The sequence below is a fragment of the Mobula hypostoma genome, chromosome 2, assembly GCF_963921235.1.
Source record: "Mobula hypostoma chromosome 2, sMobHyp1.1, whole genome shotgun sequence".
In the NCBI taxonomy this organism is placed as follows: Eukaryota; Metazoa; Chordata; class Chondrichthyes; order Myliobatiformes; family Myliobatidae; genus Mobula; species Mobula hypostoma.
Window position 1 is genome coordinate 223968560 of NC_086098.1, and position 72089 is coordinate 224040648.

Genomic DNA, 72089 nt, shown 5'->3' on the forward strand with positions numbered 1-72089 from the left:
GTAATGCCCCCACCCCTCTCCTTCACTGTTCCCATTCCCCTCTCTCACCTTATCACCTTACCTGCCCATCACCTCCCACTGGTGCTCCTTCCCCTTCCCTTTCTTACAAGGCATTTCTGTGACTATGAGCAAGACTGCATGATGGTGTGCTCCTTACTGTGAGCAGATATAGCTCATTGCGAAAGGGGAAAGTAAGCAGCCAGAAGTGTTCAATATAGATACTGTATTGGTACTCCAACCAGTAGTGCAATGGCTTTATGGTAATCACCAACTGAGATTCAATTCCTGCTGTTGTCTAAGGAGTTTGTATGTTCTCCCTGTGACTCTGTGAATTTCCTCTGGATGCTCCAGTTTCCTCCCAGATTCCAAAGATGGACGATTAGTGTTAGTAAATTGTAGGTGTGTTAAGTTGGCACTGGAGGCATGGCGACACTTGTAGGCTCCCTTCAGAACAATCCTCACTAAATTGATTTGATGCAGATGATGCATTTCATAGGAAGAGAGATGTAGTTCTGCATAGTGAATATAGGGAGATGGCTAGTAAGTTAAACAGAAGGGCTCTACAGTTGTGATTTTGGGATTATTCCCTGTGCCATGTGCTAGAGAAGCCAGAAATAAGAAGATAGTACAGTTGAATCTATGGCTAAAGAGTTGGTGTAGGAGGATAGGCTTTGGATATCTGAATCATTGGGAACTTCCAGGACAAATAAGACTTGTATGAGGAGCAAGAGAAAAACTGCAGATGCTGGAAATCCAAGCAACATACACAATGCTGGAGGAACTCAGCAGGCCAGGCAGCATCTATGAAAAAGAGTACAGTCGACATTTTGGGCTGAGACCCTTCAGCAGGATTGGAGGGAAAAAGAGACTTTACTCCTCATTTTTTTCCCTCCAGTCCTGCTGAAGGGTCTCGGCCCAAAATGTTGATTGTACTGTTTTCCGTAGATGCTGCCTGGCTTGTATGATAAGGGTGGGTTTCATCTAAACTGGAGGGAAACTAACATTCTTGCAGAGATTTGCTGTTGCTGCTTGGGAGGGCTTAAGCTGATGTGATGGGTGGAAACAGGAGCAGTAAGAAAATATATTGATTGTGGAAAAGTAAATCTAATAGGAATAATAGGCAGAACCAGAATAATGAACATTGCAGGAATGATGGTCTGTAGAGTATTTTAATGGAAGGTGTATAACAAGTAAAGCAGATGATCTTAGACCCTGGATTGGTGCATGGAACCAGAATATTGTAGCTAATACAGAAACTAGATTAAGCAAAAAATGGGCAAGAAGGCTTAATATTCCAGGGTATAGATGATTCCGACATGAAAAAAGGTGGGGTGTTGCAATTTTGATTTGGGGAGAATAGTATAACTGCACTAAGGATATCTTGGAGGGCTTTTCCAGTGAGACTTGTATGGTTAGAACTCAGGAGTAGTGATGCAATCATAGTGATGGGTTTATACTATAATCAGTAGGAGCCAGAGGAACAAATATGCAGGCAGTTTATGGAAATAATTAAAACACGGTTATTGTAGCAGGTGAGTTTTGACTATTCTGATATTAACTTCGTGCCTGGGACTTAGATGGCTCAGAATTTGTTAGGTGCACCCAGGAGAGTTTTTTCTTTTTCAATATTTTTATTGATATTATATAAATTTCACGAATACAAATACAAAATTTATAAGGATACAAGTAAATAATACGAATTACATTACATTTAAATCACAGTAATATGATCACAGTATCCCATATTCCAAATCAATCATGTATAAAAAAAGATTGAATTATGAAGTGAAATAGAATAAAATAATTGTATTTTAAAAAAATCTACCCCCATTACCAAAATGAGCTGGTTGGTTAAAAAAAAGAAAAATACCTTACCATATGATATTATAATAATGCTCAGATCTGTACTTTAATAACAGTTCAAAGATTGTGAAAATAATTCAGAAAGGGTTCCCATAACATTAGAAAATCATGTTTAGAATCATAAATTGAACAACAAATCTTCTCTAGATCGAGGCATAACATAACATCAAATAGCCATTGATCATGAGTGGGTGGGGCGGCCTCCTTCTACTTCAGCAAGATCACCCTCCTGGCCATAAGAGACATAAAGGCCAATACCCGCAAAGTAGATAGCTTCAATTTTGTAGCACTATCCTCAACAATACCAAACAAGGCAGTCAAAGGATTGGGCTTAAAGCTGACATTGAAAAGTGCAGAAAAAATTTGAAATACATACTTCCAGAATTTTTCAAGGCTTGGACATGTCCAAAACATAAGAATTAGTGTGGCCACTCCATTAGCACATCTATCACAGTAAGGGGAACTATTTGCGTAGAAACTTGGGTGCACCCAGGGGAGTTTATTTTAGACAGTATGTGATCCAACTAGGCATGGGGTCACACTAAAATTTACATTTGGGAATAAGTAGTTAAAGTTTGAGTATGGGGACATATTGGGAACAATGACTATATTTCCAAAAGTCTTAAAATAGTTGTAGATGTGGATAAGACCTTGGATGAAAGTTTAAGTTGGGGAGGCTAATTACAACAGTATTAATGGGCAGGAACTGGAGAAAGTAGATTGGAAATGTCTATTTAGGGTAAATCCACATCTGATGTAGGAGCCTTGTAAAGGTTAATTGAAGAGTTCAGGACCAGAGTGTTCCTGTGAGGATCAAAGAAGAGGATAGTAAGATTTGGGAACCCTGGGTGGCTAGAGTTATTGTAAGTTTAATCAAAAGGGAAAAAGGATTGTAGGGTTTAGGAAATGGAATTCAGGCAAGCCCTTAAGGAATATGAAGGAAACAAAAAAAAAGAGATTAGGAGGACTAAAATGAACAAACACAGCACATATAATTATGATAGCAGAAAAACATGTAGTGGCAAAAAAAAAATTAATATAGCCCAAGTTGCTGAGTTTCGTGGTCTGTAGAATGTTAGTGCTTGGATGTTGCCCTGGAGCCATGTTTCTGCAAGAGCAAGCCCACAGCAATTCCTCATCTCGTGTCAGTGCAGCTGCAGAAGAGCGTCATCCACTGAGTGGACACTAGAAAACAGCCGCAATGGGAAAGGCCAGTCCCTCACCCAGTACAGAATCCAGTAGTACATAGCCAGCTGCTTCCCCGGTGGCCACAGCAGGGTCTTGTGATCACAACAAGAATGTCCAAGACACTCACTGGCACCATTTGTTAGACCTTGCACTGACCCTGACACCTTCTTTCCTGGGTGGCTGAAGCAGGCGCAACACGATGCGCAAAAAGTCTAGCTCCACCCCTAATCCAGCAACTTGCTAGTGAGGCGGACCTGCAGTACTTGGTGTCCTTAACATCCAGCAGTGTCATACGATCTTGACAAAGACATAAAGGATGAACAATTACACCCTTGTTTGGACCCAGAGAGGCCACTGCATCTGAGTGCACTGCCATCTTACAGGAAGTCTCTGTTTTATATACTCTTTCAATATCAGATTTCCATCATCTGCAATCACTTTATTTTTAAGACTGAGGAAGTGTCTGAATAGGTGCTTGTCTTAAGTATTCTCGTGTGGCACCTTGTTAAAGGCCTTTCTAAATCCAAATACACAACATTCACAAATTCACCTTTGTCCATTATGCTTGCTATTTCCTCAAAGAATTCCAACAGATTTGTCATACAAGATTTCTCCTTAAGAAAACCATGGTGACTTTGACCTATTTTATATGCCCCTACATACCCCAAAACTCCAATATTTTCCCAACCAGGCCTATAATTGGCTAACTGGCCTATAATTTCCTTTCCTTTCTCCTGTCTCCCTCCCTTCTTGAAGCGTGGAGCGACATTTGCAATTTTCCTTTCCTTTGGAATCATTCCAGAATCTAGTGATTCTTGAAAGATCATTACTAATGCCTCCATAATCTCTTCAACTACCTATTTCAAAACCCTGGGGTGTAATCCATTTTTTTTGTCCAGGTGACTCATCTACTTTCAGACCTTTCAGTTTCCCAAGCACCTTCTCCCTAGTAATAGCAACTGCACTCACTACAGCCCCCTGTGACACCCTTGAACTTCTAGCATACTACTTCTCTCTTCCACAGTGAAGACTGATGCAAAATACTTACTCGGTTTGTCTACCATTTCCATGTCCCCCCATTTCTACCTCTCCAGTCATTCAAAATCTACTCTCCCTCTCTTTTAATCTTTATATATCTGAAAAATATGTTTGGTATCCTTTTTGATATTATTGGCTAGCTTAACTTCATTGATCAACTTTTATCCCCTTATGGCTTTTTTTTTAAGTAGTCTTCTGTTTTTTTTAAAGTTTCCTAATCCTCTAATTTCCCACTACTCTTTGCTATATCTTATTCTTTCTCTTTTGCTTTTATGTTGGCTTGACTTCCTTTGTAATCCACAGTTATGTCATTTTACTTGTGGAATGCTTCTTCCTCTTTGGGATGTATATATCCTGTGCCTTCAAATTGCTTCTAGAAATTCCAGCCATTGCTGCTCTGCCCTGCCAGTGTTCTTTTCCAATTAATTCTAGCCAACTCCTCTCTCAAGCCTCTTTAATTCCCTTTACTCCACTGTAATGCTGAGACATATGACTTTAGCTTCTCTCTCTCAAAGTGCAGGGTGAATTTTTGTCATATTATGGTCACAGTCTCCTAAGAGTTCCTTTACCCTAAACTCCCTAATCTAATCCAGTTTATTACACAACACCCGATCCAGAATAGCTGATCCCTTATCAAGGTCAACTAAAATCTGTTCTAAAAGAACATCTTGTAGGTATTCTACAAATTCGGGATTCAACACCGACCTGATTTTCCCAATCCACCTGCATATTGAAATTACCCATGACTATTGTTGTTGTTCGTCCTTCGTAGTCGAAGATGACCATGGCTTCAAAGTCAAATGGGCGATTGGTGGCTGTGAGTCTGGAGGTGACTGATGAGGCCAATCCGGGCCCTGAAGGCTCGCCCACATGTGGGACACAAGTGGGTGGGTGCTGTGGTGGCAGTGGATGCTGCTCGGGCCTTGCGCACAGCACGCTTTCGTTGCGTCTCGATGATGCGCCTGACTTCAGCTACACGAACTCCTGTGGTGATCTTGCTGCGCAAAGCTGGACGGTCGAGGGCAAGCGTCTCCCACGTGTTGATGTCAACACCCAGGCCTTTGAGGGACGCTTTCAGGCAGTCTTTGTAATGTTTCTTCTCCCCCCCGACTGAGCGCTTGCCCTGACACAGTTCTCCGTACAGCAGCTGCTTAGGCAATCGGCTGTCTGGCATTCTGACCACATGTCCAGCCCACCTGGCTTGGGGTTTCAGCAGGAGGGTGTAGACCCTGCAGAGCCCAGCTCGTTTCAGGATTTCCGTGTTGGGGACTTTGTCCTGCCACCTGATGTGGAGGAGTCTGCGGAGACAGCTCAGGTGAAAATGGTTGAGCTGTTTGGCGTGTCTGCTGTAGACAGTCCAGGTCTCGCTGGCGTAAAGGAGGGTGGTAAGGACCACTGCACAGTAGACCTTCAGCTTGGTGGTAAGGCTGAGTCCTCTCCGCTCCCAGACATTCTCACAGAGTCTCCCAAAGGCGGCACTGGCTTTGGCAATCCTGTTGTTGACCTCAGTGTCTACGTTCACTGCGCAAGAGAGTATGCTGCCCAGGTAGGTGAAGTTGTCGGCTGCCTGGAGGTTCTGGCCCTTCACCATGATGCGCGGCTCCTGGTATGGCTTTCCTGGGGCAGGCTGGTACATAACTTCGGTTGTAACATTGTCCTTTTGACATGCCTTTTCTATCTCCCATTGTAATTTGTAGCCCACATCCTGGCTACTGTTCAGAGCCTGTATATAACTCCCTTCAGGGTCTTTTTACCTTTGCAGTTTCTTAATTCTACCTGCGAGGATTCTACATCTTCTGATCCTATATTACCTCTTTCTAAGTATTTGAATTCATTTTTTTTTTACTAACAGAGCCACACCACCCCTCTGATTATGCTTTTCAGTTTTCTATCTAGCTCTTTAGGACCTCTTTGCTTTTCCTACCTATGGCATTGGTGCCAATATTAACCAAGACATCTAGATGTCTACCCTCACCTTTTAGTATGTTGTGGACCCAATCAGAGACATCCCTGATCCTGACACCCCGGAGGCAACATACTGTCTCGATTGCACCTACAGAATCTCGTGTCTACTCCTCTAACTATGGAATCCCCGACCAAAACAATACATTTGTGTCAATGTAGCTGTCTTGGTTTTACATCTATCACACTGACTGTCAACATTAGGAAACATTTTAGACAGTCTCTCCTTTGTCAAATAGTAATGATGTACAATTTTAAATTGAAATAAAGAGTGACTGGCACAGATCAAAGAAGAGTTAACCAACTTCAAAATCCGCAACCAATCCTCTGTTATCAGGGTCATGTTAAGCTCTCTCTCCCAATCTTGCTTAATCTTAAGCGAAAGGTAATTGTGCTGTTGTAACAATATAAATTTTCCCAATAAAACCTTTCACTAAAGGGTTCATTTTTAAAATATCTAACAGGTCAGAATCCTGTATATATGGAAAATTACTTAAATATTCTTGTAAAAAGTGTCTGACCTGAAGATTTTGCAGGAAATGTGAATACGAAAGAGAGTATTTAGTTACTAATTTCTCAAAAGTCATCAATAGGCCATCTTGGAACAGATCCATGAAGAAATAAACTCCTTTATTCCTCCAAAGAAGAAAGGTAGGATCACTTAATGAAGGTTTAAATAAACAATTTCAATAAATTAAACTAAAAATGGTCTCACTCACTCAATGGTCTCTCCACTTGTGCCTACTTTATTTGACCTTGTAAACAAATCACAACTGCTGCAGATAAAAGAGAAAATCCCACGAAAGTGTTTTTAAAAAATCTTTTGTTCCCTGACCTGTACAAGGCCTCCTGCGCCAATTCAACTGATATGCTGAAAAAAATCTGCATCTTAAAAGATTTAGGATTCTCCAATGACAGAATTTTAGTTCTCAAATAACATTCCAGCCCCTGTTCAGGGATCATTTAAAGATAATTTTCCATCATTGTTCATCTATCAAAATCCTTCAAGAGTTTTAAGAAACCTGGATTAACTTCCTGGCTACAAATCAGTCTGCTGACATTCATGTGCTGTCTTATTACCCAGTAATTTGAGCAAGGCTTTTTTATCTATATATTAAGTATTCAGCTGATAGAGTCTGTAATCAGAACAGGTTTCTCTTGAATTTGAATTTAATATGTAAAGATCACCTCAAATTTTGCTAGAACAATCTTACTGGATTTTATTTCTCAAGATTTAGATTGACACTAAGAACACCGAGAGACACAGAAAAAAATTGTAAACATTCCCAATATTCAACACATGTCCCAACATCTGGCATAGCAGCTGCATTGACCAGGCAATATTTGAATTTTGCATTGAGTAACTATACATGAATTGAATGAACATTGAAGAATTTGATGCTATAATATACCAAAATATCTTATTTGCATTAGATGTATTCTGCCATATAACTGATGTCTCAATCCTATGCTTGCATTGATAATCAATTACAGGAAGCAAACCTCGTGATAGAGGAATGACAGTGTGAATATGAACCATGTAACTTTTAGTCTTATGTAGGAAAAATACCTATTCTTTGAAAATGTATTCATACAATAATTTACATCATATAAAAAGTTATGGGATTAACATCTGAGTCAAATTTGCAAATTCTAAAGACATTCTGAAAGGGAGCAGAGTGGAGTGAATTTTAAAGAGGAAGACATTCAGACTGGCAGTTGGATAAGATAGGCACAGAAGGATATGGTGGGTAAATGAGATCATAATAGATGAGCAAAAGAGTTGGTATGGACATGGTTCACTGAAGAGGTCAGTTCTGTGCTGTACGACACCATGACTCTATAAAATGGTAAAATTCTTAGGACGTTTTATGTTGGATAATGTAATGTTGGAGATCATACACCAGGTACCCTGGGAGATGAATTTGTTGGGGCTCAGAATTTTAAATCTTTACTTGTCACAAGTGATGTGGCAGATGAGTAGATGACAGTGGATGTGCTTCCTTTATTCATGAAGGGTAGGAATAATTATAGCAACACACACAAAATGCTGGAGGAATTCAGCAGGCCAGGCAGCATCTATGGAAGAGAGTAAACAGTCAATGTTTCGGGCCAAGACCTCCTGATGAAAGATTCAGCCTGAAACATCGACTGTTTATTTTCAAAGATGCAGCCTGGCTGCTGATTTCCTCCAGCAGTTTGTATGTGTTGCTTTGGACTGCTAGTATCTGCAGATCTTCTCATGTGAGTAATAATTATAGTCCAGTTTGTCAATTATTAGGGATAGCATTATTAGAAAACATTGAAGGATAGGATTAAAGTTGCACTTTGAAAGGAGAAATTAATCAAAGATAGTCTTTTGATACCACTTCAAATGATGTGGTTGATGTGGAGTTCAGTAAGGCCTTTGACAAGGTCTCCCATGGGCAAGATTTTCCATACAGAGCTTCCAACAATTATCAAGTTCAAATTTATACAAATGTATACAGCTAAATGAAATAATGTTGCTATTATATTTAAAAGGTATTTGTATTATATTTGAATGACATTTGGACAGGTAATTAGGAAGGAAAAGGCTTTGGGCTTAATGGGATTAGCACAGACTGGCATTAGAATTCTCATGGATGATGGGGCTGAAAAGGCAGGTTTCTGCGCTATGCAACTCTGACTCTGTGAAACTCCAGAACTCACCCTTTGTGGTAGGAGGCACATCTCTTAACACCAAGTGGAAGCAACACCAAGGAGTAAGAGGCTTTAGGGACAAATGCTTTTCTCAGTGAATGATTTGATCACAAAGATGGGCAATTTAGAAAAATGGTTTGTTGACAGGGAGTCTGCCCCGTGGTGATGTATGAGAGGGACAGAGCAACCAAGAACACTGGTACAAGAGTAGTAGATGAGCTGAGATTTGAAAATGGAAGATGTGGGAATAGACAGGTGAACATTATGAAACTGCAAGGGTTTTAGAAGCCAATAAATTGGCTAAGCTGAATATGCTTTATGTACATAAAAATGAGTGGTCTTTTTAACAGTGAGTCCTTAGAAGTAGGTTTAGGTCAGGAATAGAATACCAAGGTTTCAAAATGCCTTTTCCACCCTGAGATGGGAGTCAATGAGTGCTCATAATCAATGACCAGGGAACCAGATTCATGCTAGGGCTATCAATATTATGCATCTTCATATTCATTTTTACGAAACAGAATCGATTATTTGGAAACTCAGAAACCACTGGAGGAACTCAACAGGTCAGGCAGCATCAATGAAGGGTAATGAGCAGTCTACATTTAGGGCCAAGACCATTCATCAGCATTTTGTGTGTTGGTCTAGCCCAGCATCTGCAGTGTTTCTTGTCATCAATTATTCAAGATTAATTTTAGAATCAGGTTTATTATCACTGACAAATGTCATGAAACTTGTTTTGTGGCAGCAGCAAAGTGAAAGGCAAATTACTAAAAGTTACAATAAGTAAATAAACAGCAAAAGAGGAATAATAAGGTAGTGTTTATGGATTGCTCAGCAAACAGAGAGGAAGCAGCTGTTACTAAGACATTGAATGTGGGTCTTCAGGCTCCTGTACCTCCTCCCTACTTGAGGCACTTCCCTGTGAAGATGTCATTGATGGTAGTGAGAGTTTTGCCCATGATGGAGTTGGCTGAGTTTACAACCTTTTAATAGTCTCTAAATCAGGTCGTGATACAGTCAGATTCCTCTCCATATCTGCGGCAATTTGTTGGTCTTTGGTAAAGGATTAAACCAAATTTGGGGTTTTCAGGGGAAAAAACATAACCCTAAAGCTAAACATACCTACATTCTCTCAGCACGTCAGTGGGTTCCTCGCATGGTTATAAAATCACTTTGGGCACACCTGCTCCTGAGAAGCATTGAAGGCAATATGGCATTGCTGGAGGCAAGGCCCGAACCGTCTGGCCGCTCAGCTAGATAGTAAGACTCTGTGGCGCTATTGAAGCACGGAGAAAATCCCCGTCTTGCAGCCGTGTTCTTCGCTCAATGAAACTTGGGCGGGGGTGAGGGGTGGACGACAGAAAATGTTCTCAGAACCAAGCAGCACCTGTGAAGAGACAAACTGGAGTTAACATTTCAGGACGGATGACGGTCTCCACAGTTTCTCTCTCCACAGAAGACGTTGCCGACTTTGAGAGTGTTTCCATTTTCCGTTTTTTTAATTCACAATGTCTGTTGGTTCTCAACATTACTCAAGCCATTTATCGTCAGTGATGTGCAAACCAAATGCCATGTTGGTTCTGATTTAACATTCCTCAGCACCCGATTCCGCCGGGTTAGGAGATGAGCTGAAAGTGAATGAGGTTTTTTTACGGTTAGTGGGGGAGTGGCGATATGCATGGCTCCATGTACAGCACTCGCTCCATTCCAATTCAGGTTTGTAGAGCAGCAGCAGCTCGGAGAGAGGCGAAGCAGCTGACGCAGGGACTGCGGTAGCGTTCCGACTCCGCCCCACGCTCTCGGTTCAATCCCGCCTCGATGAACGTCTTGCCCCATGGAGGAGGGTCTACAAACACTGAACCCCTTCCCTCAATATTATTGGTTCCCAATGTCGCGTTAAGAAGTGCAGGGTCAGTCGTTCCGTGGGAGGGGTGCTGAAGAGAAAAGTTTGGAAAAGTTTGTGGCGACAGCTCCCATGATGCCACGGTGACCCGGCACTAGCCCCGCCCGCTGCCTGCATCCGGAGAGGAAGAGGTACGGTAAGTGGAGGGTAATTCGGTGCTCAGCCTGGAGCTGCTACCCCGACCCCCCCTACGCCCCTTCCCTCTCTGTTCAAATCACGGCCGGAGCTGTGTCGAGCGGCCGACTGTGAGCTGGCGCCTCTGGTTCCTTGATCGCGGAGCTACCCCGGCCAAGGCCCGCGGCGCTGGAGGTCAGATCGGACGCACTCCCTCCCCTCCCCCCCGAGTACTGGTTCTCATTTAATATACAAGTTAGAGTAGCAGAGAGTCAAGGAGTAGGTGAGGATAATGAGGAGCGAACAGTGAGAGAATTGGGAAAGGGGATTTGGGGAAGATGGGGGGAGGGGAGTGAAAGTGATGGCTGGAGGAAGAAGGGAACCAGGGGAAAAAAGACTGGGTGGGGAAGTTGGTGATGATGAAGGACAGAGAGCTTGAGCAGCTGAGAGGAAATGAGGAAGAATTGCCAGTGAGCGAAGTATTAGTAAAAAATATTGATAAGGTGGGCAGCAGGCGTTTTTCACCAGGGCGGAATTGGCTAATACGAGAAGGTATAATTTTAAGGTGCTTGATGGAGTGTCAGGGGTAGTTCTTTTTTTAGCAGAGTGCGTGGAACGTGGTGGCAGGGGCAGATACATTAGCCAGATATTTGCTACACACATGGATGAAAGAAGGAAAACTGGAAGGCTATGCGGGAGGGAAGTGTTACAGTAGATTGATCTCGAAGTAGGTTAAAACGTCGGTACTTCTTCGTGGGCATATACTGCTGTATGTTTAGTGTAGAGCGGGTGAATAGGAATAGAGGAGAGGTGAAGTGGGGCTCATGGGCTAAGGGAGGGATGAGTGCGCAGGGATGTGGTTGTGCTGAGATTGGGCCTCACTGCAGGGCACGAAATTGCAGCGCGCAGTAACTGGACTCGCAGCAGCTGAGCCACGACAAGGTCGCAGGCGATGGGAACCTCGTGATCATTTGTCAATGGGGAAAAGTCTCATCTGGTACTAACTACTTTCTGGCACGGTTACATTGTTCCAAACCGCCGAGCCGGTCAGGTTTCAGCGCTGTTTAACCTTTTCTCTTTTCTCTTGTGTTTTTAATTTCCTTGAGTTTGTGTTTATGAAATGTAGGGAGTGGGAAAGTGATTGATGACAAGTTGACCGTGACACCAAAACTTGTAGGGTATCCCGTTATGGGTGTAAGGAGAGAGTTAAATATGGTACCTCCGTGGTATCTGCTAAAATGTGTGACAGAAGTTTGTAAGACAAACTGATGTTAGTCTGGAATATGGGAATGTCTTGAGAAAATATAAGGGAACCAGTTTGTGGCAATATTTTGAAAACAGTGTGAATACTAGTCTACAGCTCAGAGTAGATAATGGGGAAAAACATGTTTCTCTGTGGAAGGGAAGATGAATCTGCAGGTGCAGGTACCGTCTCATAGGAAAGTATTTGTGAAAGTGGTCTTGAAGGGTATAAAAAGGGGCAATTTCTTTGTGCAAATTTCTTTTCTTTGGTTGGATTACAGCTAGTGCTAAGAGATAGAGACAAGGACACAGAGACTGCAAAAGCTGTTGGACACTTGTACTTCCCTCCAGCAGAATATTGTGTAGCGTAGTTTAGTGATTGGGTGATAAGTATTAATTTTGTTTCTTTAAATCAAAGGTTGAAAGGCCCAATTCAATGTCAGTGAAATGTATACAATATACATCCTGAAATGCTTTTTCTTTGCAAACATCCAGGAAAACAGAGAAGTGCCCCAAAGAATGAATGACAGATAAACGTAAGAACCCCAAAGTCCTCCCCCCTCAGCTTCCCTCCCTCCCGTGCGTAAACAGCAGCGAGCAACAATCTCTCCCCCACCCCCTGCCACCGGCAAAAAGTAGCAAGCATTGGTACCCTCACGAAGCGCCCAAGCGTGAGCAAAGCAATAGCAAAGACACAGACTTGCATTTACCCCAAAGACTTCGCATTATGCCCGGCATTCGACATACTGCAGATTCTTTCTCCGGAGAAAAAGGTGTCTCCATTTTCCTAGCGAGTGGGGAGACGTAACAAACAACTCACTGGTTTACGATGTTAAAAGTCTGCTACGTCTCTTTTTTCAAGCTCTGTGCCTGAAGATCACAAAGATCCCAGGTCTTTGGGCCCACAGCAGATATCCCAATGACACACAAGTTTCCTGCCGTGACAGCAATCCTTGATCTGCCCATCTCCAGAGCCCCGAGATCTTAGGCTTCCGAATACGAGCTGGACTCTTGGGCTGAACACGGCGTGCCGAACAACGGCCAGACCTGAACCCTGAGAACGGGTCCCATTCCCTCAAAGGACTGAAGTCAGCGTGTAACTCCAAGTCACTGTCTTCAAAAGAACCCTGAAAGGGAAAAATAAAGATATTAAAGATGGAAATAGGGCTGTTTCCGAAGATGCAAGCAAAGGAGTTGCCGTTTAGCATCATCTTAACTTTGGTCATTAGTCATTTTTCTCTTTCAATATTCATCTTTTATATTAGTCTAATAAAGTAATTCCAAGTGTCTCCTTTGTGGGTACCTCTTGTTGCTGAATTGGAAAAGAACAAGGAAGGAATTGAAATATTTTCGTACACAATTGGTACAGTTGGTAGGATTCAGCACAATGTTCTGCAAACTACAGGAAGCTCCCTTTGGCAGGGTGGAGTTTAAGGTGCCAGGGTGGTCATCCATTCAAAGTTCCTAAAACATTCTGTAAACTTAGTGTGAGTACCAGTCTGCAGCCCTGAGAGTAGATAATGGGGAGAAAAGTGTTTGTCTGGGAAAGGAAAGATAATTCTGCAGGTGCTGATACTGCCTGTTACTGTTTCATGGTTTCCCATGTATTAGAGTAAGGGGTCTTGCAGAGTATTAAAAAAAGGCCATTTCTTTGTGCAAGAGTGAGACATCACACCCAAGTGTTAGCATCAGACTAAGTATTGCTATCCTAGCTTTCGGGGTCCAACCCTTAGTCATTAACAACCTTATTTTGATGGGATGTGGATCCTGATCCTGATCCCTTAGCCTTGCTAGATCCTTCTTCCTTGGGGGGTTTGCTGGGTTTTAGCTTTGACAGTCCATTGCGTTAACGTGATGGCGTTCTTGGTGGCCGTTCCTGCTGTTTGGAGAAACTCTGCGTCATTTAACAAAGTGGCGATTATACCTGGGACGTTACCACTGTTGCTCTCCATCTCGGCTCTCTAACGTGTAGGAGGGCCAAACACAAACAATACATTGGCCATTTTCCAAAACCATTGGTGTTGTCCGACTATCCTGCTACCGTAAACTCTGCCCCACCTGTGGGAACATTCTGTTTGTTGAACATTGTACTGAATCCTGCCAACCTGTGCCAATTGTATAATGAAAGACAAAAAAGAAAAAAATTGTTAATGGTGCAGTGAAAAGGACAAAAATAATACAAATCACCAAATCATGCTACACAATGTTCTGCTGGAGAGAAGCGCAAGTGTCCAATAGCTTTTGCTCTCTCTATTTGTCTTCCTTTCTATCTCTTGGCACTGGTCACAACCCAACTGAAGAGAAGATTGCCCCTTGCAAAGAAATGGTCCCTTTTTATACCATTCAAGATCCCTTGATTGAATACGTTCCCATGGGACAGTAACAGGCAATATCTGCGTCTGCAGAATCATCTTCAGTTTCCTAAATGAACATGTTTCCCTCTGGTATCTACTCAAATTTAACTCTTTCTGTACAGTCACCAGTCTGCTCCCAAACTTAGGAAGACCCACAGCAGGAGAAGTGCACAGTGAAACTCGGTGGTTTTATACTTCATTGTCGCCAAACAATTGATACTAGAACGTACAATCATCATAGCGATATTTGATTCTGAGCTTCTCGCTCCCTGGATTACAAATCGATAGTAAATATTAAAAATTTAAATTATAAATTTTAATTAGAATATAGAAAAATGGAAAGTAAGGTAGTGCAAAAAAAAAAAACCCAAGATGCAGGTCCGGATATTTGGAGGGTACGGCCCAGATCTGGGTCAGGATCTGTTCAGCAGTCTTATCACAGTTGGAAAGAAGCTGTTCCCAAATCTGGCCGTACGAGTCTTCAAGCTCCTGAGCCTTCTCCCAGAGGGAAGAGGGACGAAAAGTGTGTTGGCTGGGTGGGTCGTGTCCTTGATTATCCTGGCAGCACTGCTCCGACAGCGTGCAGTGTAAAGTGAGTCAAAGGATGGAAGATTGGTTTGTGTGATGTGCTGTGCTGTGTTCACAATCTTCTGCAGCTTCTTTTGGTCTTGGACAGGACAGCTTCCATACCAGGTTGTGATGTACCCTAGAAGAATGCTTTCTACGGTGCATCTATAAGAATTAGTGAGGGTTTTAGGGGACAGGCCAAATTTCTTCAGTTTTCTCAGCAAGTAAAGGTGCTGGTGGGCCTTCTTGGCAGTGGACTCTGTTTGGTTGGACCAACTCAGGTCATTTGTGATATTGACCTTGAGGAACTTAAAGCTCTTGACCTGTTCCACTTGCGCACCACAGATGTAAATTGGGTCGTGCGGTCCGCTACAACTTCTGAAGTCAACAACCAATTCCTTCGTCTTGCTGATGTTGAGGGATAGGTTGTTGTCTTTGCACCATGCCACCAGGTTCTTAATTTCCTGTCTGTACTCAAACTCATCATTACCCGAGATATGGCCTACAATTGTTGTGTCATCAGCAAACTTATATATTGAGTTCAATGGAAACTTGGCTGCACAATCATGGGTGTACAGTGAGTACAGCAGGGGGCTGAGTACACAGCCTTGTGGGGCACCGGTGCTCAGAGTGATTGTATTGATAAAATTCTGGGTCAGCAAAGATTGCAGGTGTATAAAAGCCTGGTTAGACCATACTTGGAATATTGTGTTCATTTCTGGTCGCCTCGTTATAGAAAGGATGTACTTTTAGAGGTGCAGAGGAGATTTACCAGCATGCTGGCTGGATTGGAGAACATGTCTTATGAGGATAGGTTGAGCGAGCTAGGGTTTTTCCTCTTTGGAGCGAAGGAGGATGAGAGGGGACTTGATAAAGATGTGCAAGATGATAAGAGGCATAGATCAAGTGGACAGCCAGAGACTTTTTCCCAGGGCAGAAATGGCTAATATGGCGGGGAGGAGACTTGATTTTAAAGTGATTAGAGGAAAGTATATGGGAGGATGTTAGAGCTACCTTTTTTTACCGAGCAAGTGGTGGGGGTGTGGAACACACACTAGTGTGTGTAGAGCAGACGCATTAGGGACATTTAAGAGACTCTTAGACTCGTATAGATGAAAGAAAACTGGAGGGCTATGTGGGAGGGAAGTGTTAGATTGATTTTAGAGTAGATTAAGAGGTTGGCACAGCATTGTGGGCAGAGGGGTCTGCACTGTGCTTTAGTGTCCTACGTTCATAGTGGTTGTTCGCTATAATGGGCAAGCTCGCTGCCTACACAGCTCACCAAGGACTTGAAGCCCCCTTAAGTCCCATGAAAAATGTGATTCAGCAATGAACAATATTTGGGAAGGGGGCTGGTGGCGGGGGAGGGGTTGAGTTGACTGTCCAGTAGGAAAATTAACCAAATTCATCACTCCAACAGCTCTTAAACGATTCCTGTTGAAACTCAAGTCTTCACAGTTCCACTTAGAATGGAACCTGTCTCTATAACCAAATGTACTGTTTGTTTGCAGATGTTGGGGCTTTCTGTGTTTCGAGGGGCTAACCTCCTGAAGGCGCGGAGCCTATTATCAGCTGCTTGCATTCGAGCGGTTCATGGACATGGTAAGCACTCTTGCATCCACACCACCACTGATTTTGAGTCACTGGAGTATGACCAGAGTGGCAAGTTTCGAATACTGTGGTCAATGGGACCAGTCAGGTAGTGAATGAACAATGTAGTTTAAGAGCTACCACAGCAAAAAGGGATAGAACTTTGGGATGAATTAAGGTGATAAAATTACTGGGTTGTGATTGTTTGTGGTTTACTCACTTCTAAGAACATAAGAAATGTGCGCAGGAGTAGCCATCTGGCCAGCTGAGTCTGCCCCCCATTCATTAAGATCAGGGCTAATCCATTTCTGCCTACCAGCCCTTTCTCCATAAGTGCCTTATCTCCTATGCAAAAATCTATCTGTGTCTTAAGTGTATTTAATGGGGTGGCCTTTGCTGCTTTCCTGGGTGAAGAATTGCACAGATTCACTGCACATAATAATACTCCCAAAATGAGATCTCACCAGATCCCTGTACAGTTGCAGCTTAACCCCCTGCTCTTTAAATTCAACCTCTCCAGCAATGAAGGCCAACATAGGGTGATACGGTAGCCTTGTGGTTAGTGTAACTCTACTCAGTGCCAGGACCTGTGTTCAATTCCACTTCTCTCTGTAAAGAGTTTGTACATTCTCCCCGTGACTGAGTGGGTTTTCTCTGGGTGCTCCGTTTTCCTCCCACATTCCAAAGATGTGCTGGTTAGTAAGTGTAATGTGGCAGGAGGGACTTATTGGGCCAGAAGTGCCTGTTAACTGTGCTGTATCTCTAAATAATAAAAAAGAAAAAAATCTATTTGCCATACTGACACTTGTTGCACCTGCAAACCAAGCTTTTATAATTCATATAGAAGCACTCCCAAGCTCCTCTGCAATAGTATGCTATAATAGTATTTCACAGTTTAGAATTTTGATCTTCTACTTTTCGTTCCAAAGTGAATGTCCTCACATTTATCAATGTGGACTCCATCTGACAATTTCTTGCCCACTTACTCAACTTGTCTACATCTTTCTGCAGTCACTGCATAATTTGCTTTTCTACTCAGTCATCAAGCTTAGAAGAGACCATGCTCTCTTCTCACTGCTGCCATTGGGAAAGAGGTATGGAAGCTCCAAGAACCAAACCAGCAGGTTCAGGAAGAGTTCTTCCCCTCAACCATCAGGCTGCTGAACTAAGTGGATAACTTCACTCCTCCCCAGCACTCAACTGATTCCACATCCTATGGGCTCACCTTCTTGGACCCTGCAGCTCACGTTCGCAATATTTATTATTATTAGCTTTCTTTCTTTGTTTTTGCACAATTTATTGTCTTTTGCAAGTTGGTTGTTTGTCTGCTTTTGCAATCTTTTAAAAATTGATTGTGTTGCGTTTCTTTGTATTTGCTGTGAATACCTGCGAGAAGATGAATCTCAGGGTAGTATATGGTAGTAAATGTGATAATAAATTTACTTTGAACTCTGAGAATCTGCAATTCATTACCACAAATGACAATGGGGTCTGAGTCATAGGCTATATTTAAAGCAGAGGATGATAGGTTCTTGGATCGGGAAGAGTGTCAAAGGTTACAGGAAGAAGGCAGGAGAACAAGTTGACGGAGAAAAATAAATCAGCTGACCGACTGGCCTAATTCTGCTGTTGTGTCTTATGATCTGGTAACCGAATATGGGGAAGCCAAACCAGTGCCAGGGAAGAGCAGTTTACCTGATTCACTCTTGACAGATGTGGCCACCACTTGCCGATACACTTTGTTGTGACTGGTCCTGATATATACTGAATATCATCCAGCGATCAGCTGTTGGATTGCTGGATTTGATTTTACCTCCTTCCTATAGGCCTGATTGAAGCAAGTCTACCTCCAGAGCATCTACTTTTCCAAGATCTACACTTGCTTTCATTTACAATTTGAGTCCAGTGAGGGGTGTTTTTACTGTGGAGCAGGATGTCATTAGCAATACAGAGCTATGAAGGCACAGCACTGCCGAGTTACTGAGCAGCTGCAGGGCAGAATGGACACAAAGTAAAGCTTCAGCTACCCTATTACACACTCTAAAATAATTTGTGTATGTAAAAGTGTGAATTTTGGAAATCAGAAGTAATACAGAAAATGCTGGAAATACTCGGCAGATCAGACAGCATCTATAGAAGAGAAACAGTTAATAGGACGATTATTTGAAAAAGCATTTCTGCTTACACCAGTGGGGTAGGTTTGAGTTCATCGGTGTAGTTTCCCTCCAGGATGTTTACTCTACATGGGATCGTGGTTGGAACAATTATAGATTGTGGATGGAAGAAACACAGAGCACAAGGCAGACAATAACAGAGGATGAGAGGAGACCACCATAGACTGTCAGATAGAGGGTGGGACTCGCAGTGTATGGTACACTAACATCTTTGCACATTATTATTTCAGAGGTTGTTAAACAGGAAGACATGTCACTGCCGATGTACTGTGACAGGAAGGATACACCACTCCCCGATATTCCCTACTTTACGAAGTTGAGTGCAGAGCAGAAGGCCCTGAAAGAAAAAGAGAAGAGCTCGTGGACAGATCTGACCAATGAAGAGAAAGTCGCATGTAAGTGAACCTGAGCCACTTGGCAAATGACTTGAGATTCACTCCACAAATGGGAGGAGTGTCCTTCTGCCTAGTCTGGGGTAGAGCAGTTGCTCAAACTGCATTTTGGAATGAAGCTAATGGTTCAGTTCTGGAGTGAGTTGGCTGTGCCCACTAGGACCCAGAGTTGCAACATCCCCAGATAATAAAGGCTCAGATACTGCCTGGTCCCTTGGTCTCAGCAGGGTTCCACAGTACATCAGATGAGCAGGCTAAACTGTTTTTATGACTCAGTTGGTGATGTCATTATCGTTTCTGGATGAGGGAAGATTGGGGAGACTTCACACACCAAATTGTGCCAGTTCTCCTGGGAGGGAGAAGGCCCTGGGTAAGATTGGGTCCATCAGTGAAACAGCAGAGAGGCATGTTGAGGAACGACCTCAAACTTTTAATGACTTTAAAGACAGACAATGGCCCCTAGAACCCTCACAGTTCTTTGCAGTTCAGAAAATGGATTTTCTTTTTTATCCCAAAAAACTGTCAAATAATCACCAAGAGGAGGGTTTCGATTCAGTTAATACATTATTGATTGACTTTGTTTTTGTTTTACTTTAGTGTATCGTATTGCTTTCAACCAGACCTATACGGAGATGAACAAAGTGAGCAATGAGTGGAAGTCTGTGGTGGGTGGTGTGTTTGTTTTCATCGGATTTGCTGGCCTGATCGTGTTGTGGCAGCGGTACTACGGTGAGTGAGTCTCCTTCTGCCATAAGCAGACTTTACAAATTACAAGATTAATTGGGAGAAGTAGAATTTTTTCACTCTGACTTGCTTGGTGACAGGTTCAAGCACTAGGCCATGTATGGCGCTAACAGCTGCCGACTGGGGCTTCAGAACATGCCTGTGGTTTGGGATTGAGTGTTGTTCGGTTTCCGTTTGAGGATGTTTAATCAGTGTATAGTTGAAAGTGCTTGCTCACTCTCAGCTGAAATCGTGAACCTTGGCACAAAATCCAGGCCAATATTCTGCATTGTCAAAGCCCTGCCTGTAAATCAACCCAAGGGAGCTTCTCAGTGGGAGCAAATAATTTCATGGCCTTGTTTAAAGGCAGCGTGGCATTTCTTTCAACCAACCTCTCAGTGATCTGGTTGTTTTGTCATTGATAATAGTATCATCCAGGTGTGTAAAGGAGAAATTTCAGTTTTTCCTACTTTACTACAAGAACTGTAATTAATTACTTGATCAGATGTGGGGGCTGGGGGAAACTACAGGACAGCTTGAGATTATCATGGACACTGGACATGGACATGAGATATCAACGACACTGTGCCCCATGCATTCTTTGTCCCTGTGCTAGTAGTCCTGTGTATCCTGTCCCCTGACACCACCAAAGACTGTGACTATTTCCATGTGGATCTAGAAATGCCCCTCCTTTATTGTTAAACTGCCTTGCTAATGTCCAGTTCTGAATCTGCAGAAATATTCATGGAGTAAAATTTGGAATAAACAAAAGCTGCTATTTTTTGGTTTGTGTCACAAACTCCATTGCTTCTCTAGTAAACCTGGAGTCTAGACCATCCCCAAAAACACGGCTGAACCAAACTCTTTGGTAGCTTGGTATTCTATTTAATTCAGAACCAAGCTTCCAAAGTCATTCTCATTGTCGACACTGTTGTCTTCCATATTTACAACATCGCCCCTCAATCCTGTCCAGGCTCTGGCTAGAGGCCTGTGACTAGTGGTATGCTGCAGGGATCCATGCTGGGTCCTTTTTTTGTTTTGTCACCTCTTGTCAATGGTCTGGGTGATAATGCAAACTGGATCAGCAAATTTGTGGATGACACCAAGAGTTGGGGAATAGTGAACAGTGGGGAAGGCTATCAAAGCATGCAGTGGGATCTAGAAAAATGGGCTGAAAATTGGAAAATGAAATGGCACATTGGCCTTCATTGATCAAAGTGAGTACAGGGGTTGGGACGTTGAAGATGTATAAGATGTTGGTGAGACCTAAGCTGGAGTATTGTGTGTTGTGGTCATCTACTTGCAGGAAAGATGCCAATAAATTGAAATAGTACAGAGAAAATTTACAATGATGTTGCTGGGACTTGACCTGAGTTGTAGGGAAGGATTGAATAGGCTAGGACTTTATTCCTTTGGAGCATGGGAGAATGAGGTTTTTTCCACTGAGGTTGGGTGAGATTAGAACTAGAGGTTATAAGTAAGGGTGAAAGGTGAAATGTTTAAGGGGAACATGAAGGGAACCTCTTCACTTGGGTGGCGTGAGCGTGGAATGAGCTGCCGATGGCAGCTGTGAATATGGATTCTATTTCAACATTTAAGTGCAGTTTGGACAGGTATATAGATGGGAGGGCTTGGAGGACTTTGATCCAGATGCAGATTGATGGGAGTAGGCAGAATAATAGTTCTTCGTGGACTAGATGAGCCAAAGGGCCTGTTTCAGTACTGTATTGCTCTGACTCCTTTCTTTCTAAAACCTTCACCATAAAACTTAGTATTCCAGAGCTTTCCTGGCCAGGCTGTCACCCCATCCCCTGTAGACTTGTAGAACACAGCAGCACAGAAACAGGCCCTTTGGCTCATTTAGTCTTTGGACCATTTGCACTTCGTACTCCCGTTGACCTGCACTGGGACTGTAGCCCTCTGTACCCTGACTGTCTATGTGCCTATCCAAACTTTGCTTAAACACGGAAATCAAGCTCGCATGCACCACTTGCACTGGCAGCCCATTCTACACTCTCACAACCCTCTGAGTGAAGAAGATTCCCCTTATGTTCCCTTAAACTTTTCACCCTTAACCTATGACCTCTAGTTGTAGTCCCACCCAACCTCAGTGGAAAAAGCCTTGCCTTTATTTACCGTATCAATACCCCTCATAATTTTGTATACCTCTATCAAATCTCCTTCCAGTCTTCTGTGTTCCAAGGAATAAAGTCCTAACCTTTCCTTAAAACTCAGGCCCTCCAGACCCAGCAACATCCTTGTAAATGTTGTCTGTATTTTGTTTTCAAACTTATTCACATCTTTCCTGTAGGTACGTGACCAAAACTGTACACAATACTTCAAATTAGGCCTCACCAATGTCTTGTAGAACTTCAACATAACATCCCATCTCCTATACTCAATATTTTGATTTATGAAGGCCAATATGCCAATGCCAAAAGCTTTCTTTACAACCGTATCTACCTGTGACACACGCAAAAAATGCTGGTGAACGCAGCAGGCTAGGCAGCATCTATAGGAAGAGGTACAGTCGATGTTTCGGGTGAAGGGTCTCGGCCCTTTGTTCTGCCGCACTCCCCACCATTAACTGTTTGAGACCCACCCCGGTTGGTCCTACAGAAGAGCAACGCCTCTCATTTGCCTGCTCTAAATTCCATCTACTATTTTTCCAGCTGGTCCAGATCCCACTGCAATCCATTATAGTCTTCCTTGCTGTTGACTGCACCCCCAGTCTTGGTATCATGTGGAAATTCTAACAAAGTGGCTCAGATTATAATGGGATTTATTCTCACTGATAAAAGCCATGGAATTTGCTGTTTTGTGGCAACAATATAGTGCAAGCATAATGAATTACTATAAGTTACAAAAAGTAATGCAAGAGGAATAGTGAGATTTGGTTTATTGATTGTTCAAAAATCATATGGTAGAGAAGAAACAATTGTTAAAGCATTGAGTGTGTGCCTTCAGGGTCCTGTACTTCCTCATTGATGATAATGAGAAAACAGCATGTCCCAGATGTAAAGGTCTGAAATATTAACTCTTTGTTCACAGATGCTGCCTATCTTCTGACGTGTTTCCAGTAGTTTGCTTTTTAGCCTCTCTGTATCACATAAACACAGCGTAGCAATACAGTGTCTCGTGACTTGTTACACAGTCAGGTGACACTGTCTGGTAATGAACTTACTGCTGGTTTTCTCGTGATGACTTTTTTTGCCAACTGTCTGGTTCTCATTTGTACGTCTCTCAGTCCTGCTGTCTGTGTCTCTTCTAGTGTTACCATTGATTCTGGCTACTTCAGGATTGAAAATGACCAGATTAACTATCATTGATTTAATTTCTATATTGCCTAGGCATGCCCTGTGTTCGTTCATACACCATGGAATTGGAATTCTCTAAACTGTTTGGGTTGTGTTCTGCCTAGAGATTAGGCAGGTTGTTGGTGTTAACAAACATTACAGTGCAGTTTCCTATAATGGTTGGATCATCACACTGATCGCAGTTGGCACCTGCACTAGCTCCTATGCATTGCCATCTACAAGGTGCTGTGGGGCTCCCTTCACAAACATCTGATTTGATATCCTCAACTGGCTCTAAAATTGTGGAAAACTCTGAAATGAAATTAGCAAAAGGAATGTCTAATCTCACCACTTAAGTGAAGATTAGTGACTTCTTTGCAGTGATTAGGGCTACACTGCAGCTGCCAGCCAAGGCTGGTGGTGTAAAGGTGAATGGCCAGGTCTGATGTGTATCTGCTCTCCCCCCACTCCATCCACTCATCATTCACACAAGCCCCTGTCCTCAGTGGCAAGGCCAGGGATGGAACAATATGCAGTTTTGACCTCAGCACATTCCCTCTGGGGCTGTCATTTGTGGTCAATGGGCCTGTTGTCTAAACATTCCAACCAAGATTGCTTCATTTAATCTGGGTTTCCAACCCACAAATTTGGCTGGTCGGCATTTAGTTAGCAATTCCTGTTGTTATGTCTTCACTTTTACCTCTGTGTTAACTGGTGGCCTGTAAAACAGCTTGTGTATTAATGTTGTTACTCTGGTTCCAAACACTGGTAGAAGCTGACTGTGTCTGGTTAAGACCTCTAACATTACTTTTAACTGCTGTTCTCACTGCCATGTTATTAGCCTCTGACAGGGGACTGGGAATTGAGGGGCATTTGTAGGTTGGATCATCCTTGCCATTGTTGCTCTTACTGCTCACAAGTACTTAAGACCAAGGCAGTGGCTCTGACATTCTCCCTTGGCTTATTTACTGTGGCTGGCACCAGTGTGACTCAGGCCAAGAAAACGCTGCCAATGCTGAAAATTGGAAATACTTGGGTTGGGCAGTAATTGTACAGGGAGAAACTGTTCATATTTCAGATCAGTAGATCGTTGGAAGTGCTTTAAATTGCAAAGCGGGTATGAGTTTTGTCTTCTATCCTTATTTACACTTTTAGCAGATCAGGAATCAGGTTTATTGCACTTTACATTAGTCATGAAATTTGTTTTGTGACACAAGTTCAGTGCAGGCATAACGAGTTACCATAAAAGTAAAGTGCAGAATTGAAGCACGAAGTAGCGATCATAAACTCTTCAGAGATCTGATGGCAGAGTGGAATAAACTCTTCAGAGATCTGATGGCAGAGTGGAATAAACTCTTCAGAGATCTGATGGCAGAGTGGAAGAAGCTGTTCCTAAAATGTTGAGTGTGGGTTTTCAGGCTACTGTACCATCTCCCTGGTGGTAGTAATGAGAAGAGGGATGTCCTGGATGGCGAAGGACCTCAATGATGGTGAATGGCTAAGTGTACAACCCTCTGAAGCCATTTATGATCCTGTGTATTGGAGCAAAGGATGTTTGGCCCCATTCTGAGTTGTAACCATTGTCGTAAAAGCAAGATACTGCACCTGTTACAAATCCAAAACAAAGCAAGGCATTCCTGGCAAACTGTTCGTGTGTAAATTGAACTAGTTTTTGTGTGTCAGGCTATTTCTTCCCTATGCCAGTCTATTAACTTGCAAGTCACTGATTCCTTAGAGCTGTACAGCATGACAGCACAAACAGGTGCTTTGGCCCATCTTGTCATGCCTAGTCCCATTGACCTGTACCTGTCCTATCTGACACATGATCACATGACATCAGGGCTGCTCCAGTCTCTGCAAACTTCCTGTAGCCTAACTTCACTTTTTTACAAAAATAATACTTCTCCCCACAAAATGCTTTCAGTGATCCCATTTAATAATCTTCCTGGAATGGTAGCTTTTTCCCTTTGGTGTCTGACAGGGGTGATGGTGCTGGGTGAAAGCCGTGCAATTCTTGCTGTGGATTAATTATGCTTTCCTGTTTATCATTCAGTTTATCCTGATCGACCACAAACCTTCAGTGCGGAGTGGCAGGAAAAGCAAGCCAAGAGAATGTTGGACATGCAGATGAACCCTATCGAGGGATTCGCCTCCAAATGGGATTACGAGAAGAACGAGTGGAAGAAGTGATCATTTTCAGTCTGGCGCCAGCAGATCCTCACTCACCACTGGAACTGTTCTAAATGGCCAACCTTCATCCTGTCAGTTTCAAAGTAAAATGTAAAATAATCTCAAATGCCCTAAGCAGCATTTAAATACTGAAATGTCATAGCATTTATAATGCAACTTATAATAAAGGTTGCTCTTATAAAATACTGTTGTTGAAGTATGGTAAATATTGCCAGCACAATTCACGGAATGGATGTTGTCAATTAAAACAGCCCTTCTTGGTGGAGTATCCATGAACTTGCACTTTTCTTTCCATTCACACATGGACACAGTAGTAGGTGGACTCTGAGGTGTGACTATTTTAGGCATAAGACTTTGGAGCAGAATTAGGCCATTCAATATTGCCTATTTATTATCCCTTTCAGCCCCATTCCCTTTCCTCCTCCACATAACCTGTGATGTCCTTACTAAACGTGTCGACCTCCTCTTTAATTACACCCAATCACTCAGCCTCCACAGCCGTCTGTGGCAATGCATACCAGATTCAGCACCCTCTGGCTAAATTCCTCCAAAAAAGGGACATCCTTGCATTCTGAGATTGTGCCCCCTAATCCTAGATTTCCCCCACTGTAGGAAACATCCTCTGTAGGCCTTTTAGTGAGATTTGGCCTTTCTCTCCTCCTCCCCTATTATAAACTCCAAATGTACAAGCCCAGAACCAACAACACTCTTAGTAAATAATCAGCTGTAAATGTGAACCTGGCATAAATTAACTGCTCCAACAATCCACCTGCAACAATTGTTATCAAGTCATGGCTAAAAAGGCCTGGGCTCACTCTGCTGGGGGCCATCTTAATCCTCCAGAGGGGATCAAATTACATGTTGAAATGTCAACTCTATTCCTTTTCACCTGTGCTGCCTGACCTGGTGAGTTCCTCCAGCATTTTGTGTGTGTAACTGTTTTTAAAAGGAATTCGTTATTGAAAATATGGAATGTTATAGAAAAGCCTGATGGAATGAATTGGAAATACAAGCCAAATGGACTCTTCCTTCTATGAAATGCAAAAGGCCAGAGGTACAGGTGCTGCAATTGGTTTCTTGGATAAAGTAACCAGGATCCCGCCTTCAGGTCATGATTGCCAACTGCCACACTGAGTACCCAGCTATAGCCGCAGGCCTAATGCCACAAGTTAAAACTGGTTGTAGACGGGTTATATTCTGCATGGAGGTCAGTCACCAGTGGTGTGCCTAATGGATCTTCTATGACCCCTACTCTTCATGATTTTTATAAATGACCTAGATGAGCAAGTGGAGGAATGGGTTAGTAAATTTGCTGATGACACAAAGGTTGGAGGAGATGTGGATAGTGTGGAGGGCTGTCAGAGGTTACAGCAGAACATTGATAGGATGCAAAACTGGGCTGAGAAGTGGCAGATGGAGTTCAACCCAGCTAAGTGTGAGGTGGTTCATTTTGGTAGGTCAAATATGATGGCAGAATAGAGCATTAATGGTAAGACTCGGCAGTGTGGAGGATCAGAGGGATCTTGGGGTCTGAGTCCATAGGACACTCAATACTGCTGCCCAGGTTGACTCTGTGGTTAAGGAAGCATACAGTGCATTGGCTTTCAATGGTAAGATTGAGTTTAGGAGCCAAGAGGTAATGTTGCAGCTATATAGGACCCTGGTCAGCCCCCGCTTGGAGTACTGTGCTCAGTTCCAGTCACCTCACTACAGGAAGGATGTGGAAACCATAGAAAGGGTGCAGAGGAGATTTACAAAGATATTGCCTGGATTGGGGGAGCATGCCTTATGAGAATAGGTTGAGTGAACTTGGCCTTTTCTGCTCGGAGCAATGAAGGATGACAGGTTTTCTGATAGAGGTGTATTAGGTGATGAGAGGCATTGATTGTGTGGATAGTCAGAGGCTTTTTCCCCAGGGCTGAACTGGCAAACATGAGAGGGCACAGTTTTCAGGTACAGAGATGTCAGGGGTAAATTGTTTCTTTCAATGCAGAGAGTGATGAGTGTGTGGAATGGACTGCTGGGGACAGTTGTGGAGGTGGATACAATAGGGTCTTTTAAGAGACTCAGGCAGTACATGGAACTCAGAAAAATAGAGGGCTATGGGTAACCCTAGGTAATTTCTAAGGTAAGGACACGTTCAGCACAGCTTTGTGGGCTGAAGAGCCTGTACTGTACTGTAGGTTTTCTATGTTTTTCAAGCAAAGCATTGTGTTAAAGAAAGATACCAACATCAACAGAAAGCAGAACTTTAATGTTTAATTTAAACACAAATCATTTTAATTTAAACTTTAAGATATCTGTGTAAAATAGTCTTACTCCTAATGTGGTGTAAGCAGCAAACTAACAAGGAATGATTACAATAAGTAGTGACTACTGTCACACATTCAGCATCCACATGATCCAATCTTTTAAAACAAATTTTGTACAATAAGGAAATGTGGGGGCCTGCACTCCACACAATCTTTTGCAAATAATAATTTCACATCATCATGAGAAACTGTTGAAAACCCCTTCCAGATTCCTGCTGTGAAACTTCAGACTGCATCATGAAGGCCGACTCAAACTTTTCCACATTATCCACCCAGGAGGGTTCAAGAATACATCCCACTGGAATTGGCTTAGTGTTGGCACTGAGTGGATGCCCAAAAGCCATCACAATGCTTGCCAATTAGAATATTGAATGTGTAAGTAACTTGTCAAAGTGGTGTGCCCTTCTCTATCATCCGTTATTCTGGTAGCTCCTTCCGGGAGGGCATTTCCTCACTACTTCCTTTGGTTTCTTGGCTGCAGATGTCCTGTGAACACAGCAGCTCTCTCATGCTGCAAATGCATCACTCTTGAATCCCAAGGGCATGGTTTTCCTTTTGTGCAGTCTGTCTTTCATTCTGCTCAGTCACTATGTCAAGGTGCATCCCATATTGTCACAACTCTGAAAACTGAACTCATGACCTTTACTTTTGGCAATCCAACGCACAGTCACGTCAGCTGTAGAGGCACAGTTAGTGCTCCACTTCTCAATCCCTCAAACAAATCTTCTCTTCAGTCGTTCTAGATTATCTCCATGCTGTCACAGCACCAGCCTGAATGGTTCATATTTGTAAACTGAATACACATACACAATACGTAATGTACAAGTAGCTGAGAATTGGTCCCATTACAGGAATAAACTGATCCATTGCAGCAGCTTTTGGATTTGTGCTAGTCCAATGTGAGTGTCTTTATATGGAGCAGTTGTTGACTGAGGCTTGCTTCTTTTAGTGTTGTTTCATAGCCGTTACCTTCTCCGGGCCAGATACATAGCAAGGGCCAGCACTGCTCCCAAAGCCATTACACTCATAAAATATTTCATGGCCATCTCCTGTATCTCACGGTTACGAGCAGCAGCATTATTCCCGTATAACATCACAAAGGCATCCTGTAGAAAGAAAGTAGACGTTAGCTGCCAGTACATCACTCAATCCCAAACCAATACAGGTTTTGCCCCACCATCCAAAGGTAGAGCGTTCCTATGAAGCGGTTCGTAAGCCGGAAGGTTGTAAAGCAAAGAAGCAATTACCATTAATTTATACGGGAAAAATTTGTGAGCATTCGCAGACCCAAAAATAACCTACCAAATCATGCCAAATAACACATAAAACCTAAAATAACAGTAACATATACAAACAGTAAAAGCAGGAATGATATGATAAATACACAGCCTATATAAAGTAGAAATACTTCTCTACAATTATGGTCTGCACTGTTCTCCGTAGTGAAAATCTCACACAAGTGCTCTCGGCAAAAACACAGCGCAAGCGCTCTCCAGTAACCTTTAAGCTATGAAGCTGCCAAATCATACCAAATAACACCTAAAAAAACACAGCCTATATAAAGTAGAAATGATGTATGTACAATGTAGTATCACTTATGGAATCGGGAAGACATCGAGCACACTGATGATGGTGTGTTAGGCTGAATCGTCAAAGGTTGGGGTGGTGCAGTGGCCCCCACCCTCCAGGCAGCGAACCAATACTGATAGGCGACGCAATCGGCAATCGCTTCTGATCTGGGCCGACATTTACATGCCGGGTGGCACCTAATTAATTAGCTTGTTTATTTCGGCTTTTTTTTCTTAAAGATGTGCTGGGTGCGTCCCGGTTACCGTTGCATTCTCCGCGAATTGGTATATGTCCGCGGCCCGGGGGTTGGGGTGGTGGGACACTAGGGTGTAGTTTGTTTCCATCAGGACAGGCTGGTCATCTTCTTCTATGTCTGCCTGCCTCGATGTCGAAGGTCGAGGTTCGTCATCTGCTGAAGACTTGCTTGACTGCTTAGCCTCACGCATTTTTCTATCATACAATTCTTTGTAAGCACTCAAACCATCCCCTAAACCGATGTACCCTTTCAAAAGTAAAGTCGTACTTTATCATTGCAGTGAAAATCTCACGCAGTTGCTTCACATTCAGTTCCTGGACAACTTCACTTTCGGTCCATTCGCTACTGCATTCAGTTTCGATCGTTATCCTTTCCTCTTCCAATTGCATCAGCTCTTCATCTATCAGTTCTTGGTCATGGGATGCCAAAACCTCTTCATCATCATCTTCGTCAACTTCCACAAGCCAAACTTGCTTTGTCCTTGTTTTGTTCACCACGATCGAAACGCTTAATTATGTCTAGTTTTACGCTAAGTGTAATACCCTTACGAGCTCTTTCAGGCTTTTCCGATACCTTAGAACTCATATTGCAAATGGCTGCTCACAGGCACGTGTTTAAGCAATGCCGGCTAGAATGCCATTCCGAATCCGGGGGAGGAGCGGCTGCTTGGGGCATGCTCTGCCTTTTTTCTTAACAGTGAAAACACCTTCTGTTAGTGAAAACAGGGAACTAATGTAAGTCTTTCATAACAGTGAGGTTTTGTAAAGCGAACGCTCAAAAAGCTGGGTCACCAGTAACTCAATTTCAAACCTTATTCATGAATCCTTGATACTTTTAGTAAAATCCTTTCCTAAACCACACAAAGTTGCATGGTCAATCTTTGCAACACACACACACACAAAATGCTGGAGGAATGCAGTAGGCCAGGTGGCATCTGTGGAAAAAGTAAACAGTAAACAGGACAGCAACACACATCAAAGTTGCTGGTGAACGCAAGCCAGGCAGCATCTCTAGGAAGAGGTACAGTCGACGTTTCAGGCCGAGACCCTTCGTCAGGACTAACTAAACAGGACTCCTGCTAAAGGGTCTTGGCCCGAAACATCAACTGTTTACTCTTTTCCTTAGACGCTGCCTGGCCTGTTGAGTTTCTCCAGCATTTTGTGTGTTGCTTGGATTTCCAGCATCTGCAGATTTTGTGTTTGATGTTCAATCTTTATTATAAACTGTACAACACAATTTATTTTCTATATGGATGCAGAGATAACAGCAAGACAATTTTTTGCACACATCTTTTTACCCAGAGAAATAATTGATCTATCCCCTGCAAGTTACTCAGACAAAATTAGAATCCAAAGCTATGAAGTGCCTGACTGGAAATAAGTGTAGGTCATAGGAAGGACAGCTCCCCCAAGATGAGTTAATTGATTAGATTTCACAACATTCAATCAGCCTTCATCATCATTCTTCCGGTATTTAATAAATATTTATTTACTAAATTGAATAACATCCTGCTATTGAGGGACATGAACTCTCAACTTCCTAGCTGTGTGTTTAGTCAGAACATGACTGTGCTACCTGCGTCACCAGTTGAATAACTACCCTCAGTGGGGTGGACAGGCACACCAGTTATAGCACAGTGACTTATCCCAGCAAGTTAGAACAAGGAATGAAACTCCAAAGCCAAGCACAATAATGAGCTTCACTTGGAAAAATGTGTGTGGAAGCTGCAGCTTTAAGTGTTAATATAGCCAGACAAATGATGCTGAAGAAAACCTGGCAAACTCTCATGAGGGAGCCTTGTTCCTGAAAACAGTTATCATAAATGAGTCACTGTGTGGATTGAGCCAGTAGAGTACAAAGTCACCAGGGTCAAAACAGCTTTACACTTCAAAACCAAATTCAACAAACTGCAGTACATAACCATGAGACTAATGAACCTAGTTACTTTCATACAGAGTGTGTGATACTGCTTAGGAACTGTTAGGCTTTTGGAATATTCACCATCTTTAACATGCCTTTACACCTCAGGGGCATGATGAATTTGTGCATGCAATGCACAAGTGGTAGAATGAGACTGATGACACCTTGAGACAGAGGTGTCTCTTGGCCCACAGTATCTGCTCCCCCATTCAATCATAGCTGATTTATTTTCCCTCTCTGTCCCATTCGCCTGCCTGCTTTCATCCAGTAACATTTGATGCCCTTAGTAACCAAGAACTTATCAACCTCCGCTTTGGTGGCGTAGTGGCATCAGCGCAGGACTGCGGGGCGGGAGTCCTGGGTCCTGAGCTCGAAGCCAGACGGCTCCCCTGCACGCCTTTCATCCGTGCTGGGTTACGAGCTGGTGATCTCTTTGAAAAACTCATCTGGCAGAAGGCAATGGCAAACCACTGCTGTAACTTGCCTTGTATGCGATTCCCAACTATGTCAGAGTGATGTGGGAGGAAGTCATCCGCTAACTGGAAAAATTCTGGAAGCGACGTACCTACTTTAAACGTACCCAAATAAATAACAACTTGGCCTTCACAGTCGTCTGTGGCAATGAATTCCACAGATTCACCACCCCTTAGCAAAAGAAATTTCTCCTCTTCTGTTCTAAAGGGACATTGTTCTATTGAAGTTGTGCCTCCTGGTTCTCAACTCCCCCACCGTAGGGAACAGCCTCTTCATGTCCACTCTGTCTAGGCCAGTGGTCCCCAACCACCGGGCTGCAAAGCATGTGCGACCAGGTCGTGAGGAAACAGTACGATTTGGCAATACGAAACGATATGAGTCAGCGGCACCTTTCCTCATTCCCTGTCACGCTCACTGTTGAACTTGAACACCTCCCCGGCCCCCTCCCCCCCCCCCCCGGGTCGACCGGTCCGCAAGAATATTGTCAATATTAAACCGGTCCGTGGTGCAAAAAAAGGTTGGGGACCCCGGTCTAGGCCATTCAATATGTGATCAGCTTCAATGAGATCCCCCTTTATTCTTCTAAACTCCAGCGAGTACAGGCCCAGAGTCATCAATTTTTTTTAAGACAAAATAAACTTTATTCACAATCTTTCCATACCTGGTCAGTGCTTTCCCTACTGTTCTAACATGCTGCCACTCATGTGGCTCTCTATGATTTTATATTATATTCTACATATTATTGCAGGGGCTTCCTCCCCCCACACGGCCCCTCCCTCTCCAGCAGAAGAACCCTAAACCATGGTCCTTCCCCACCGAGCCTTTGTGTGTCCCTCAGCACGTACTCCTGCAACCTGAAATGTGCCAGTCAGCACTCTTCCACAGATATCTTGATGTGCTTGAAGACCAACAAGTTTCGGGCTGACCAAAGAGCGCCCATCACCGAGTTGATGATCTGCCAGCAGCACCTGATTTTGTCTGTGCCTGTGTCCCTGGGAACAGCCTGTAGATCAAAGAGTCCTCTGTAATGCAGTTGCTTCCGATGAAATGTGACATATGTGTTCTTCATCTTCCTCCACACCTTCACAAAGAGGTGAGTTACTGTTTCTTCCCCACTACAGATATCCCGCAGACAACGGGTTGTGGGGATGATGCTCTGGGCATGCGGGAAGGATCTGACTGATACGAGTATACAAGTACTTAAGGGCGTTGAGGTCAAGGAGGAGGAAGTGTTGGGCTTCCTAATGAGTATTAAGGTGAATAAGTCCCTAGGGCCTGATGTGAGTTACCTCAGGTTATTGAAGGAGGCAAGAGGCAAGATTGCTGGGCTTTTGACCAGTATCTTCGTGTCCACTGTAGCCACAGGTGAGGTCCTGGAGGACTGGCGTGTGGCTAATGTTGTACCTTTATTTAAGAAGGGAACAAGGGAAAATCCTGGAAACTATAGTCGGGCAAGTCTCACACCAGTTGTACGGAAATTGCTGGAGAAAATTCTTAGGGATAGGATATATGAGCATTTGGAAACTCATGGCATAATAGAAACATAGAAACATAGAAAATAGGTGCAGGAGTAGGCCATTCGGCCCTTTGAGCCTGCACCGCCATTTATTATGATCATGGCTGATCATCCAACTCAGAACCCAGCCTTCCCTCCATACCCCCTGACCCCTGTAGCCACAAGGGCCATATCTAACTTCCTTTTAAACATAGCTAATGAACTGGCCTCAACAGTTTGCTGTGGCAGAGAATTCCACAGATTCACCACTCTCTGTGTGAAGAAGTTTTTCCTAACCTCGGTCCTAAAAGGCTTCCCCTCTATCCTCAAACTGTGACCCCTCGTTCTAGACCTCCCCAACATCGGGAACAATCTTCCCGCATCTAGCCTGTCCAATCCCTTTAGGATCTTATACGTTTCAATCAGATCCCCCCTCAATCTTCTAAATTCCAACGAGTACAAGCCCAGTTCATCCAGTCTTTCTTCATATGAAAGACCTGCCATCCCAGGAATCAATCTGGTGAACCTTCTTTGTACTCCCTCTATGGCAAAGATGTCTTTCCTCAGATTAGGGGACCAATGAGGGAGAGCCAGCATGGCTTTGTGCATGACAGGTCGTGCCTTACCAACTTGATTGAGTTTTTTGACAAGGTGATGAGGGTAGGGCAGTGGATGTTGTCTACATGGATTTTAGTAAGGTTTTTAACAATCCAGAAAATTAAGATACATAGGAACCACGGTGAATTGGCTGTCTGGATTCAGGACTAGCTTGCATGTAGAAGACAGAGGGTACTGGTTGAAGGGACTCATTCGAGCTGGATGTCTCTGGTTAGTGGTGTTCCGCAGTGATCTGTGCTAGCACCACTGCTGTTTGCAATGCATATAAATGATCTGATGAAAGTGTAGATGCTAGGGTGGTAAATTTGCCGATGATACCAAGATTGGTGGAGTTGACGATAGTGTAGGGGACAGGCAAAGAATATAGCATGATATAAATTATTTGCAGATATGGGCAGAGAAATGGCAGATGGAGTTTAACCCAGATAAATGTGATGTGTTGTACCTTGGTAGGGGAAATGCAAGGAGACAATACACTGTTAAAAGCAAGATCCTCCACAATGTTACTGAGCAGAGAGATCATGGGATCCAAGTTCATAGCTCCTTGAAAGTGCTACACAGGTCAATAAGGTGGTTAAGGCGGCTTATGGAATGCTTGCTTTTATTAGTTGAGGCATTGAGTTCAAAAGTCAGGAGGTTATGTTGCAACTTTATAAAACCCTGGTTAGGCCACATCTAGTGTATTGCATACAGTTCTGGTCACCCCACTATAAGAAGGATTTGGAGAGGGTGCAGAAGAGGTTTATCAGGATGCTGCCTGATTTAGAGGGCACATGAGTGGCTGTATAAACTTGGGTTGTTTTCTCTGGAGTGCCAGAGGCTGAGGTTTACAAGATTATGAGAGGTAAATATAGAGTGGACAGGGGGTATCCTATCTCAACGTTGAAGTGTGTACAAACGTAATACCAGAGGGCGTGCATTGAAGGTGAAAGGGGGTAGGCTCAAGGGCAAGTTTTTCTTAACTCAGACTTGGATACCTGGTATGGGGGGTACAGGCCAATACATTACAGGCTTTTAAGAGATGTTTAGATAAGCACATGCATGAAAGGAAGATGGAGGGATATGGATTTGCTTTTTAGCTGATTCAGCACAACACTGTAGGCTTAATGGCCTGTCCCTGGGCTGTACTCTGCTATGTTCTATGACTGGGAGGGCCTCTATCACCGCCAGCCAGGATAGCTCTTGGTGCCTGTCGGTGAGGCCTGGAGATGAAGCATTCTGCAGATGGCCTGGACAGTCTGCTCAGGGAACCACCCTGCTGTGACCATCACGTCCTTCTCTGCAGGACGTTCCGTGTTGACCACTGCCTGATGCCTCGAGGTCAAAGGTGTTGGTTTGCAAGAACTTTTTCCACGAAGGACATTGCGTGGTAACGGGGCCAGACCCATCCTTCGCAACATCGGGGACAGAACCTCGGCACATAGTGGTACTTGGTGCCCATGTATTTAGATTCCTCACACAGCCTGATGCAGCCACACACAAAGGTGCTCATCAGGGTGAGGGCGACACACATAAAAGTTGCTGGTGAACGCAGCAGGCCAGGCAGCATCTCTAGGAAGAGGTGCAGTCGACGTTTCAGGCCGAGACCCTTCGTCAGGACTAACTGAAGGAAGAGTGAGTAAGTGATTTGAAAGTTGGAGGGGGAGGGGGAGATCCAAATGATAGGAGAAGACAGGAGGGGGAGGGATGGAACCAAGAGCTGGACAGGTGATTGGCAAAAGGGATACGAGAGGATCATGGGACAGGAGGTCCGGGAAGAAAGACAAGGGGTGGGGGGGACCCAGAGGATGGGCAAGGGGTATATTCAGAGGGACAGAGGGAGAAAAAGGAGAGTGAGAGAAAGAATGTGTGTATAAAAATAAGTAACAGATGGGGTACGAGGGGGAGGTGAGGCATTAGCGGAAGTTAGAGAAGTCGATGTTCATGCCATCAGGTTGGAGGCTACCCAGACGGAATATAAGGTGTTGTTCCTCCAACCTGAGTGTGGCTTCATCTTTACAGTAGAGGAGGCCGTGGATAGACATGTCAGAATGGGAATGGGATGTGGAATTAAAATGTGTGGCCACTGGGAGATCCTGCTTTCTCTGGCGGACAGAGCGTAGGTGTTCAGCAAAGCGGTCTCCCAGTCTGCGTCAGGTCTCGCCAACATATAAAAGGCCACATCGGGAGCGCCGGACGCAGTATATCACCCCAGCCGACTCACAGGTGAAGTGTTGCCTCACTTGGAAGGACTGTTTGGGGCTCTGAATGGTGGTAAGGGAGGAAGTGTAAGGGCATGTGTAGCACTTGTTCTGCTTACACGGATAAGCACCAGGAGGGAGATCAGTGGGGAGGGATGGGGGGGACGAATGGACAAGGGAGTCGCGTAGGGAGCGATCCCTGCGGAATGCGGGGGGGGGGCGGGGAAGATGTGCTTAGTGGTGGGATCCTGTTGGAGGTGGCGGAAGTTACGGAGAATAACATGTTGGACCCGGAGGCTGGTGGGGTGGTAGGTGAGGACCAGGGGAACCCTATTCCTAGTGGGGTGGCAGGAGGATGGAGTGAGAGCAGATGAACGTGAAATGGGGGACATGCGTCTAACAGCAGAGTTGATAGTGGAGGAAGGGAAGCCCCTTTCTTTAAAAAAGGAAGACATCTCCCTCGTCCTAGAATGAAAAGCCTCATCCTGAGAGCAGATGCGGCGGAGATGGAGGAATTGCGAGAAGGGGATGGCATTTTTGCAAAAGACAGGGTGAGAAGAGGAATAGTCAAGATAGCTGTGAGAGTCAGTAGGCTTATAGTAGACATCAGTGGATAAGCTGTCTCCAGAGACAGAGACAGAAAGATCTGGAAAGGGGAGGGAGGTGTCGGAAATGGACCAGGTAAACTTGAGGGCAGGGTGAAAGTTGGAGGCAAAGTTAATGAAGTCAACGAGCTCTGCATGCGTGCAGGAAGCAGTGCCAATGCAGTCGTCAATGTAGCGAAGGAAAAGTGGGGGACAGATACCAGAATAGGCAAGGAACATAGATTGTTCCACAAAGCCAACAAAAAGGCAGGCATAGCTAGGACCCATACGGGTGCCCATAGCTACACCTTTAGTTTGGAGGAAGTGGGAGGAGCCAAAGGAGAAATTATTAAGAGTAAGGACTAATTCCGCTAGACAGAGCAGAGTGGTGGTAGAGGGGAACTGATTAGGTCTGGAATCGGGGGGCCAGGGAACTTAAAATCATCAAAAAGTTTAAGAGCGTGAGAAGTGTCACGAACATAGGTAAGAAGGGATTGAACAAGGGGGGATAAAACCATGTCGAGGTATGCAGAAACGAGTTCGATGGGGCAGGAGCAAGCTGAGACAATAGGTCAGCCAGGACAGTCAGGTTTGTGGATCTTGGGTAGGAGGTAGAAACGGGAAGTGCGAGGTGTGGGAACTATAAGGTTGGTAGCAGTGGATGGGAGATCCCCTGAGCGGATAAAGTCGGTGATAGTGTGGGAGACAATGGCCTGGTGCTCCTTAGTGGGGTCACGATCGGGGGGTAAATAAGAGGAGGTATCCGCGAGTTGTCGCTGTGTCTCGGCAAGGTAGAGGTCAGTGATGAGGGTGATTTCAGCCCCCATTGTCCAGGGACCTGTTGTGACCCATCTGACCCGCTCCATCTTGGTTCCCCAGATGAACCCCCTAAAGGCAGCTTGGGTGATTTTCGAGCTGAAGCAGCAGGGAATGGGCCACACCAGCACCAAGTACAGCAGTCCTGACAGCACCTCACACCTGATGACCAGGTTCTTCCCAGTTATCAGGAACGAGCACCCTTTCCACAGTCCCAGTTTCTGCTTTACCTTTCCAAACTACTCCAGCTAATTCTTGTTGCACGCCTCGGCCTCTCCGAACCAGATGCCCAGCACCTTCATGTAATCAATTGGACCTGATGGTGAAAGGGACACTGGATCGGTCAGGCCAGTTGTCGAAGAGCATGGCTTTGCTCTTCGTGCGGTCAAGCCTGGCCTCTGATAGAAACTCAAACTGGTCACAGGTGCTGATCATTCTGCAAACTGACCTCTGATCTGAGTAGATGGTGATGTCATCCATGTACCAAATGCTCCTCAGATGTTAACCCTTTCATTCCTGACATTCTCATGAACCTCCTCTGGACCTTCTCCAACGCCAGCACATCCTTTCTTAGATAAGGGGCCCAAAACTGCTCGCAAAGGCATTTCCTGAGCACACCATCACCAGTCTCCACTCCAATTCACACCAGCCCAACTTAGACACAGATCCCCAATCCTTCATTATGACTACATCAAAATCATCCCAACTGCACTGTGGGAGTGACATCAACACACAGGTTACAGCAGTCAGAGCATTTCACAGACCAAGTGCAAGAGCAAAGTGGGATAAGTAATTGCTGGACTTGGCAAGGACTGCACCTCCCAACAACGTTAAAGCCTTCGAAGTTCTGTTCCAGGCTTTTACACTACAAACAGGCAGTTGAACGACTGATTGCCCAGAGGCGCTGCATGGCTCCAGACCACTAAAAGACTGCTACCACCAATCTAGTTAATTTTTAAATTGACCTCTAAAATGAGCCAGTTAGTCATTTAATTGAATCAAAATCTATTTTAAAGCACAATTAAGACAGCCAGATGGACCATTTGGCATCAAGCAGATGAGGATATGGCTTAATGGTCCCTAGGCTATTCAACTCTGTAAAGTTCCCACTCATATTTAGTAAGGATAGTTTAAATTGGGAGATCTGTGCTCAAAGAAGCAGAACCCAAGTGCAGGGAAACATATCATATAGACAACATTTCAGGTTCCTGTCATTGCTGAGTACATCCCAGTGCACTGGAGTGGTGCAGCGGTACACAGACAAGGACAACAGAATGGAGTGTCCAAACTAATGGCATCCAAGCATGAGGACAACAAAATTTCCTCCCGATGTCCTCCCCCTGCAGACAAAATAGCATTCATCCACACTGAGCAACGTTTGGAAGAAATATTGAGGGCAATGGTAAATCATCTACTCTAAATGGGCAAGGTGCTGAGCCAAGTGCTAAAGGGCAAGGTTGACAGACCGTACCCTGTGACAGGTGGTGAGTGAACCAACATGCAGGATAAACTTACTTGACAGTATCCTTCTCAAAATACATGTCGAAACCATATCTATCCCAAGCAGCATTGAGGGCATTGGTCATCACCATTTCAGTACAGAGGAAGTCTTGGCACTGAGAACATCTGTTAATTGTTTCAAAGGCGGCCTTTTCAAAATAGATCTGGCAATCTAAAACTGGGTGTATACGAGGCCTTCACTGGTAGAACTGGACATCATTTACAATCTTTAAACTTGTGGCCTGGCTTAACCCTCGATACCCAACAAAGCATCCAACATCAGTTCAATGAGTGCAAGGGAAACCTAGGAATGGGTTTCCACTCTGATAAAGTTACAACACGGGTCTACATGCATGACAAAGCTGAGCATCGCATAACCAACAGGACAAATCAAAACTCTTGGCCCTGCCACATCCACGTGAATGATGTGCACAATTTTCAGTCACTGCTGGGAGACTTCCTTGAATCACTGCAGTTCTTCCAGTGAAGGGACTTCCACGGTACTGTTGGGTAAGAATTCGGAAATGGCAACCTTAAACAACTGGCTATATACAGTCCTGTGAAAAAAATCTTAGGTATATAGTGCCTAAGACTTTTGCACAGTAGTGATTTGTCAATCTGGAACAGAGAGTGAGTTTGTAAATCTGGTGAGAGCAAAGGACATTGGGAATGGTGAGGCTGTAGCACCGTGGGAGGGGTGTGGGACAGATGGCAGAGAAGGAGTGCCAGGGCGGGGAGTGACGCGTGTAGACACACCCAGCCCTGAGACACCAGGCAAGATCATCTGATTCCAAACAATTGGTTTACTGATCATTACAGAATGTTTCTCTGGTGTTCCCGCTGCCTCCCCTCTCCCTTCCTATTTCCCAACCATGATTCCCTTCTCCCTACCCCCTTCCTACTCTCAGACAATAGAGACCCATAATCGGAATCAGGTTTGTCATCCCTCACATCATGAAATTTATTTATTTTTTTCTGCAGCAGCGCAGCACAATACATGAAATTATTACTGTACTGTGCAAAAGTCTTAGGCACCCTAGCTCTATATTAGATTAGATTCAACTTTATTGTCATTGTGCCGAGTACAGATACAAAGCCAATGAAATGCAGTTAGCATCTGACCAGAAATGCAAAGATTTACAAAATAACTGCGAATAAAAGTTAAGTGCTACAGCACACAAATATAGAAGTACTGAGACAGTACAATATGGGTGCAATACGCTTAGCGCTGTGATGTGAGGTTCAGCAGTGTCACAGCCTCAGGGAAGAAGCTCTTCCTGTGCCTGCTGGTGCGGGAGCGGAGGCTCCTGTAGCGCCTACTGGATGGGAGGAGGGTAAAAAGTCCATGGTTAGAGTGAGATGCATCCTTGATAATGGTTTTCGCCCTGCCCAGGCAGCGTTTATGGTAGATGTTCTCAATGGTGGCCAACTGGCTGCCAATAATCTGCTGGGCAGTATCTATATCTATAGACTTAAGACTTTTGCACATTACAGTAGATTCAAGTTGGGGGGGGGGAGAGAGATCTGGGGCCGGGGATGGGTGCTGTGCATGGTGTTCCTTGCTTCAGATGCCCTTGTGCTTCTTATTGTAGAGGCTGCAGCTTGGGAAATGCTTTTTTGGAGTAGAACAGTCAAATGATTGCTGTGTTTGCTAGATGGTATATACTGTGTACCAATAGTGGGAATGATTTTGGGTAGAGAATGGGGCATCTGTCATATGCTCCGCTTTAGCCTGTGTGGTATTTGGGTTTTCAAGTGTTTTTGGAAGGTGAAGGGTATGGCGTAACACTTCTGACTTGTGCCTAGCAGATGGCGAAATGGCTTTGGAGAGTCACTCAGCACTGGAGAGTCTCTGAGCAGCTCCTTTTGTCAGAGTATTTGTGTACGTGTTACAGATGAGTTTCCAGTCCATGGTGACCTTTAAGTTATCAGTCAGTGAAGGTTGAGCCTATATCACTGGACATTTTATCACTTGAAATAGGTATCATTTGGCACTTGTGTGGTAGAGATGTTACTTGCTTCCAAAATATAGTCAGCAAAACTGAAGGCTATGAAACACAGGAATTAGCTACAAGGGTTAAAAAAAAATTCATTTTAACAGACAGGAAGAAGAGGTACATGGGAAATACTTGTTTTTCCACACAGGAAGTTGTCAGACAGTTAGTTCTGCAGAATTTCAATGCTGAAACATTGCGATCGCCAAAATGTTTAAGTGCTAGTTAAAACTTTAACACTTGTAGAGGATACTAAACAAGTAAATGGCAAGAAAAATAGTAAACTTGTAGAGAAAAAAAAATTATATATATTAGTCTAGCAGAGTGGATGGATAAATGCAATGAAAATTATAGAAAAATGTGATAAGAACACAAACGTCCAAAATAATGAATAGAGCAAAAAGACAAAATTGTGAGTTCTAACATATCTGTAGAACAAAAGCAAAAGGCTGGCCTAAGATTTACAAGATCACACTACAGTAGATAGGGGTAGAGTAACAAATGATCGCATGAATGGACACAGAGGTGAGACAGTCTAGAGAACTGATCCATACACCAAGTTCAACTACTATTATGGCAGCCAGGGAATTTATTGTACAGATATATTCATCTTTGAAAGTGACAGCATACACTGAGATTCCTTGGCAAAGAAACCAAGATCCTGATCTTCATAAATACAAGTTTAAAGTGCAAATACTGGTATGTTTATATTGAATCTTTAACATCAAAAAACTGTCAAGCTGCAAGTAGAGTATTGTGTATATTTCTGGTCTCCATACTCTAACAGGCACACAATGTATCCAATAGAGGTCCGATATTAGGGAAAATTTGCTTGAATTGCTCTAGGTATGAGGACTCTCAGCTACAAAGCTGTACTGGAGAAGTCAGAACTATTTCTTCATGGAACAAACAAAATGCCAGGCAAAGATTTCATGGATGTATACAAGATCACAATATACTTGCTTAGGGATACAGTAACAAATAGTTACATGAATGGACATGGAGGTCAGAAGTTAGAGCATTGATCTAGATTCACAAGTTCAACTCCTATCATGGCAGTTAGGAAATTTAAATCAACTTAAGTTAATGTTCTATCAATTAAAATAAAACACTGAATTCAGTATCTGTAAACAGAATTACCAGATGGTCAGAGAAAAGCTTTCTGGTTTACTCATGGAAAGTTAGGCCTCTAATTCTAAAAACCCTCAGAGAGAAATGTCCTCTCTGCAACCTATCACGTCACCCCTCCCCCGTCAACTTTTGTTTCATTAAGATACCTCTCATTCATCTAAACACCAAAGAGTAAAGGACCAACTTGTCAAACCTCTCTCCATAAATCAGCCCTTCCTTCTAGTGGATCTTCTCTACACTACCTCCAGTGCAAGCAGATCCGTCTTTTAATACAGAGAACAAATGCCCTATGTAGTGTTCTAGATGTAGCCACATCAATGCTCTGTACTAATGCTGACCCTGCCACTGACAACCGAGTCTCTTGTGGACATATAATGATCAAAGAGAGAAGCTATGGCCATATGGAAATGGTTCAAGTGTTGTGAAACATCTAGGTGTTTTTTGCAGCACTGAGTTTTTTTTGGAGAGCTGTGGTTTCCTTCATGATGTCCTTCTATGACACATGAACAGAGACTTTAGCAAGTTCTAGAGATTTTTGCAGGTCTTCTGCTGTTACCCTTGGGTTCTTTTTCACCTCCTTCAGCATTGCCCATTGTGTTCTTGGCGTGATCTTTGCAAGATGCCCACTCTTAAGAAGAGTAGCAACAGTACTGAATTTCCTCCATTTGTAGACAACTTCTCTTACTGTGGACTGATGAACACTCAGGTCCTTAGAAATGCTTTTGTAGCTTTTTCCAGCTCCACACATCTCCACAATTCTTCTTCTAAGGTCCTCTGAAAGTTGTCTTGATCGAGTCATGGAGTACAAACAGATCTTGCTTGAGAAGAGCAGGCTCCGTCAGTAACCTGACTTTGTGTGTCTTTTTTTATGGGGCAGGGGACCTCCATAACTCACACTTCCAATCTCATCTCATTGACTGGAACACCTGACTCCAAATAGCTTTTGTAGAAGGCATTACCCCAGTCATTCACATAGATTTTTGAACCTAGACTGTGATTGTTTAAATGGTGGACACAGTATTGATAAGTAGTACAATTGTTCGTGTGTTATTAGTTTAGGCACATGGTGTATTATTGTGACTTAGGTGAAGATTACACCACATTTTATGAATAATTAATGCAGAAAACCAGGTAATTGCAAAGGGTTCACAAACTTTCTCTTGCACCCAACATTTGCTCCACAAGTCTGAGGCCATTACCCCAAGTCCACTACCCCAACCTTGATGTTCAACAATTACAATTGCCATGTCTCCCAGCATCAACATCTCAGAGATTATTGACTAGAAACTCAGCATGATCAGCTATACAGATTCTATAGCAACCATGGGTTGGGTATCATGTGATAAATAGCTCAGTGAAACGTCAAAGGCATCATCTATGAGGCTCAAGTCAGGAGCAGGATGATATGGTCTCCATTTGCTGGATGAATGCATCCCTGACAATATTCAAGATGCTCATCACCATCTGGTACAAAACAGTCCATTTGATGAGCACCCCACTTCACTGCCATAAACATATATTCTCTCTACCCCAGTGCAGTGCACATCATTTATAAAAATACACTGCAATTACTCATCTACACTTTTCCAACAATACATCCCAGTCCCAAGAGTCCTATCAAGGAGTACAAAAACAGGAGGAATGAAACCACCCTCGTTGTCCATCCTAACTTAGAAATATCCCTGTTATGCCTTTGTCAACACATCGAACTCCAGAAAACCCATTCCAACAGAGCTGTGCTTGCACCTTTGCCCCACAGCCTGCAACAGTTCACGATTCAAGGTGATGGCCTGCCACCTACAAGCAAACAAAATGTGAGTAATGCCAAAAGCTGCTCACATCTTGATGAGTGTAGAAGAGTGGTCAACCATGTCTTTCAGAAGGTCAATGAGGGAAAGTAATTTGCTTTGCAATAAAGAAACAGACTGGATTGATCTGCAAGTTACCATAGCATTCTGAGCTGAACTGACTCCATGAATTAAAAATATGCACAATGATCTATGTGCAACAACTAATAAACCACTGGAGCAAGAACATCGAGAGCGCAAATATTTTGTATTGCACTCATCCTTGTATGAATTGTCTGCTGCTCTGCTGGACATTTAGGGTCAACAGCACTCTATTTCAAAACAAAAGGGTTTGGTAAATGTGCTGTGGTCCCCGCTGCTATTTATGGGACTCCAAAAGGGAGTTAACAGTAGTTCAAATGTTCTGGAACAAAAACTATTTCTATAATACAATAACAAAACTTTGAAATAGTTTTCACATTCCAGGATCCACCCAATCCCTGCTGTGCTTAACAGTTGACTCAGACAGGCACGGCTTATCCTACCTCAACAAGAATGATGTTAACTCAATGGTTTTTATAACTTTCTGTTAGAACTGCCACTTGAAAGCAGGTTTCAATTTATTTCAGAGGTCAAGTGACAATACTTGCTGCACAACTAGTTATCCCAGTTATCTGGGACAAATACTATCCTGGAGTTGTTCTGCTCAAGCTAGGATTGAACTTTATGTTTGACAAGTTAGGTCAGGAAAATTTGAAAAAGGGTATCCAAAATGAACTTTGCACAGAGCCTTTGAGAGACTGGACGATCTACGATCGCACAGCAAGTCTGTAGGAAACCGATAGCTACTGGAGAGAGCAGCCTTAACACTTGATTGTCAGTAGGTCGCAGCAAGACTGATACTAGTCACATTTCTCAAAGAAAAAAAGCGTTCCTGGAATCTTATCTTTCTAATCAAGAACCACGTACAAATATTCTTCTTGTTATCAAGAGAACTTCAGGCATTTCCTTGAAGCAAAAAAAAAATCGGGCACACCCCAAACATTAAATGAAGGGATCCCTCACTGCCAATTACTAGAGTGCTGCACAAGTTTCCACATGGATTCCTTCTAGTATTTCACTGCAGATTCTATTATGGTCTGCTCCTTCACTCCTTGTCCAACTCCCTGAAGTTCCACTTCCCATCTCAGTCGACATCCTACACCTGCTTGCCAAACCTAACTCTGCAATGACGACCTCCTGTAGATCTGCTCCAATTAACCCAACTTTATGAAATAAATCATTCTGCAGATCTATAATGATTCCTTTTTCTATCCAAAATACCAATGAGTTGTATTGACTCTGTTTGAAATATCCTACACCAATCTTACTGATTCAAAGCAAGAACCCCAGAGCGGCATGATTTTGCACAGGTATTTCAGATTTGGTATAATCAAAATATTTGGTTGTTAGCCAATAAAATTAATAAGTTGGAGCATAAAATCCCACATTGGAGCACCAGGAAGGAATTCAATCAGCTTCCCAATCAGAGGTATTAGAGATTTAAACGCATCTGTGGGGATACAGGCATATTTGGCTCTTTTAATGTACTGTAAAACTAGAATTTTGATAAATTCTACTTCAGCAATATTTACAGAACACAGAATTAGCACTCTTATTTGAAGCAAACTTCATATGCAAAGAACCCTCACTAAACATGGATATCTACTGCAGATCTGAATGATTTCAAGTTCCCATTCCTAAGTTTTGTTTCAGTTTACTGCACTGATGGCTCTAACTTTCGTTATTTCCCAAAATATCTTTTGCTTCTGTTGCTCTCTCTCCCACCCACTCCTACTCCAAGTTAGGTTCTACCAGCTGAATGCAAAGAGTATAATGCAATGATATCTCCAGAGCAATGCCAGTAAAACAGCATGGTGTCCTTTCCAGTTGAGCAATATATGAGTCAATAATACATCACAAACCTAAAGTCATTTTGAAATATTTCCTAGGCTTCTTTTATCCATATCAAGAACTTTACTGTCGCATTGGAAACAAGATGATACAAAAGGATCATTAGATGGTTGATGCTGTTGTGAAAGATCTGAAAGAGTTGGAGGCAAAAGGTTCAAGACTGCTCTGCCATTCCAATTAGTTAATAAAATACTAAAAAAAAGAATTAAGATTCTATTGTTGAAATCTAACTCTACCAATATTCTATGCTTAGCAAAAATCCATCACAACTATTAAATAGTATGTTCCACTGATATACAAGTAACCACTTATCCGGCATCAATTCATTTTGAATGCATGATGAGCAGAAGGAAATAATTGTTGGCCTTTTGTGAAAAATCAGCAGTCTTGATCGAAATAATTAAGTCCATCATTACCATAGTTAATATTGTTCTGTACTCCTGGCAAGCCACACATCCAAATGCAAGTTCCTTCAACTCTTTACCCTATATCTTTAACTGCTGGCAATGACCCTCACATTGATTACTGCAGCACAACTACAATCTTTCTTTTTCGAGAACACTTGGAATGACCGCTTCATTTGTCCATTTGAACATCTTTAATTGGATCGAAGCCCGCAATTTATCAAGAAGATGTAATGCTTCATAAGACACAGGAGCAGAATTAGGCCTCTTGGCCCATCAGGTCTGTTTTGCCATTACTTCATGGCTGATTTATTATCTCTTTGAACCCCATTCTCCTGCCTTGTCCCCCCATAGCCTTTAGTGCCCTGACTATCCAAGAACCTTTAAATATACTCACTGACTTGGCCTCCATGGCCATCTGTGGCAATGAATTGCACATATTTACTATCATCTGGCTAAATAAATTCCCCCCTCTTTTCTGTTCGAAATGTACGTACTATTTCAGAGGACGCAGTGCTGGGTCCAGCAAAGAAAGCATGGCAGCACCTCGACTTCCATAGGCATTTACAGGGATTTGGCATGACATCTGAAATTTTGACAAGCTTCTTTAGATGTGCAGTGGAGAGTATTTTGACTGGCTACATCACAGCCTGGTATGGAAACACCAATGCCTTTGTACAGAAAATCCTACAAACGGCCCAATACCTCACGGGTAAAGCCCTCCCAACCATTGAGCACAACTACACGAAACACTGTTATAGGAAAGCAGCATCCATCATTAGGAATCCGCAGCACCCAAGTTATGCCCTCTTCTTGCTACTGCTATCAAGAAAGTAGTACAGGGGCCTCAAGACGTACACCACCAGGTTCAAGGACACTCAACATCACTTGCCCCATCATTGAAATGTTCCCACAACCAAACTTTCAAGTACTCTCCATCTCATGTTCTCATTATTTATTGCTATTTATTTACATTTGTGTTTGCAGTTTGTTGTCCCCTGCACTCTGGTTGATCTTTCATTGATCCTGTTATAGTTACTATTCTATAGATTTGTTGAGTATGCTCACAAAAAAAAGAATCTCAGGGCTGTATATGGTGACATACATGTATTTTGATAATAAAATTACTTTGAATGTCCCTCTATTCTGAGGTCCTAGACTCACACAATATAGGAACCATCCTCTCCACATCCAGTCTAGGCAGTTCAATATCTGACAGGTTTTAATGAGATTTCTCCCCTCCCAATTCTTCTAAACTCCAGCGAGTACAGACCCAAAGCCATCAAATATGGCCATGTTAACCCTTTCATTCCCTGAATCATTCTTGTAACCCTCCTCTGGATCCTCTCCAATGCCAGCACATCTCTTCTTAGATAAGGGGTCGAAAACTCCAATTGCAGTCAGACCAATGCCTCAAAGCCTCATCACGTCCTTGCTCAAATATTCTGGTCCTCTTGAAATCAATGCTAACTTTGTGTTTACCTTCCTTACCACTGACTCAACCTGCAACATAACCTTTAGGGAATCCTGCACAAGGACTCCCAGGTCCCTTTGTTTCTTTGATTTTTCAATTCTCTCGCCATCAAGAAAATAGTCTACACCGTTATTCTCCTTCTACCAAAGTGCATATATTACTATATAATACACTATATTCCATCTAACTTCTCTGCCCATTCAATCTGTCCAAGCCCTTCTGCAGACTCCCTGCTTCCTCAACACTACCTGCCCTTCCACTCATTTTTGTATCATCTACAAACGTTGGCCACAGTCATCCAAATCACTGACACATAAAGAGTGGTCCCACCATTTGTCACTGAAAAGGCCCCCTTTATTCTGACTCCGCGTCCTGTCAATCAGCTAATCTTCTATCCATGCTAGTATCTTTTCTGTTTAGGCTCTTATCTTGTTGAATGGCCTCACGTGCAGCACCTTGTCAAAGGCCTTCTGAAAATCTAAGTAAACAATATCATTGACTCTCTTGTCTACCCTGCCTGTTATTTCCTCTAAGAATTCCAACAGATTTGTCAGGTAAGATTTCCCCTTCAGGAAACCAACCTGACTTTGGCGTACTTCATTATACCTCTTCAAGTATCTTCACCTAGACACTAGCTCCGTGTAGGCACATCTTCTCCTGAATTACATTACCTTGATTTCAGGAACAATGACATATTCACTCTTAATTTACCTCAGCTTCTGGTTACATGTTCTAAATTTATAGCTCCTTTCTATCACACCATTGCAAGTTGAAGTATTTGTCTCAATTACCTAGGCAAAAATTATAATCTGTAGTTTCCTGCATAGTTTTTAAATTAGTAATATACATTCTATGGCCACTTCATTAGGGACAGGAGTGGAAACTGGTGTGATCTTCTGCTGCAGTAGCCCATCCACTTCAAGGTTCGACAGGCTGTGCACTCAGAGATACTCTTCTGCACACCATGGTCGTAACAAGTAGTTATTTGAGCTATTGTCACCTTACTGTTGGCTTGAATCAGTCTGACCATTTCTATCTGATCTGTCTTATTATCAAGGTGTTTTCGCTCACAGAACTGCTGCTCACTGGATGTTTTCTGTTTCTCACACCGATCTCTGTAAACTCCAGAAACTGTGTGTGAAAGTCTCAGATTTGCAGTTTGAGATACTCAAACCACCCCATCTGTCACTCAGACCACATTTTCCCCCATTCCAATGTTTGATCTAAACAATAACTGAACCTCCTTTCTATGTCTGCATGTTTTTACGTATTGAGTTGCTGCCACATGATTGGCTGATTAGATATTTGCAGTAACGAGCAGGTGTACAGGTGTACCTAATAAAGTGGCCATTGAGTGGAAAGCTAGGAACTAATTTGCTCAATTATTCTTTCCTGCATTCCCTCACTAAGATACACACCATGTGCAAAGCATTCAATCTTCCAGCTCAATAATGCTACTTGCTATTAAAAACATTGCCACCTTCTCAAAGCAGGATGTGAATGATTCACATGACTTGTTTTACATCCTGATTTGCCATGCAATACCAAAGATGATGAAACAATACTTTACACTGGGACACTACCTCTTCTATTAAGTATGTAAGCCACAAAGTTTCTGTGATTGCTAAATTTGTCCACTGCTACTGGCAAAACTTGCTCATCAGGTCCCATTTCATCAGTGTTGCAACTAACAGAAATACACATAGATTTGACTCCGACCGAATAAGAAGTGTGGTATTCTGTACTTTCAAAAGAATTCAAGACCACAAAAGGAATCCAGAAATATTTAAACAATCAGAGATTTACTTATTGAAGAAGCATAATAAAATCCTGCAGGAAAGCATAAATATTCAGGATAGGTACCTAATGCACATTAACAGTGCAAAGAAAACAAATAACTTACTGGGTTAATCAGTGAAGGATTTTTGAAGATACTGCAAAAGACAAATTGCAGTGATTGATTAGCCATATTTGAAATTCCAAGTACAGTTCCACACCCAAAGTAACAACGGGTCTCATTGTACCTAATTGTTTAATAAGTTGTAGTTACCTGAAAGCAATTTAAATCCTATGGTCTAATTAGCCAGTTATGACTCAATAGAAGCCCTCCTAGCTACAGAGATTGTATGTTTAAGGATCACACCAGGGGATAGAACCCAAACGAAACGTGGTCCTGTTGCAACTGTATGATACTTTGGTAAGACCACATTCAAAGTATACAATTTTGTTTTATTTATTCAAGGATATATATTGTTCCAACGGAGATACTTCAACAAAACTTCAAGTCGATTCCAGAGATGAAATGTTTGTGATAGAGCTGTACATGATCAACAATGGTTTAGATAACGTAGATGTGAGCTATTCCATCAAATGTGTAGTTGAAGGATCAAACGGTACAAGTTTAAATTCTTGAGTAAAAGGAATGAAAACATGAGGAAAAAAATTTTAATCTTATTCAGAGCAATTATGATTGGGAATTCACTGTTTGAAGGGTGGTTGAAATAGAGGCAAGTTATGCTTTGAAACAGGTACTCAAGATAGAATAGTTTGCAAGGCAACAGGAAAACAGGAGGGAAATAGGATTGTTCAGTGAGGAGCTGACATACTGCAATGGGCTGATCATTGGAGACCTAGGGCACAAATATGCCAGGAGTACTGACAAGTCCACTGAGAGGCAAGCAAACGTGCACTGAGACCACCCTGTCAAAACATCAAACCCCACCCTGAGCTCACCCAATGTCAAATCAACCCAGAAACAAACCACCTAAATCATACAAGATTATCCTGCCTAAAGTTTACTTAAAAATATCATGGACCACACACACACACACATCAAATGAAGAAGCTCTCAGAAGAGCCCAAGCAGTTAGATCACTCACACCAACAATGAGAGAAAGACACCTCAGATTCCTGGGACACATCATGCGGAAAGATGAACTAGAAAAACTCATACTCTCTGGAAAGATCGAGGGGAGCAAACCTTGAGGAAGACCTCAGCTTATGTACAATAGCCTAGCCAGGTGGCTACACATCAAGGAAATGAAAGTCATCCAAAGAACGAGGGATAGATCTATATGGAAAACCATGGTTACCAACGTCCGCATCGGATATGGTACCCAGACAGACAAACAAAGCTGACTGAAACCTGTCCATGGCAGCTTAACTAACTCAATGACTAACTGAAGAATGACAAGAATTTTAAACAGACTTAGGGTACAGAGAGTGTTTATTCATGAAACAGTCTGATAATGCAGAAATACCAGCCTGCTGTGAAGTGCGGGGTGCAGGAGTTCAGCAGTCATGCAATTCCAACACAACTGCATGTAGGGAATGCCAGCTCTACCATTCAGCTACCCCATACACTCAGACCTGTATAGTACCAGCAAAGCACTTCACCAAATTCAGTGCTCAATGACTTTCTCATTTTAAAAGGAATAGTGCAATAAAAATAAGAAAATCCGCAAATTTTTAATTCATCTTTGTTCACATTCACAAATATGTCTCACGCTTAATGTGATGCTTCTGGCAATATTAATATTGCTATTAAAACATTTTAAATGCACGTTCTCTGCCATTTGCACATTCATTTCCCCCTCTGCCATTCAGAATTAAAAATTAACGGTATGGTAGAGTAAATGGGTAGTTGATGGATTGAGCCATGAGGTTGGGGACAAAGTATCAATGCGATTTGATAAGGAAAGTTCAGAGGTAATGAATCCTTTCCTGGATTCGAGATTGTTTATTGTCATTCTTCAGTTTACGGGTGTAAACGAGAACAAAGAGTGTTACTCCGGATCCGATGCAGCATAAGAGACACAATAAACACAAATAGAATACCTAGAATAAGGTCACGGAATCAGACACATTAAACGTTAAGAGTATATGATGACTGGATCTCTGAAAAGGGATTAAGTATACTGGGGCAAGTATCCAAGAAGGAAACCTTGGAAATAGATATTCTGCTTACTAAACTTAGTGGGCAACTGGGTGAGGATAATGCGAGTAACATACCGTGTGAAATGGGATAAGGTCAAAAGTTCAGGTGGTCGAACAGAACAGGAAAGGTTCACGAAAATCAACTACGTTGCTTTTGGCCGGGGTTTAGGGCAGGGACATTGTACATTGGAACAGATTACGAGACAGTTGGGATAAGGGCGAGAGTCCCGAGGTTTCCTCGGCCATCCACTGTGTTGGAGACAGAGCCAAGCGTACTGCGTGTTGGGGACGAATGAAAGGATCGAAAGTCGGAGGGGCGGGTGCCTGTGCGTTCGGATGAATGAAGTCCGCCGCCAACCCTTACCCAGCCTCCCTCTTGTTGGATCCACGGCTCCAGGTTGCTCTCCAGATAAGTGCTCATCCAGTGGGCGATCCGCCGCACCAGTGCACCCATCTCCTTCTCGGCACACTCCACACACAGCGCCGCTCCGAAGCAGAAGAAGGCGACCAGACGGCCCCAATTGACGCCGTCTCGGAACAACTCGCCCACCACCTGCTCAAAGCGCCGGTAGACCGTGTCCGGGGTGACGCGCAGCTGCGCCGACAGATCGCTGAAGGCGCGGCGGTAGCGCAGCTCGAACTCCTCGGCCGCCTCTCGCAGGGCCTGGCAGGTGCGCTCAGCCTCGGGCCCACCGTCCAGTTCGGCGGCCACCCCGTCGGGCTGGTGGTCGGGCTCCGCCGCGCCATCCTGTTCACACAGCTGACTCCAGCTGTGGCCTCGCTGCTGCAGCTTGTAACGGAGGAAGTCGGTGACCAGCTGTCTGCTGCTGCACATCCTGCGGCCTCGGCCCCTCACACACTGCGCATAGCGCACACCACAACGGCCCGAATGGCTCACAAGGCACCGAGGACCACGCCACAGCTGCGTGGGGGCAGCCCCTCCCGCACCATCAGCGCCGACGCGCCCACTCCATCCGCACGACGACGTCGCTGTCGGTGCCCCCGCCCCCGGCCCCACCCTCGCCCTCCGCGGCCGGACCGCGCCCAATCCCGGTCGTCCGCCGTCCGCAGTGGCCACGCCCGCTCCCGCCTCTCCGCCGCCGCTGGACCACCTGCCGCCAGCAGGCTCCGCCCGCTCTCTCGTCGCAGCCAATGGCCGCCGCAGGCTCGCCGAGCATTGTTACCGCTCGACCAATCCCGAGCACCCGTTGCCGATGGACCCAACCTCATCATTGTCTCCCCACTTACCGCTGGTCCAGTGCTCCCTCCAGGTAACCCGCATTCCTTCTGTTCCTTATCCCCCTCCCGCTTTATTTCGTTTATTGCCCTTCCTCCACCTGCCCACACTTTTTCAACTCTGCCCACTATCCCTCTCCCCCAACACAAGTCCTGTTCGCCTACCATTCCACCCTTATCTGGTTCCACTCAACGCCTTTATTTCATATCAGACTCACTAATTTGCGGTCTCTTGTTATCTCTGTTTATTACCTCCCAGCCTCCATTGCTAACTCCATCCTTCCCCTCCCCACTTTCCTCCATCAACTCCTCATCGCCTGAATCTATCTATTGTTTATCGGATCCTTGCCTACCAGTTCCCTTTACTACTTGGTCATTTCCCATTTACGCTCAGTCCCAATGCATGGTCTCGCGAAACGTTAGCCATGTCTTTGCATTCTCTTCATCCCATCAAAGTTCAAATACTACTAACCATCCCCTCCCTGCCAATTCCCCAATTCCAAATTCACCTCTTCCCAGTCTTAGCCCTCCAAAACCTCAACCCTAATCCAATCACCTCTCCCAGCCTTATCCCTTTCTCAACTCTCCTCCTCCCTGACCTTACCTCGTCACATCAGTGCTCCGTAATCCATCTTCTTTTGCGTGGTTACATACATAAATTAAAATTAAAGAAAAATAAAAGTAACTGCTGGAAGTTTGAAATAAAATTAAATAAAATACTGGAAGAACTCATCAAGTCAGATAGCAGCGGTGGAAAGTCACTATAAGAACGGGAAAACTTGGCCGTTCTTTTTCAGACTCAAAACAATGAATGTTTCTAGTCCCAGAGATGTTGCCCAATTTGCCGAGTTTTCCAGCACTGTTCTTGTTTTGCTTATTTTCCATATCCTTAATTTGATAATAGTTTTATTTTTTAAGTGCCTGCAAAGCCTTTGGGATCAAAATCCCCACCCTTTTGAATCCAATGTAAATATTACCATAGTAAATATTTATCTCTCAAACTTCTAAACTCAAAAGCAACACATATGATGTTTAAGTCATATGAATCTGGGTCCCTTTCAAGAACAGGGTTTTATTTATGAAAAGTGATTGACCTGAATCCATACCCGTCTTTCTCTCTCTTCTGATGCATCCTGGCCCACTGATTGTTCTGTTATTTTTTGTTTATGCATGCCTTTGAATTCCAGGTTGAGATAAAAACATTCCATAATCATTTGATTATTTTATATTCTTCTTTTGACCCCAGATTTTGTGTTGAGGGAGGAGATGTAGGGATTATTTTGGGATATTTGTGCCTCTTTTCCAATCAAAAGGTTTAATTAATAATTTTGCAATTAACTATCTAGTTCTTTTAATATACTTGGAAGAAAACTATCAGATTGTGTGAATTTGTGTTTCTTGACCCTTTATGTTTTTCCAGTTTCAATTTTCTTTCAGGAGTATTTCAGTGGTAATTATTATTTATGCAGAGGGAAGTGATGAGTAAACCAGCTGGTTACGGAGAGAGTGGTCCCTGTAGGAAGTAGGGTAAGGGAAGATATGATTTGTCACAGGATTGTGTAGCAGCTGATAAAAATGACTAAGAATAGTAATTACAAGACTTCCCCAGTTTACAGACACTTGACCTATGTACAGCCCATACACATGAATATGTGCCAGTGGGAGGAACCTGCTGGGTGCTACAGGCATCTTCTGCCGTGTGGAAATTAGTTTGTGCCGTATTCTGATTTGTGAATTAGTCAAGTTACAAACAGGAATTGAACCCTGTCTTACCTCGGGTGGTGTTGCGGTTTTATATCATTACAATTTTTTTCATTCAGTTTAAATGGATTTTGCTTCTAATCTTTTATTACTGAATTGTTTTTCCAGTACTGTGTCATTGTCTAACTCATGAAATTATTCCAACTTACTTCTTACCCATACTGTTTCCTCAGTTTATTGAATACTGCTACATTTAGTTGCCAGACCTATTCTTTTGTATCAGTTATTTGGCATTGGTATGTACAGTTCTCCAACAAGGTTATATGGGGGTAAAAGCATCTTTAACTGGAACAAAACAAAGTGTACAATATCTTATGGAATTCAGTCAACAGCTGAACACTTCTCTAGCACAAATGACAAAGCAAATCAATGTACTGTAACATTTATGTTCATTGATCACATATTAATTATCAATGGTAGTGCCAACACTCGTTGTTCAGTGCAATGTCATGGGAAAAAGACTAGAAGACCATAAGATATAAGAGCAGAATTAAGCCATTCAGCCCATGGAGTCTGCTTCGCCATTTTACCATAGCTGATTTATTATTCCTCTCAAACATGTTCTGCCTTCTCCCTGTGACCTCTGACACCCTTACAAAACAAATACCTATCAACGTCCACTTTGGCCTCCACTGCCATCCGTAGCAATGAATTCCACAGAAGTTCATTGCCACGGATGAATTCTGAAGAAATCCCTCCTCATCTCTGTTCTAAAGGGATGCTCTTGTATTCTGAGGCTGTACCCTCTGGTCCTCAACTCCCCTACTATAGGAAACACCCTTTCCACATCCACTCTATCTAGATCTTTCAGTTTTCAATAGGTTTCAATGAGATAGACAATAGGTGCAGGAGTAGGCCATTCGGCCCTTTGAGCCAGCACCGCCATTCACTGTGATCATGGCTGATCATCCACAATCGGTATCCAGTTCCTGCCTTATCCCCATAACCTTTGATTCTGCTATCTTTAAGAGCTCTATCCATCTCTTTATTGAAAGCGTCCAGAGACTTGGCCTCCACTGCCTTCTGGGGCAGAGCATTCCACATATCCACCACTCTCCGGGTGAAAAAGTTTTTCCTCAACTCCGTTCTAAATGGCCTACCCCTTATTCTTAAACTGTGGCCTCTGGTTCTGGACTCACCCATCAGCGGGAACATGTTTCCTGCATCCAGCATGTCCAATCCCTTAATAATCTTATATGTTTCAATCAGATCCCCTCTCATCCTTCTAAATTCAAGTGTATACAAGCCCAGTCGCTCCAATTATTCAACATATGACAGTCCTGCCATCCCGGGAATTAACCTTGTGAACCTGTGGTGCATTCCCTCAATAGCAAGGATGTCCTTCCTGAAATTTGGAGACCAAAACTGCACACAATACTCCAGGTGTGGTCCCACCAGGGCCCTGTACGGCTGCAGAAGGACCTCTTTGCTCCTATACTCAATTCCCCTTGTTATGAAGGCCAGCATGCCATTGGCTTTCTTCACAGCCTGCTGTACTTGCATGCTTGCTTTCAGTGACTGATGTACAAGAACACCTAGATCTCATTGTACTTCCCCTTTTCCTAATTTGACTCCATTTAGATAATAACCTGCCTTCCTGTTCTTACCACCAAAGTGGATAACCTCACATTTATCCACATTAAACTGCATCTACCATACATCCGCCCACTCACCCAGCATATCCTAGTCACCCTGCATTCTCATAACATCCTCCTCACATTTCACACTGCCACCCAGCTTTGTGTCATCTGCAAATTTGCTAATCCCCCCTCATTCTTCTAAACTCGAGTGAGTACAGGCCCAGAACCAGCAAATGCTCAAAAGGCAATGTAAAACCACCTTGATGAACCACCACAGTACTTCTGGTGTTTACTCTCATCGTACTGTTGGATGGGGAATTCCAGGATATTTAGCCAGCAATAAATAATGGTGATTTGTTTCTAAGTCAGGGTGGTGTGTGACATGGAGGAGGAACTAAAGGTAGTGGAGTTTGCATACACTTGCTAGAGTTGTCATAAATTTGGCAGAGGCCACAGCTATAGTCAAGTTGAGGATCTGCAGTGCATATTATAAATTCACTGACTTCATTTCTGTTCACAACTTCTTGATGAATGAAGTAAGACCTAAACCATATTTATAAATGGTATATGCTAACACCTGGATGATGTTGCTCTTCTAGATGCTTGTTTTAGATAGGACAGCTTTTATCCAGCTGTTATCAGAATCATGAACAACTGTTTTGCCTGATAAGATGGACTCATGATCTCACAATCTATCTCATTATGATCTTGCACTTTATTGTTTACTTACACTGGACTTTGTAGTTCTTAATCTTTATTCTGCATTGTTATTGTTTTACCTTGTTCTGCCTCAATGCACTGTGATCTGAATGAACAGTATGCAAGACAAGCTTCACTGTATCTTGGTGCTAACCACTAAGTTACCGTGGCACCAACATTTAGCTCTGGGCTACTTCATTTACCAAGGAGTTGTGGGCAGAAATGAAGATGGTGAATTTGAATGCAAACATTTTCACTTCTGACCTTCTGATGGAAGGAACATCATTGGTAAAGCAGCTAAAGCTGGTTGGCCTGGGACACCACTCTGAGGAACTTATTTAGTTATGACCTCCAACATCCCCAACCATCTTTGCTGTACAACAAAATCTGCTGGTTCCAACCATTGCTATATATTTCCCCGGGATATACATTGATATGTTTCTTAGGCTCTTTGAAGATGCACATAGTTAAATTCTCATTTGATGTCAAGGTGTGTTACTTTCATTGAACATCTGGAATATAAAAAAGTAGACTCAGGTCTAATTCCACTTTTCAATGGATCTCTTGGGTGCCAATTAAAGCAATAACATGTTGCAGTGAAGCAGCCTGAGGTGATTCCTTGACATCACGGTATCAGCCTCCCAACCAATCATCCCATAACTTATTCCAGTCCTGAGGCAGGTAACTCCTCATTGATGTCTCTGCTCAGGGTTGCTGCTAGTAGTGGTACACCAATGGCAGAAGACCATGGCAAGCTTATGTCTATCAAACTTTGGGCTTCACGATTTTGACATACACTAAGCAAGTAATACTGAATATAGATCAATGTCAAAAACTTGCTCAGGCTGTCAAGCTTGCAGGGATCGTAGTAATTATTGCAAGTATTCAACTCAGCACATTGAGCATTGAGCAGTTCCTTTGCAATAATCAAAGGGGAGGAGAGAGGCAGAAGTGGCTGAGGGACGAGGTTGGGGCGCTGGAAGGAAGGGACCACTGGATTCCCATCCTTGTTCTGGAAGGAGGCGAGGTGCAAGAAGCAGAGCAGATGATGTGACACCCCTGTTAATTCCAATGGATGGGAATCATCGGTGACGAAAAAGTTGTATCGGATGCACCAGAGTAAAAGATGACATAAGAACAGATATAATGGAGATCGAGAACCTGAGAGAATGGACATGGAGTACTTTTGGGGTGAGGGGAAGCAAAGTCAAGGTAGTGGATACATCTTGAGCATGTTGTACTTTAACTATTAAAGTGTAGTTAGACAAAAAGTGCCAAAAATCAAAGGCGAAGCATTCACAATCACGTTTGGCCAGAATGGCGGAGTGGCTGATTCATCTCCGGAAGACCCTGAGATCCTTAGCATTGCAGAAGACCTTCTTCAGTCAATTAGAGAAACGCCACTGTGATATCAAGGAGTGACAGAGGGCCCCGAGCTGATAAGAAGCTGCAGGACTATACATCCCAAATTCAACATGGCAAACTTGCATTCTGCAACTAGACATGTTCCTTGCCAAACTTACAACACCTGAGACAGCAGAAATTTTCTGAAGTTCGACATCTTCATAAATATGCACAGGGCCACTGCATGGGATTGGAAAAAGCTGCAGAGGGTTGCAAACTCAGCCAGCTCTACCATGGACCTCTACCTGATCCTCACCAGCATCAAGGAAACCGTCAAATGGCAATGCCTCAAAAGAGCGGCATCCATCTCCTGTCACCTAAGATGTTGCTGTTGCCCTTCCTGCGCTTTGTGGTGTGTCGGGCAGCAACCGTCCCATTTCTTTAGCAATTTTGCCCGTTTATAACGAGGCCGAGTGGGTAACTCGACGCTCATCCCCGCACGGACGGAAGGAGTGCAAGGAGCCGGCCGGATTCGAACCCGGGACTACTTGTCTCGAAGTCCAGTGGGAATGCCACTGCACCACTGGCTGGCTTACATCACCCAAGGTGTGCTCTCTTCTTCATACTACCATCAGAGGGAAGGTACATGAGCCTTAAGACAAACACACTCACCGTTTTAGTAACAGCTTCTTCCCCCTCCTCACCTTGCCATCAGATTTCTGAATGGAGAATGAACCAACGCATTTTCTCTTTGCTCTACTTTATATACTGTATATGTATTTTATTGTAATTTATATTATTTTTCATGGATTGCACTGTGATGCTGCCGCAGAACAACAGATTTTATGACATGTCAGTGATCTTAAACATGATTCTAATTCTGAGAGCAGGGCAAATTTAATCCTGTTAATTACAGCTCAGTCATTCCCCTCACTTATACAAAAGTGAGCGAAGATGTGATCCAAATACATTCAAGCAGCACTTTGTCAACATTTAAAGTGTATATTGCATAATTTAGCTTGTTTAGTTCTTCTTAAGTTCCATGAAAATAAATCATGATTCCATTTTTATTCATTCCTGATTTTTTGTTTGATGTTTATTTGGAGTCCAGTTTCTCTTCCAACTTTCTTCCACTTTGGCTCATTAAAAGAATAAAATGTGGAAAAACACCCACAGAAATGCTTTTTCAATCAGTACAAAAACAATTTAGTTTTAAATATCTCAGTAGATCAAAAGAACAATAAACATTCCTCATAGTTATTATGCCCTGATTAAAACAACACGCAGTCAACTTGGCATGAACCAGGAAGAACCATTAATGTTTTAATTGGTGATTTTCCATTGGAATACTTAATAATTTTTCAGATTTGAACTATGATTCACTCGGTTGTCAGCTGCTTCGAATGGAGGATCCCTGCACCAGTCACAGTGGGAGTGAGGGCAGGTGCGTGTCGAGCTTTGAATGCAAGTACCTTGAGTAGTCTACTCTTGGGATTAAACCAGATTTTTCAGCCTCTCCTAAGCCACAGAAGGCAGGATTGCCAACAATTGCAAGGTCCACCCAATTTGCAGCCTCCGCTCACCTTGTGGCCATGGCCAAGTTGGCAGACTGACTCTGCACCACTCTGTGCTGGTGCGGAGCTCACGTGACCCACACACGTGCACACTGATGATGCCACTTGCTCAATTTCACAGGTAATCCTCGGTGGCGTCCCTCACCTCTTTTTAGTGGGAGAGGCCCTCACAAAAAATGATTTTAAAATTGGACATACTTAGTAAAATATTAGAACCAGCATCCGCCCTCAGATGCTGAAAATGCTGAGAATACACAGCAGGTCAGGTGGTCTACCTCCTCCCCAAGATCCAATCCATAAGCCATTAGAATATAGAAAACCTACAGCACAATACAGGTCCTTCGGCCCACAAAGCTGTGCCCAATATGTCCTTACCTTAGAAATTACCTAGGGTTACCCATAGTCCTCTATTTTCAGCTGCACTCTGCTTCAACTACACTTGTCCTCCATAATATATTTCTTCCTTATTGACTCTATTCCTTTCTTCCCTTCTCATGACTCGTCTTATACCCTTTGTAACTTCAGCTTTCAACCAGCTCATCTTCACTGTAGACATTCAGTCCCTCTACACCAGGGGTCCCCAACCTTTTTTGCACCGCGGACCGGTATAATATTGACAATATTCTTGCGGACCGGCCAACCCGGTGGGGGGTGGGGAAGTGTTTGTTCAACAGCACATGACAGGGAATGAGGAAAGGTGCAGCTGACTCATATCGTTTCATATTGCCAAATCATATCGTCTCCTCGCGGCCCGGTAACACATGCTTTGCGGCCCGGTGGTTGAGGACCACTGCTGTGCACCTCCATCCCACACCATGATCTGAGGAGCCCTCACTTCTTCCTTGTACATAAGCACGATCAGAACCTCTTCACCACTACCCTCATATATTTAACTGAATTAATTCTTATATTAAACACCAAGGTTTTGACCCAAAACAACAAATATCCCTTTGCCTTTACAGATGCTGCTTGATCAGTAAGCATCTCCAGCTACTTAATTTCTCCTGTAAACCCAAAACTCTATTCATTACGTCTGTTACAAAAATCACCCCTTGTAATAATGATCAGTCAGGCACAGAGAATCTGTAGTTCCGACAAGTAACTTTTATTGTTTCGACTAAGAGCGCGTGGGTTCACGAACTGTCTCCGTGTGCACCCTACTAGAATCCCTGACAGTCCATGAACAGTCAATGAAGAGAAAAGGGTACTACCCGGGAAAGAAGTCTACGCTGGCCAGGCATTCCTTGTGGTCCCGGTCTCCATGTGTCTGTGGGGTCCTTCTTATCTGCGATGGTTGGTCTCTGGCTGCTGGAGAGTTATCGCCCCTGTGTATTTGGAGCTCCTGAGTCTTATACGGTTCCTCATCAATTGAACCATTGGATCTCCATCCCATTGGCTCAAGGTCACCTGACCTACCTGGGTCACCGTCTTACTGGTCATTATACAGGGCTACAGCCAATATTGTTTCATGGCTCTGCCCACCCCAGCCTTGTGTATTTGCGTCTTTACACTCTGACTGGTCCAAACCAGTTAAATCAGGCAACCCAGGCAGAGTCTAATGAGATTACCGATTGCAGGTCTGGCATTTTACATAATGAGTAGCTACTCTGAGAATGGTCTCAGGTATGTTGCTCTGATTAGATTGTCCCAGAGCTAGGATCAGTTCAGAGTCCATTTCTTTTACATAACAAATGAGTATTTGTTTGAGAATGGCCTCAGGTTTAGCCGATCATTACCTGAAGCTTCCTGTGTCCTGTTCTGGTTAGATTATCCAAGAGCAAGAAACTGTTCAGAGTCCACAAAATGGGGGAAACATAGACAACTGGCTTGTCTGCTTCCCCTGTCCTTGATCAGACTGCAATTTCTTCTGGCCAACACCTCCAAATTAAAGGCAAAGCTCTGCAAACTTGTGAATTCAACCTAATAGCATTTTTATTGGATACACGGAGCAGTCCTTATTTCAGTCTACTCAGCTACAGTCCCACTCCTTTTTTCCCAGTATTTTGGTGCTGTGTTGTTACTGCTTTCTGCACTTGTACACTACTTAATATTTCTGTGCCAAGGTTTCACTTATATGGGTCACTGGTGGATCCAAATGTGAGAAATCTACGTAATATTGGTCTCCTTGTATTTGTTCATGTTCTGAGAAGATTTACTGATACCTGGAAGATGATCTATCACTGTTTTCTACTCTCTATCTGATATGCTAAGTATTTCCAATTCATCTTTTATTTCAGGTTTTTTAGTGTTCTGCATCTCACATTTCCAACATTTTTTCTCTCTCTCTACTTCTCTCATTCATCTCCCCTCTACTTACAGTCTTCCAGACTGATTGGTTATGACTTAGAAGATTTGAATTCCCTCTCTTTGATGTCACCAAAAGCAATTGTATTGCCTGGATCACAGACACACGAAATTCTGCAGATGTGTTGCCTAGAGATCACCTTGGTTATCACCCTAATCATAGACATCTTTTTGGCTCTTGCCACCCCTTGGCCTTCCTAGCAGATGAAATACTTCCGCGTTGCCATTTTTCAAAGTCCTGATGAAGTGTTGTTGACCTGAAACATTAACTGTTTCATTCTCCAAAGATGTTGACTGACTGACTGAGGATTTCCAGCACTTTTTGTCCTTCTTTCTGTCTTTATTTGATTTGTTCCTGTGATATTTCTGGCTGATATTCCCTGGAGCATAGGAAAATGAGGGGAGATTTCATAAAGATACACAAAATTATGAGGTAAAGGTGGAATAAAAGCAAGTAGGCTTTTTCCACAGAGGTTGGGTGAGACTAGAACTAGAGGTCTTGTGTTAAGGGTGAAAAGTGAAATGTTTAAGGGGAACTTGTTCACTCAGAGGGTGGTGAGAGTGTGGAATGAGCAGCCATCCAACGGGGTTAGAGGTATCAACATTAAACTGAAAAATGGTTTTGGGTGATAAGTCTGGCCAGGTGACTGAAGTGTGTAAAATCAATATGTGGACGGCCCAATGACCTGTCAGTGGGTGATCACAACTCTTAACTTTCAGGATAGCTATAGATAAGGATAGGTATGGTCCTTGCAGGAGAGTCTTAAATTGGAGTAGAGCAAATTATGAAGGTTTAGGTAGGAGCTAAGGAGAGTTAATTGGGAACTCCTTTTGTGTGCCAAGTCTATATCAGACATGTGGAGGGTGTTTACAAATCAATTGAGCAGAGTACAGGAAAGGAATGTTCCTGTTAGAAGGAAGGATGGGGATGGAAAGATAAGAGAATCTTGTATGTCCAGAGAGATGATGAATTTAGTCAAGAAGAAAAAGGAAAAGTATAGAAAGCTTCAGAAGTTAGGATCAAATGAAGCACATGAGGATTATAAAGAAGCCAGAAAAGATCTCAAGAAGGGAATTAAGAAAGCCAGGAGGTGCCATGAAAAGTTATTGGCAAGTAAGATTAAGGTGAATTCCAAGGCATTTATGAATATGAAGACATGTAGTCCTCTTTTATTGTCATTTAGTAATGCATGCATTAAGAAATGATACATTATTTCCTCCGGTGTGATATCACAAAACACAGGACAAACCAAGACTGAAAAAACTGACAAAACCACTTAATTATAACATATAGTTACAAACAGTGTAACAATACCATAACTTGATGAAGAAGTCCATGAGAACATAGAACATAGAATAGTACAGCACAGTACAGGCCCTTCGGCCCACAATGTTGTACCGACCCTCAAACCCTGCCTCCCATATAAGCCCCCACCTTAAATTCCTCCATATACCTGTCTAGTAGTCTCTTAAATTTCACTAGTGTATCTGTCTCCACCACTGACTCAGGCAGTGCATTCCATGCACCAACCACTCTCTGAGTAAAAAACCTTCCTGTAATATCCCCCTTGAACTTCCCATCCTTACCTTAAAGCCATGTCCAGAGCAGTGGTGCCCTGGGGAAGAGGCTCTGGCTATCCACTGTATCTATTCTTCTTATTATCTTGTACACCTCTATCATGTCTCCCCTCATCCTCCTTCTCTCCAACGAGTAAAGGCCTAGCTCCCTTAATCTCTGATCATAATGCATACTTTCTAAACCAGGCAGCATCCTGGTAAATCTCCTCTGTACCCTTTCCACTGCTTCCACATCCTTCCTATAGTGAGGCGACCAGAACTGGACACGGTACTCCAAGTGTGGCCTAACCAGAGTTTTATAGAACTGCATCATTACATCGCAACTCTTAAACTCTATCCCTCCACTTCTGAAAGCCAACACCCCATATGCTTTCTTAACTACCCTATCCACCTGTGAGGCAACTTTCAGGGATCTGTGGACATGTACCCCGAGATCCCTCTGCTCCTCCACACTACCAAGTATCCTGCCATTTACTTTGTACTCTGCCTTGGAGTTTGTCCTTCCAAAGTGTACCACCTCACACTTCTCCGGGTTGAACTCCATCTGCCACTTCTCAGCCCACTTCTGCATCCTATCAATGTTTCTCTGCAATCTTTGACAATCCTCTACACTATCTACAACACCACCAACCTTTGTGTCGTCTGCAAACTTGCCAACTCACCCTTCTACTCCCACATCCAGGTCGTTAATAAAAATCACGAAAAGTAGAGGTCCCAGAACAGATCCTTGTGGGACACCACTAGTCACAATCCTCCAATCTGAATGTACTCCCTCCACCACGACTCCCTGCGTTCTGCAGGCAAGCCAATTCTGAATCCACCTGGCCAAACTTCCCTGGATCCCATGCCTTCTGACTTTCTGAATAAGCCTACCGTGTGGAACTTTGTCAAATGCCTTACTAAAATCCATATAGATCACATCCACTGCACTACTTTCATCTATATGCCTGGTCACCTCCTCAAAGAACTCTATCAGGCTTGTTAGACGCAATCTGCCCTTCACAAAGCCATGCTGACTGTCCCTGATCAGACCATGATTCTCCAAATGCCCACAGATCCTATCTCTAAGAATCTTTTCCAACACAGACATAAGGCTCACTGGCCTATAATTACCCGGACTAACCCTACTACCTTTTTTGAACAAGGGGACAACATTCGCCTCCCTCCAATCCTGCGGTACCATTCCCGTGGACAACGAGGACATAAAGATCCTAGCCAGAGGCTCAGCAATCTCTTCCCTCGACTGGTGGAGCAGTCTGGGGAATATTCCATTTGGCCCCGGGGACTTACCCGTCCTAATGTATTTTAACAACTCCAACATCTCCTCTCCCTTAATATCAACATGCTCCAGAACATCAACCTCACTCATATTGTCCTCACCATCATCAAGTTCCCTCTCATTGGTGAATACCGAAGAGAAGTATTCATTGAGGACCTCGCTCACTTCCACAGCCTCCAGGCACATCTTCCCACCTTTACCTCTAATCAGTCCTACCTTCACTCCTGTCATCCTTTTTTTCTTCACATAATTGAAGAATGCCTTGGGGTTTTCCTTTACCCTACTCGCCAAGGCCTTCTCATGCCCCCTTCTTGCTCTTCTCAGCCCCCTTCTTAAGCTCCTTTCTTGCTTCCCTATATTCCTCAATAGACCCATCTGATCCTTGCTTCCTAAACCTCATGTATGCTGCCTTCTTCCACCTGACTAGATTTTCCACCTCACTTGTCACCCATGGTTCCTTCACCCTACCATTCTTTATCTTCCTCGCCGGGACAAATTTATCCCTAACATCCTGCAAGAGATCTCTAAACATTGACCACATGTCCATAGTACATTTCCCTGCAAAAACATCACCCCAATTCACACCCACAAGTTCTTGCCTTATAGCCTCACAATTTGCCCTTCCCCAATTAAAAATTTTCCTGTCCTCTCTGATTCTATCCTTTTCCATGATAATGCTAAAGGCCAGGGAACGGTGGTCATTGTCCCCCAGATGCTCACCCACTGAGAGATCTGTGACCTGACCTGGTTCATTACCTAGTACTAGATCTAGTATGGCATTCCCCCTGGTCGGCCTGTCCACATACTGTGACAGGAATTTGGCCTGGACACACTTAACAAACTCTGCCCCATCTAAACCCCTGGAACGAACCAGGTACCAATCAAGTAAAGTTCATGTAAAGTAATGAGCACAGTAAAGTTCAAAGTCTCTCAAATGTCCCACATCTCATGCAGATGGGAGAAGGAAGAAAAACTTTCCCTGCCATGCCGACCACAATCCAACTCTGAGTCATCCGAAAACTTCGAGCTCTGATCAGCTCTCCGACACCGAGTACTGAGCACCATCTCTGTCTGAACGATTCGACCTCCTTCTCGGTTGCCAAAACCAGGCAAGGCCGGGGATTTTGAGGTCTACCCTCTGAAAGATTCCCGACCACATAGTAATGACAGCAGTGAACGGGCGTTTCAGAAATTTCTCCAGATGTTCCTCTGTGCCTTCACATCCATTCTCCATCAAATCAGAATTGTCCACGGCCCCTATTTAACAGATACGATATCATTTTTCACCGGAGGGCTGCGCACACGCAGGCGTGCCGCCATCTTCTCCTCCCGCATTTTATACATACATCAAGAGGTTGACTAGGGAGAGGGTAGAACCACTCAAGGAGAAAGAGGGGATCATTTGCTTGGATGCAGAAAATTCGAGTGAGGTGCTTAATAAGTACTTTGCTTCAGTATTTACCAAGGAAAAGGGCATAGGACCAGGAGATGAATGCTGACTGCATAAATATGTTGGAGCATTTGGAGGTCAAGGAGGAGGAAGTGTTGGATGGATAAGTCCCCAGGGCCTGATGGAATTTACTCCAGGTTATTGAGGGAGGCGAGATGAGATTGTTGGGGCCTTGACCAATATCTTTGTGTCCTCTCTAGGCACAGGCGAAATCCTGGAGGACTGGCGAGTGGCTAATGCTGTACCTCTATTTAAGAAGGAAATAAGGAAAAGTCCTGGGAACTATTGATGGTAAATCTCAGGTCAGTTGTAGAAAGATTTCTGATGAAATTTCTTAGAGATATGATATATGAGCAGTTGGAAACCCATGGCTTAATTAGGGAGAGCCAGCATGGCTTTGTATGGGACAAATCGTTTCTTACCAAGTTGATTGAGTTTTTTGACAAGGTGACGAGAGATGGATAAAAGTAGAGCAGTGGATGTTGACTACATGGATTTTAGTAAGGCATTGGATAAAGTCCCTCATGGGAGGCTAATCCAGAAGATTAGGATGCATGGGGTCCAAGGCAAATTGGCTGTTTGGACTCAGAACTGGCTTGCTGAAGTATCAAAGTGACTTACTCAAGCTGGAGGTCTGTAATTAGTGGTGTTCAAACAAGAGGACATGAGTTGAGAGTTAGGGGGCAAAAGTTTAGGGGTTACATGAGGGGGAACTTCTTTACTCAGAGAGTGGTAGCTGTGTGGAACGAGCTTCCAGGCAGGCTCAATATTGTCATTTAAAGTAAAATTGGACAGCTATATAGACAGGAAAGGAATGGAGGGTTATGGGCTGAGTGCAGGTCGGTGGGACTAGGTGAGATAAGCATTCAGCATGGACTATAAGGGCTGAGATGGCCTGTTTCCGTGCTGTAATAGTTATATGGTTATATGATGACAGGCAATTGTTTTATGCCCAGAGGGGATATTTGATAACCGAAGGAACAGGATAGAATGAGATAAGGATGAAGATAACGAGAGGACTGTAACGTTATGGAATGGAAATCTAATCACAGTTCTTCATGAGAAAAAAGGTACTTTGGTTTAAACCGAAGAGTGGCACTATATTTCCAGACAAAACTGAACTCTCTCACACAGAGATACATTTTCTTTCACTCAAATGAACTCAGTTGTGGCCACATATTACATGCAAAACCATTCACACTTCAGACCATTTCAGAAAATCTCTTGTTCCTAAGAATTAAATTGTTACCACAATATTCTGTTATAATTCAACAACAATGAGGAAATGTGTTACTCTAAGACTCTAAGACAAAGAGGTAGTGGTGGAACTTCTTTACTCCCCGTGCTAGATAAAGGGTCTCTCAGTCGATCTGTGTGTAGTTGCATTCTGTGCTCGTCAGTGATCTTGAAGCAAATGCAATTAGGCGTTCAGATTCATCTTTCATAACGTGCGACAAAACAGCTCCAATGCCAGAAGGGGGTGCGTCTTATGCCAGTCTGTTGGGTAGGGATGGGTCCGATTTGGGCGCCTGTAGCACTGGTTCAAGCTTTTCTTGAGACTTATGTAAGCCATGCTTGTCAATGACATGTCCACAATATGAGATTTCATTCTTGAAAAACTCTTATTTGTCTCTATTTGCACGCAGACCATACTCACTCAGCCTGGTAAGCACTTTACCAAGGTTCTGGAGGTGCTCTTCATCACTTTTGCCGGTCACAATGATGTCATCAAGGTAACATTGTGTTCCTGGGATATCCTGGAGCACTTGGTCCATTGCTCTTGGCCAAATTGCTGGAGCTGATACGATGCCAAAGAAGAGATGATTATACTCGATCAGTCTCTTGTGAGTGTTGATTGTGAGGAATTTCCTGCTTGACTCCTTAATCTGCATTTGCAGATAGACTTGTGACCAGTGTATCTTTAAGAACATTTTCCCGCCTGCCAAAGATGAAAAAGTATCTTCTGTTTGTGGGAGAGGATACCGCATAGTGCACAGCACTAGGTTGGTGCTCACTTTGAAATCCCCACATATGCAAATAGCTCCAGCCTTCCCTTTCTTGATCATCGGGACGATGGGTGTGACCCAATTACTCCACCCAACCTTAGAGAGAATTCCAGATGCCTCCAAGCTCTGCAGTTCAGTATCCACTTTACGAGGTGGTGCGTAAGGCATTGGATGCACTTTATGGAACCTTGGTGTTGCTGTTTCATCTGGTTCAATTTCGGCCTTCATGACTTTGAGTTTACCAATCCCCTTTCATTAGCATTAAGCAGTGGTGCCAGTTTCTGGTTCAGGTTAGTGCTACCATTTGGGCTGCTGTTGCCTGTTGATGTCACACTAAGAGCTTTGATTGAGTGCCAGTCTAGTTGGATTTTTCTCAACCATTCATGTCTGAAAAGTGCTGGCCCAACACTTTTTCAATACATGAAGCTCTGACTTCTGTGTTTGGCCTCCATACGTCACATTCACTTTCAGTTTGCCTTTGGGAGACACTTTTTCACCTGTGTAGGTCTTGAGCATCACTACGGTTTTCTCTAACTGTATCTTATAAAACAGTCTGATGTAGACAGCCTCTGGAATTATGGGCAAAGCTGACCCTGTATCCAGCTCCATTTTCAGTTTTACACCAGACACATCTATTGTGATCCAGATGATTTCGTGATCTGCTTCAGGTATACTATGCAGTTCCAGGCATGACAGTTCACCTTTGTCAGACTCTGTGTTGTTTTGCATTTGCTTAGTTTTGTGTTTGAAACTTTTTGTGGTTGTGCTTTTTGTCTGCCTTGCACACTCTATGTGACCTGGTCTGTGATATCTTCTGCAGACTTTTTCTTTGAACCAACAATCATTTGCATCATGGGAGGATTTGCCACATCGATAACATCTTTGGCGTTTTGCACCATTCAGGGACACTTTGTGCATTTCACATGCTAACCTTCTTTTCTGTAGTTCTGCTGCATCTGTTGCTGCAGTCTCTAATGATATTGCACTGGTCAGTGCCTGTCCTAAGGTTAGGTCTCTGTCGTACAGTAGCCCCTTTTAAGTTCTTTGACTATGCATGCCACATACAAGCCTGTCACGAAATGCATAAGGAAGTCCATATACTAAAGACATAGTACTGGGAAAGTTTGCACAGTTCTACAATATATTCAGAGAGGCTTTCATCTTTTGACTGGTTTATTTTGTAAAATCTAAATATCTCAGCTACTACCAGCAGTTTAGGGCTCAAGTGATTTTGTAAGATTGTAACTATTTCATTGAATGTCTTGCTTGCTGGCTTTTCAGTCCATAAGAGACTGTACATCCTTGCACCCATTAAGCTAAGAAGTAATGGGGGCTTTCTTTTGCTCCTCCACATTGTTTGTGTTACAATACTGTTCCACCCTCTCGATATACGACTCCCAGCCTTCAGGAGCACTATCAAATTTGTCAACTTTCTCGACTGAAGCCATCGCCACGTTATTTTCACTTTAAGTTCAGTGCGTCTCTCACTGTTACTATGCACTGTTTGTTAGTGCCTGTGATGGCCTTCTCATGCTGTTTAACTCTGGCTGTTTTGTCCTGTAACTGTCAGTGCAGTTGGTGGTATCCTCTGATGTTCAGGTTCTTACTTGTCGCCAATTGGTTGTGTCTGTGCACAACTACATATTAACTGGTGTATTCACACTGCGGCGAGAGAGGGAAAGAGCAGTGTATCTGCGTAAGCAACAGCACACGCACAAACAACAGATAGATATGTCATGCTGGGGAGGCGAGGTCATTGCTCTACAAGAATTAGATCCATACATTACTGGATTGTGTTTCTCTTTTCATGTAATTGATTTTAGAAAAACCCACATTCCATACTGTAAACAGAGTTGAGGTAGAAATTTGTGCATCAGTATTCTGGATATGAAATGCCCACATTTCTGAGGAAACGGGAATTTGGGGGAAATTGTTCATTGGAAGATAATTAAATTGGGAATTTGAAAATTAACAGAGGATAATTGTTTATTTCAGTGCTCAGACCCAACAGCCAGTGGTTTATCAGATTGTTCTCCAGCAATGGCAGCCTCCTGCCTTGCTGTTCAGTACACGCTGAATCGCTGTGTCGCAGGTCATCCTACTCCAGCTAAGCAAACTAAGTACAGAATCGTGTTACTCATAAGTCCAAATGTTAGAATTACTCACTCGTGCAACTCATGGCCACTCTTCTCCCCATGGAGGAAGATGGCGATTCACATTGCTGTGAGACTGTTACACAAAAAGTAACAAAACCCCGTGTGGACCTTACTGACACTGCTAATGTTAATGCTGATTTGATTTTCTTTGTTGCCAATTTGGGTTCATGTAATGATAATGGAAAAGCTGGGTTGAAAGCAGCACATTAGTATGTGGCTTCACCCTGATATGTGCATTGTGGTCCCAGCTAAATTGGTACCATGGATTGCCCAATATGTTCACAAGCTCACACATGTGGGCAAGAGGGGAATGATTAATTAAATAAGCTAAACTTGGTATGACCCTGGAGTATCTCTAGTTCCAGAACAAATCTGTAGACAGTGTATGAGGTGTGAGATGTACCTTGCAAAATCCGGGAAAACTGGTATAAGTAACAGGAGCTCACACACTGCCATCAGATAGCCTTTTCTTTACACTAATGGATGTATTTTATTGAATTGCCTTAATGTAAAGGGTACAGTATAAGTATGTATTAGTCGTTATTGATGTGTTCTCATGATGGTGTGAAGCATTTCCTTGTAGAAAGAACAATGCAGTTACTGTAGTGAAATGTTTGTTAAAGGAGATAATCCCTCAATTTGGGATCCTCTGGAAACTATCTAGTGACAATGGTACCCCAGTAAAGTAACTAAAATATGCAAAGTCTCACAGGTGGATCAACATTTCGATTCTCAATCAGAGGGCCTAGTGGAAAGGACGGACAGAACAACCTAGGAAAACGCATGAGGAAACTTGGACTAAACTGGAATCAGGTGCTGCCTTTGGTTTTGATGACTATTTGAGCCACGGCTAACAGAACCATTCATTTGTCCCGGTTGTGCCACCTGGAGTTATATAGATGGATGTACATAACCTGGATGAGAGTGTTGTAAACTATGCTTTTGCCCAAAAAAAATTACCAGATATCATCAACAGGTAAAAGAAGTCCAGCAACGACTAGCAGATGCTAAGTGCCATACATTGAGCCTGGAGATTATGTGGTGGTGCGGACATTTAAAAAGAAAGAATTGTTTGGAACTTCGATTTGAAGGACCATTTCAGGTATTCCTGGATTCATTCATTCACTTTTTTCCTCTCTCTCTCCCTTCTCTCTCTCTCTCCCTAACTCTATCTCTATCTCTATCTCCATAGGATGATAATGGTTCCTTTCAGTCAGTTAGTGGGGTGGTACCCCACTCCTCAGACAGGAACAGCATGTGCGTGAGTGGATTTTAGGTGAGTAGTGGGTTGCACAGGTCCAGACCCACCCTCTTGACATCCCCTCCCGGATCCATGGCATGGTGGGGTCTAAGACGGCTGGGGGAAGTTTTGTTACAGTGAGTGGCCAGACCAAGCTTCGATGCAAGGGATGCCCTTTCCGCGCTTCACGGCATGTGTTTG

The 72089-nt window shown here is 43.4% G+C and overlaps 2 protein-coding genes across 3 annotated transcripts; one reads left to right on the forward strand and one right to left on the reverse strand.

Annotated features, from left to right (window-relative positions):
- Window positions 1-10712: 10712 nt before the first annotated feature.
- LOC134342882 (cytochrome c oxidase subunit 4 isoform 1, mitochondrial-like) lies at window positions 10713-25548 on the forward strand. 2 transcript variants are annotated; one of them, XM_063041546.1, is made up of 5 exons: window positions 10713-10772; window positions 16425-16515; window positions 18908-19072; window positions 19667-19798; window positions 25142-25548. In XM_063041546.1, exons 2-5 carry the CDS (start codon window positions 16425-16427, stop codon window positions 25276-25278), a joined length of 525 nt encoding a protein of 174 aa, XP_062897616.1. In that variant the 5' UTR covers window positions 10713-10772; the 3' UTR covers window positions 25279-25548. The 2 variants fall into 2 exon arrangements, with proteins under 2 accessions (XP_062897616.1, XP_062897617.1); XM_063041547.1 differs by having other exon boundaries at window positions 10721-10767.
- A 1971-nt stretch (window positions 25549-27519) lies between these two features.
- Window positions 27520-52666, reverse strand: bcl2l1 (BCL2 like 1). Its single transcript, XM_063041548.1, has 2 exons — window positions 52046-52666; window positions 27520-28696 (listed from the first exon to the last, which is right to left on the reverse strand). The coding sequence occupies exons 1-2, from the start codon at window positions 52514-52516 to the stop codon at window positions 28556-28558; spliced, it is 612 nt and encodes a 203-aa protein (XP_062897618.1). The 5' UTR covers window positions 52517-52666; the 3' UTR covers window positions 27520-28555.
- Window positions 52667-72089: the final 19423 nt, after the last annotated feature.

Bases quoted from the DNA above. Each gene is read 5' to 3' on its own strand.
- LOC134342882 (XM_063041546.1), top strand. From the start codon at position 16,425: ATGTTGGGGCTTTCTGTGTTTCGAGGGGCTAACCTCCTGAAGGCGCGG. The intron at 16,516-18,907 runs GTAAGCACTCTT...TTATTATTTCAG, and splicing joins TCGAGCGGTTCATGGACATG to AGGTTGTTAAACAGGAAGAC. The intron at 19,799-25,141 runs GTGAGTGAGTCT...TTTATCATTCAG, and splicing joins GTTGTGGCAGCGGTACTACG to TTTATCCTGATCGACCACAA.
- bcl2l1 (XM_063041548.1), bottom strand. From the start codon at position 52,516: ATGTGCAGCAGCAGACAGCTGGTCACCGACTTCCTCCGTTACAAGCTG. The intron at 28,697-52,045 runs GTAAGGGTTGGC...TTCTTTCTACAG, and splicing joins TCCAACAAGAGGGAGGCTGG to GATGCCTTTGTGATGTTATA.